We start from the raw sequence: 72,089 nt of genomic DNA, 5'->3' as shown, positions 1-72,089 counted from the left end.
GCCTGCGTCCACCAGAGAGCCTACACAGCCTGCGTCCACCAGAGAGTCTACACAGCCAGCGTCCACCAGAGAGTCTACACAGCCTGCGTCCACCAGAGAGCCTACACAGCCTGCGTCCACCAGAGAGTCTACACAGCCTGCGTCCACCAGAGAGCCTACTCAGCCTGCGTCCACCAGAGAGCCTACTCAGCCTGCGTCCACCAGAGAGCCTACACAGCCTGCGTCCACCAGAGAGTCTACACAGCCTGCGTCCACCAGAGAGTCTACACAGCCTGCATCCACCAGAGAGCCTACTCAGCCTGCGTCCACCAGAGAGCCTACACAGCCTGCGTCCACCAGAGAGTCTACACAGCCTGCGTCCACCAGAGAGTCTACACAGCCTGCGTCCACCAGAGAGTCTACACAGCCTGCGTCCACCTGAGAGCCTACTCAACCAGCGTCCACCTGAGAATCTACCTCCTGACCCCCATACTGTGCTCATCCTGCGCCCACCAGAAAACCTGCCACACCTGCATTTACCAGAGACTGTGTCCAGCTTACACCCACCACATACTTCATCGAGCCTGCAGTCCGGACAGAGGTCGGACAGAGGTCGGTCAGGTGACCAAAAAGGGTAGGCCAGTCAACAGGCTTGCCCACAAGGATAGCTCGGATTGAACTGAGACATTGATCTGAGACACAGACGTCTAACTAAATGTTTCATGCACAATTATTGAGTTTTGGTTTTGAATAGGGACATTTTGAGTTTCAGTAAATGACAAGAAGTTAATTTAGATTGCCTAATGAAGGAATTGGACAGTTTGTTTAAGTGAAAGTTCAACATTATTGCATGCCTGCTGTTTATTGTGTTGTGTGAAATGCTTTGTGTTGATTAATTTGAGATGAAGGTGCTGAAGGGACTCAGCACTCTAGAGGGGGGGTGGTGTAACGCGGGAACCATTGCCAACTTATGCCCTGCTACTATATTGCCCACAACCTATTGGGTGTGTCCTTACTGAGTGTAATGTGTTCTGATTGGATCTCAGCTAAGAGAGTTATGTGTTGTGTTCAGTTCAGCCCGCGAGTATTGAGTTGTCTTCCGGATCCCAGAGTGTATGGTCGTCGAGTGAATAATCCTCCGTCTGTGCCAGGGACTAAGGACTGACAGCCACAAAGACTGTTTACAGTGTGTTTACAGTGTATATGCGTGAGCTACAGGTACAGTGTACTGCTGTAGTGTAGTGTAGCCTGTGATTTCGCAGCCTGTTGAGAGTTGTTATTATTGCCGTGCCGTCCTGTGAACTGTGTTACCTGCCGTTCTACTAGTAAAGTTCCTGACTGCCTGGAAATCCTTGTTGTGGCATTATTGCACCCACTCGCCTCCAACATCACATGAAGTGTAGTCAAAGTAAGTCCACAACAATATGTTTAATCAAACAATAAGTGATCATCATGCAGTTAGTCAGATATGCGTGCTGCGCTCCAGTGAAATTGTACAGCTGAGAAAGATTAGTTAATTTTCAGACCTGAATATATATTCGCCTCGGTTCGTCCAGTTTGTACTGCGGCAGGTCGCGCTGCGCCCGTTTGCGCAATTCTCGTCTTTGCATTGCCTTTGTATGTAATCGCGCCGCTCTGACCATCCAAGTCTGAAGGGCTTATTGGTGGGTTTTCGTGAACGATCGTTCTTTGAACACTGGGCGTCAGGCGAACGTCCAATGTTTTTATCAATGGAACGGGCAAGCACTGGGGGATGTTTTTTTCCTCCACTCATCCTTATATATATATATATGATTTAAAATATAATAGTTGTTCCTGCTCCCTGTAGTCCCTCACTATAAGGAAGGATTAGCCAGCCCCACACACAACAGTTACACACAGGCTCACAGCCTCACAACTGTCATTAATTAATGGTCTTGATTGCCTATGCGGTCAAGTTTTATGTGAAATGTACAGGCTCACCGTCTTAGCTGCTGCTGCCACGTGCCTGCTGGCAACCAATATGCACATGACTTCCAATCAATTTGGAACAAGGACACTCACACAAGGATTATAGTTTTGCTGGGCAAAAACCCTCTCTCCCCCCTCTCTCTCCGTCTCTCTGTAGTACTGTAGAGGTGTGTCGTGTGTGTGTGTGTGTGTGTGTGTGTGTGTGTGTGTGGGGGGGGGGGGGGGGGGGGGGGGGGTAGTTGCGCTGCGCACCCGACAGAGTGATAGACTTTTCCACTAAGCGGTGCAGAACCGAAAAGGTGATATACTTCTCTAGTACAGCGGTGCAGGACCGAGAGAGTGATATTTGCAGGATGGACTGTAGTAAACATTAAATAATTTCCCCCCTCCTGTATAAACATCGGGACATCGGATTAAATAAACACCGATGTCCGATGTCGCAAAATTACCCGAAAATGACCGATACATCGGTGCGACCGACGGATCGGTTAGTGGTTCTCAAACTTTTAAATTTTCGCCAATTTGAGTCTTTCCAATAAAACAACTAGCACAATATCAGCACCTTGACTCGATCCGTTTGACCAGAACGAAACAGAGCTTTCATTGGTATCATTGTTAAAACAAGAACAAAGCCCAATTTATTTTTTAGCGCTGATATTTTGGTTATGAGAAACAACACCCGACGTCACACATATTACAAATACACAGTGAATTATGAACCACGACTTACCTCCCAAAAGAATAATCTTGGCAGGCATCATCTGCGTTGGACCTGTTCTCTTTGAAAACTACCTCAATCCAGCCACGGTCTGCTTCAAGGTCTGGTCTTTCGGTGATTTGTTTTATTGCCTTTTGTTTGTGCGGTGGTCTTATAATGTCCGTGCTTTCAACACTAACGCATTTACTTGGGAAATAAAAAATTGCAAACTTAAATGGAGACATGACGGTTTCGGTTTGTATACTATACTGTAACTATACTATACTATACTATACTATACTATACTATGACGGTTTCGGTTTGTACTATACTGTAACTATACTATACTATACTATACTATACTATACTATACTATAGTCTCGTTGATCCACCACCTGCAACGGAATTAGCTGGGGACTAGTCTGATTCTGAACCAGACGTAATAAAGGCTCTGAACCAGCCGGGCTAATAAACCAGACCGAATCAGCCGTTGGTGGATTACGCGACAGTGTGATTTGAGTCTGCAGGGTTATTAGCTCTGAACACACCCAGAGCTGTAGAAGAAGAGGGTGCAGCGCTTTGATCTAGTTCCAAACATTGGAACTAACCCATTGAAATATATTGAGCATTCCATTCCATTGTTACATTGGGAATCAACACCAAGGAAGCTTAATTGGTCAACGCTAGTGTCGTCACTCTCGTACTAGATCACATTGAACACACCAACGTAACGTCACAGGGTTGCCAGGTCCTGCAAAACTATGCACGCAAAGATATGACATATATAATAATACTAATAATATAATAATATATGAAGATATGAAGATATGAATAATAATTTATGAATATATGACACAAACTACCCCCTTTAAACTTAACACAGCAACCATGATGTAGATATACATGGTGTATATCTTATCAGATTCCTTTCGCTGTAGATCTGGCAACACCTTGACTTCTGATTTGTGTGAAAAAATAAACCACTGACTCTTTAGTTGGCTAAAACTCTCCGGATGATCACATTCATAATGACTTGACTACTATAGACTATTAGACTTGTCTGTCAAACAGACTGTCACTGCCATAACAGTTTGTAATGTGTTATATTTATACTTTGGGTTCCCCATGTATTTATTATTAGTGCCCTGTGTTGTTTTTCGTTGAGATAAGAGCCACACTCACTTCACAGTTCACACTGACGGAGCGTTCGGCGGGACAGAATAAGGTACTTTGCAATTTGAATGTTTGCTATTCTACGTGTGTTTATATTTATGTTACGTGTCTTCCCACACGGAAAGGACTTATATGTTACATATATGTTAGACATATATGTCTAACATATATGTAACATATATGTTAGACATATATATTACATATATGATAGACATATATGTAACATATATGAAATTGGACCCCCTGAACATATATGTGCATATATGCACTTATATGCACATATATGCACATGTACATATATGTACATAAATAATATAATATAATAATAATAAAACAATTATAAATAATACAATAATAATAATAATAATATAGCAACAATTTTATTTACACAGAAATTGTGTATGTGGTTTGGGAACCAGTGATGTAGCCTATTATATGTAAATTACATAATCTATATCTTTATCTTTCTGAATAAAAAAATATGTGTCAGAAAAGAAGACCTCGGAGATGTTTCTTGGGAGAATAAACATTTAATTATGGCATTGGCATATAAAAATAAATCATAATAAATTATAATTAGCTCATAAATAACAAAAAATACAGGTGGGGGCTCCAGGACACCATGCAAGGCTTCTCTCCGGCACTCGTCATCCCCGAATCTGATTTGATCAAAAAGAGGCATCATTAGTTCAGAAGCAAGCTACAAAATGCACATCACAATTTGCGTCATGTCATCATGACGGTACAATACACTATGATGTATCATTCTCCATTCATTGTCAATCTGAATTTAATGTTTGTGTAGTGGACAGACATTAAAGCTGGATATAGGAGGGGCTGTATCAACAGCTTTATTTCATTTTAATAATATCATTACTTGTTTGTCTACTTCTTGTGGAACCGCCGCAGCTCCGTCAGCTTTCCGTTTACTGCTGTTCCCAGCATGCCTTTGGTTGACTGCGGGAACTTCTTTAATGTGGCTTCTACATAGAATCAAGGAAAAGGCAATAATGAGAAGACAGTGGACCCGATTTATAATTTAGGCATTTAGCAATGTAAATCGCTCTTAATCCAGAGCGATTTACATTTAAGCAAGAACAAAACATGGCAATACAAAAAAAGACATGCTTGAAGTCAACTAGAATTCAAGCAGTCCATCTGTTAGTGTACACAAACCTATTGTTGACGATTGTTGGCCTTTAACCAAAAAGATGGTATATGGATTGAATAGATTTAAACAAGCTTTTCTCACAAATGTCACTTTAATTAGTATTGGCGACGTGACAGCACTCATCAGCACAGGTTATTTAGTGATAAGACATGCAAATCAAGCAAATTAACTAAAAGCATGATATGGTGCAAATGGCATGATTAACGATGAACCCATTTAGACCTGAAATACCCTTCATGTCAAAGTGCAATTCAATCTGGGAGTCATTTTGGACGTTACTACATTATACAGGGCTGGGTGTTAATGGACAAATTAAAATATCACAGGCCCTGTTATTTGTAGAGTGAGTATATATAGTTATATGTTCATTGAATGTTAACAATATTCTAAAAATAAAAACTAAGGTTACGACTGCATTTTGAATTGGCCTCAAGTCTAAATGGGTTATGGGTGAAGAAGGGTGCAGTAGATGTAGGGAGGCATACTATGATCCGACGGAGCAATGATCCGACGCGCATTGGTCCGAGGTTAGGTTTAGGTGTGCTGCGCCCCGGGGGAGGTTAGGGTTAGGGTGAGGGTCTGCGCTGGGGGTCGGGAGAGGGTTGGGGTTAGGTTTAGGTGTGCTGCCCCCGGGGAGGTTAGGGTTAGGGTGAGGGTTTGAGGTAGGTTGTCGATCACACCAATGCATCGGACCAATGCTCCGTCGGACCAAACACATGCACTCGTAGATGTAGATCAGTTTTTCCCAATCTTTTCTTGTGGCAGAACCAACATGAAAATCTTCAATTGTTTTCACGGCCCGCCTATCTGATCACATAACCTGGCAGTAGACAAGTTGATACTGTAGGTGGGCCACGTGCATTTTCTTAAGTTGTTTATTTGATGTTTATTTAATGATCAATCAACTTGTGTTCTGGCTTAGATCAATGGAACATAGTATACTTATTCCATTCTAAGAAACACCATAAAATAGTATCATTTTTAAAGACTTCTTTAAATATGAATGTTATATTTTAATAACATTCTAGTGTTTTGTCAAATTATTTGGGGGCCCACTTGAAATCCCCTTGCGGCCCACCAGTTGGGAACCACTGCTGTAGGACAACAATTGTTATTGACTAACCAACTACTGTACATGTTCTACAACCCAGAGGACCACACTTATCTCAGTGGAAGCACACTAGTAGCCCAGAATATAGACTATAGTGAGCTGCGATGAAGTGAGCAAATTAAGTTAGGCTTTTATAATTACCAGGTGCTACGCCGTGCAGATTTCTGCAATGGGTGTCATCACTTACCTGATATTTTCTGACTCCAGTGATAAACTACCACTGATGGCTAATAAATAGTGAAAATAGGGATGGTTAAAGTAGTCAACTCAATGCATATCTATGAACTGTTCTTTTTCTTCTTGAATTCTTTTTTTGTACTCACCAAGTATGGCGTTCTTTTTCTCTGGATCCAGGGCCTTCAAATGTTCCCCAGTGCCACGCTTTGACATCCCACCTAAATAAGATATTTTAAACATTATTTTTCAAAATCCCCCTAACTACATGATGTTTCACTTAAGCAATATCTCAGATTTATGTTATGGAGGTACAAACGGAAATACATTATCCCAAGCAGGTTCAAATCTTAATTCTGCATTAGTTAATGGATCGACTTAAAGAGATTTTGGGGGAAAAAATACCGCTGAGGTTGCTCTCCAGGAGTTCCTCAATAGGGAACACGCCCATCAGCAGCAATCACACCATTTGGGTTGGAGTGGTGCTGTTGGAGGCGGAAAACCAGGTTGTCCTGTTGCACAGGACTCCTGATCCTTTCACAATTTCAATCTGAAAAAATAAATAAATATCACATTTAAGTTAACAATTTAGACCTGAGGAGGAGGATTCTAAAAAGTGCCATTTCTTCCTCTGCCTAGTGGTATTGTGCGTGCAAAAGGTCACGGAAATCACACAATGTGTTCATGATTTGCAGCATTTTGTACTCCTGCGAACTTTGGAAACCAATCTTAGCCAATCAGGATGGAGTCTGAAAAATCTGAAAGACATGTTTCGTTGAATGGCTCTAGAGAGACTGCATTGTACCAATTTGCGCGATGTTTGGACAAAATCTGTAGGTGTACTGTCAAAACAATTGTTTTGCACAAAGTGGCCTCCTGGTGGCACTATAACAGGCCAATGTGAAAACTTTGGGGCAGAGGTTCAGCTCTGGCATTCAGGGAGTGTGTGTGCATAATATGGCTGCGATCAAGCCAGCGGTGCCAGAGATTAGCTGTTCACAGACGGACGGACGGACACACGGACGGACGGACGGACGGAGTGCAAAACATACTCTCTCCCTATGCCTACGGCCTGGTGGAGACAATGACAATGTACTTACTTTCGGGGGACCTTCAGGTGCATTTGGCCGGTGTTGCTCGCGACAGGGAGGTCTGGAGCTCTCTGCTGGAGCTGTTGCCCCCACGACACGGCCCGGATAAGGGGTAGACGATGGCTGGATGGATGGATGGCTCTTAAAATTAAACAGTGACATGACAAAAGTGTTAACTTTTACAGTAGTGGGCAGGACAGCACTCTACTACTGTAAAACTTCAGTTACTTTGCTGCTGTTTTTATTAGCCTGGCCAGCATTCATTTTTGGGTTCACACAGAACTTTTGTAACACAGACCAGGCTTTCCTCCGAGGTGGAAAGCCTGGTGATGCGAGGTTACGTTTTTATAAACTGTTTCCTGAACGGAGGTTTTTAAAAACTGAAATAAACTGCAGCCGCATTATTTGGACTTTTTTGGTTGTGGGACAAAAACATAGCAGGCTGCATAATGCTGCCTTCACATTTACACCAGCAATATTATTTTGCTGCCATGATCTGAGAAAGTAATGAGGGTCAATGCATTGTCTACAGATAATTAACCATTGTCCCAGGAGGTCCAAAAGCAGAGCAGCAAAGTTGAGGATAGTTCAAAATTCTAAAAAGAAAAAAGAAAAAAAATCAATTGTTGATCAATTGTTAACATACCTACCTGCTGGCAGTGCAAATACATTGAGCATTTTGTGAGATCAGCCCTTAACAAACCAATTTGCCTCCTCTAGTCAAATATAAGTAAATCACAATCCTTCTGTCAAATATTACTCACCTGCAATGTTTGTGCTGATGTGTCTCTATCAGTGTCCATGTCTCTAATTGGTCGATTCTTAAACAATTATAAACACAAATGCAGCAAGTTAATTACCCTACCAATGAGACCAACATCATACAAACTTATCTATGGTGAAAAAAAACAAGTAGGCCTACAATAAAAAATAAAATAAAAATAAGAACTTACTCTACCAGCCAGAAAGGCGATGTCGTCTTTAATTTGAGGTATATCTAGTGTAGGGATGAATAGGAAAGGATCAATCACGATGATCAGATCAACAGACGGTAAGTAATAAGTATAGTTAACCTTAGTACTAAGGCTAATTATAATAACCTTTGTTAAGGTTACCCTTGATCCCTTGATCCCTTGACCCTTGAGGTAATAACAATAAAACATTGTGTGATGGCATGCCTAAAATGGCTTATCTACAAGCTCACATAGCTGTAGGTATTTTCAGTGTGCAACACCATCACACAACGGCCCATAATGTCACTGCGGTTCGGGCTCTTCCCACTTTGACATCTGAGCGGCTGCGCTCAGATGTCAAAATGGGAAGAGACATAGCCTTGTTGACAGAGGGCTGCAGTTTAAGAATACAGCAATGGCTGATTCTGTCACTGAATACAATATACATTTTAGACGATGTCTTTGTTACATAGCATTTGTATTTGTGCACACACCTCGACAGTGGGTGCAGGGCCAATAAGGCAATCATGGAAAGAGGGAGCTGGGCCTGCACACCGGTCTCCAGGTAAAATAATTACTTTATTGAGAAGAAGACAATGTTTTCCATCTCACACAATCTTCATCAGGTCAGAAATTATTTTACCTGGAGATATTTGTTACAACAACACAGGAGCTATGCTCCTGTGTTGTATTTCATAATGTGTAGTACTAGTATCGATTCATTTTGATTCATATTACACAATCTATGTAATATATATATATAAATGCACCATTTACCAATGGAAAAATCTGACTACTGTACTTCCAAAAGGGCAATTAGGAGATAGATGACGAAAAATATCTGAGTGCATTAATGACGTGTCATTTAGAATTAGATACTGCTTTAATTAGAATCTTGGATTACTTTGTGGTAGCATGTACTGTACATAATAAACACACAAAAGACCACACTTACCTTTTTCTTAGAAAGATCCATTCCCCCCTCCTCCTCCACAAATTTTAGGTTAGGCTTGGGGGTCCGTTTACTGCCCTGCCCCTGTTGCTCTCGTCTCTCCATCTCCTCCAAAGTCTTCTGAATTAGCTGGAACATGAATAAGTGTTATGAAACTATAAATTTGTTCTGATCTTTGTCATTCCTTGCCAGTAGGCTCCGTTCCCCCAGTGTCTTTGTGCCACACATAGCCACCGCAAGTAGCCTTGCCGAGCCATGAGGCCCATAGGGCAGGAGCCTATCTCCTGTTTCTGTACCGTGAGGCAGCTTGATGTACAAGTACACCCCCTGGACATGACGCTAGTATGTCGCAGGGACTTACACCCCAATCCAACCCTTGATGCTGAGTGTCAAGCAGGGAGGCATTCTCAGGACACTCTAACCACAAGGCCACTGAGCTGGTGGCTCAGTAGCCACTGCAAGCTCCTTTACAAATAACGAATCCCTTGGAGAATTTTGGATTCTGGCCCAAGCCTCTCGCCGAATTTTAATGTCTCCTCCCAAGTGAATCTGACAAGAAGCACAAACAGAAATAATCAGTATTACTACAGTACATATTTCATTACATATAATGTAACAAATGTTTTAATTTTGTCTGCTGATGTATTTGTTTCACTTCCATTTTTGCTTATTTTGTATGACTTCTGCTGTCAGGATTTAGAACTGTCAGGATTTAGAAGACATTTTAGAATCGTTGTCAGGTCTAAATGGGTTAAGTGAGTGTGTGTGTGATTTATTGTACATTTCTTTAACAGTTCTCTTAATTTTAACAAAAACAAAATACCTACAGCACATTTAACCAATCCACTAAGGCTGTACCCTAGCACATAACTTTGGGAAAGTGTCATAGTAGCTTGTTTACAGCTGAAACAGACTTCCTGTGCACTAACTTCCTCTTCAAAATAGGAGCAACATGTAATGATTAGTCAACACTAGTTTTATTTTAAGTCTACTTACAGGACATTAACATCACATTTGAGTTCCTTTTGAATGCCTGTCAGATTTCTCTACATAACTGTCTCAGCTTTGGTGCGCAAATGCGCCTTGCATGCCTTTGATCTACGCACAGAAAACATTTGTGCGCACTGGCACATCGGTTGTGTGCCCCCCTGATTAGGCCATTAATTAAGATTCGAGTGCCAACCCTAACGAGGGAAGGTTCGAACCCCGAATGTTCGGGGACATCCTTACAATCCACACAGATCTAAGTTGATTTGTATTGTAGTGGCAATGTATACCTACACCCTACAGTATTTTGTGTGTGTGTGTGTGTGTGTGTGTGTGTGTGTGTGTGTGTGTGTGTGTGTGTGTGTGTGTGTGTGTGTGTGTGTGTGTGTGTGTGTGTGTGTGTGTGTGTGTGTGTGTGTGTGTGTGTACCTCGTCTCCTGTTGGAGATACAGATGGAGATGATTCCACTGCGTTGTCACTGCCAGACTCAGACTCTGAAACTACATATAGTACAGCAAAATGTAAACATTATTATTCACTTATACCAGTTTGATCAGTAGCCATTTTCAATGTGTGCGTAATGTTTTTATTTTCCACTTACTTTGTGATTTTGTCTTTGGGTTTGATAACACTGCATCTGTGACAGTTAGAAAGAGAACAACAAAGCAAAAGATTATGTTAAACATTATGCATCATAAATATATTATGGGAGAAGTTTGTGTCTTAAACTGGCTTTAGAATGTCTATGGACTTATTAGACAGATAATATGCAACAAAATTACACAATTAAATTAAAGTGGTATCAGTAATAAGAAGCTAAAATGTATGTCCATTATGACAATGACAAATAATGTTTCTTCACCATTGCATTGTGCATTGTGCCTATAGGCAATACAGCTTATTATAATTTATAAATAGCTAGTGGGATTTTATTTTTATTTTTTATCCAGTTAAAACAGTTAAGGAAATGTAGTGTTTTACCATATTTATTTTATGTCATCGTTACAGGCTAGACTTTTTTTTAATATATATATCTATCTATATTAATCCAGAGGGCCAATCCAAGTATGATGTATCTGTACCTTAAGTAGACCTACTGCACATGTAAAACAGAGCTATAAACCTTACATCTTATTTTAGTCTTGAGAGAAAAAATGCTGCTTTGTCTAAATGACTACAAAACAAAATGCTATTTTTTTTTCTTCAAAAAATGTATAAAACGATGCAATGTGATATAGCTCTGTCTACAAAATGCTGTACCCTCCAACTGTATATATACTTTATGTGTGTAATATGTGGTTTTAGTTATTTTAGATTGTAGCAGTGAGCCTGTTGTCTCTGATGTCATGGACACTGGTCTCACTACCTTCCTGGACTACAATTCCCATAATTCTTTGGTGCACTGCTCCTCCTTGTGGATAGGGGGAGAGCTGTCTTACTGAGACAACATGTAGTCCAGGAAGGAAGCTAGTGAGCCCAGTGTCCATGACATCAGAGACAACAGGCTCACTGCTACAATCTAAAATATCTAAAACCACATATTACACACATAAAGATCTCCAGGAAAGTGTTCTAAAGCTTCTAAACGTCATTAACATAATTTTTTTTGCAAAAAGGGTGAAGTGTCCCTATTTTGATCACAGCCCCGCCCCCGCTAATCATTTCAATGGAAGTGACGTACGTACATTCATTGTTTATTTGTTTTTAGCATCTTCTCTCGGTGCACCCGGACTGCTGTGGTGTGATTTTTCTTTCAAAGTTTGCACTCGAACTCTTTTCCCCTTCGAGAGAGGAGTTGTTCTTCTCTTGACTCTGAAAACACATAAGATGTAAGTACAGAAAACGACCTATAACTATAACGTCGGCATACTGTCTGTCCATTTGTGGCCATATACTGAAGCCACGTTAGCTTAACCAGCTAGCTAGCTAGCTAGCTGTGGGACAGCTTTAGCTAGCCAGCTTTAGCTCTAAGCTAGCTCTGGTTTAGCTTTAGCCCAAACATTTACCGCCTCCTCCCGGTTCCGAATTCCCGTAGACATAGTATACAAGTATACAACACAAAGCCAGCGGTTTGTTTCCATTGCGGTCCTTTCACGTGTATATGAATGTATTGAGTCTAATGTGCGTATTATAGGCTCGTCAGCATTATGAAAATATAGCTATTAGCTTGACACAAATTACAAGCATGATTTATATTTATCCGTACCATGGTATCGCGCCGAAAGCTCGAGCGTACTAGTGAACTATTTTCCACCGTCTACGGGCGGTAGACTGTCTACCTACCCCCAAATGCATGTTTTCCAAATTAAAAGACTTAAGTTAGGTATATTTTTAATACTTATTAGTTATTACTTTGAGTGTTTTAGTATGACTCACCTTTCAGCAACAAAATTTGCCCCTGCCAGCGCACCCAATAAACCGTAGCAATATGCACTGCTGCTGTCAAAATCCTTAATGTCAGAGGTGGGAACTATTGCTTTACAATTCTCATCTAAATATTTTACATAAGCAAACATTTTTGCTGTGTGAACTAGTAGACGCCGGACTGTCTATAGCAAAAGTGAAATGATATAAATTGTCGAGTCTGAGAACAAAGTATGAGGTAAATTGGACTTGCTCCGTGCCTTGTGTCGGTGTAGAGTAGGTTCTATTCGCCACTCTGATTGGTGCGTACTACTGCGTGCTCGAGACCTTTAACTTTAGGCGGTAATAAGCACACATTAAAACTTTATTGAGCATTACAGGATGTCCTATTGAACAATGGGGGGAAAATAGGCTATAACACCCTTCTGTTTAGTTTATTTTTTTAAGTGTAAACTCACATTCTGTTAAAGAATCTGTGTCAGTTACTAATGTCGTCTTTTTTTCTCCTTTTTTTAAAAATTAAAGAATGTCTAGACGTAAGTACAAATTGTACTTGGAGCCTAACAGAAAAATAAAATTGCCTCCTCCAAGACTGAAAAGAGGACATTTGGATGTAAGTCACTTTATGAGAAATGTAGAATAATACCCCATATTCAGAATTAATCAATTATGAGACATAATCTGATGTTTTACCTGATGTTATTTGTCTTGAAAATGTTTTCAGTGTGACAAAATCAGTTCATCTTCGGACTCTTCGCACACTGCAGATGCTGAGGTGAGAGATTAATATTGTGAGTTTGTAGATCTGCTATTTTCACTATTCATTGCATGACACCGTTGTACTACTTATTATAATATAGTATAATCAAAACTTTTGGACGTGTTTTTATTAAAATTGTATTTATTGAAAACATAGATTTGTTTTAAATTAATAATAATTTAATTGTATTTATTATTAAACAACCTACTGTTTGTTAAATACATTATTTCGTAATTTGCATTCAGGTAATTCTTACTGCTGCCAGCCGCTTGGAAGATGAAGTCGGACCAGGTCCAAATGCCGAGGTGAGTTCATGACACGACACATATGGATTCAAATTCGCCATGACTGAGTTCAATTATTTGGATTCCATAGAAGTCAACAGGTATTAACAAAATGAAATAATGCGAAGGCATGGCCCGTTAAAACTGAACCCCTTTTGGTGTTTTAACTAAGCATTATGTTATACTTTATATATTGAAAAATAGCACTCGGCACACCCGGTGTGCAGCACACTGGATTTTCGAACTACAACACACCGAGTGCACTGAATAAACGAACGACAAGAGAGCACACCAGTGCGTTCAAGGCGCATTTCCGAACGCACCCATGAGGACACGAGCTGTGGTTTCACTGTTAATGTATGTAGGCACAAGGACTCATCAATGTGTTTTGTCATTTATAGCCTAAGCCATCTGATGACCGAGATTCTCTACCAGTTCAATACGACGAAGACCTGTAAGGGTCGAAACGTTTGTGTGCGGACATCCCTTCCTTTTCATTGTACGTATATTTTTTTGTCCAGCACCTGTATAATTTCTGGAGATGTTTCTGGAGATGTGTGTGTGCTTCCTTCTGGATCCTATCTCTAAGCTTTTCTATCAACCACACCTGAAGGTGGTTTCATTATTCTCATGCACCCTAGAGTCCCTATATTTTGTTGCTGAATATTTAGCAAAAATAGCATCTAAAATCTCACAGCATGATGTGTTGTGATTGTAGGTGAGACTATTTCCGGCAAGGGGTTTTGGTGAAGGAAAAAAAATCGGGCATGTCATTACAGGCGAAACTTAACAAAATATTAGTGAAAAAAGCATCAATGTGTTTTGTCATTTATAGCCATCTGATGACCGTGACGACCGAGCTTCTCTACCAGATCCAGACGTCATGACTGACCAGGTAAGGCTTTCTATCAACCACACCTTCATTATTCTCATGCAGTCCCTATATTTTGTTTTTGTGTATTTGGTAAAAATAGCAGATTTAAAATCTCACAGCGTGATGCGTTGCAAGGCTATTTCTGGCAAAGGGGTTCGGTGAAAGAAAAAATCGGGCATGTCATTACAGGCTAAACTAAACAAAACAAAAATTGTGTAAATCTACAAGGTCTGATGTGAAGCATTGTGAGCTTGTAGATCTGATAGTTTCACTATTTCTTGTATGGCACTGTTGTGTGACAAAGTATAAAATGGGGCTTAAGTGGTTAGTCTTAAATCGTTAAGTGGTTACATATTTTTATTTGATTGATATTGATTTCAATATAAAAAATAACTAGACCTGTGCCTGTCGGGCACCAGCCTACTCGAGAGTGATGCTGGTTGGGGAAAGTTAGGCTGCATCCCCACCCTGTTATGCAATAACCGTTATACCCACCCGTTGTCAGAGTAACTGTTTGTCTGTCTACCTTTTGTGCCCATACTGTATATTGGAGCACTTATGAATGTTTTGTCATTTATAGCTCACGTCTTCATCTGACCTTGATGACCAAGATCTTCCATCTGATCCAGATGATATGACTGGCCAGGTGAGTTCTTCTACCAACCACGCCTAAGGTGCGTTTCATTAAAGATGTGTGTCAGTGGCCCAGGCCGTAGCGTAACGGTCTGGGCACCGGACTGGTGATCCAGTCGCGGTGTGCCGCGGGTTCGACTCCCGGACCCGACACGGCCTTAACCGCATGTCATCCCCCCATCTCTCTCCTGTTTCCTGTCAGCCTACTGTCTGTCCCTTAAAAAATCAATAAAAGGCGTAAGCCGCAAAAAAAATATCTTAAAAAAAAAAAAAAAGATGTGTGTCAGTTAAGGCTATGCACATGGCTAACTAGTGTTATTAACCATAATGATGGTTAACGGCAATTGGCAAAATAACTACTTTTGCATGTTTATACCGTCTGCCTTTTGAAAAAGGTACCACATTTTATATTAAACCTATGAGAAAAGCTGTGTTCACTGTCCTATGCAGACATATGCACTCATGTGGTGTTTTATTTTGCAGGTCATGAATCCATCTGGATTCTTTCTCCTTCCATCTGAGCGGCAACCAAGTGACATGGTCCAGGAATCTGGTTGTGAGTCATCATCAGAGGGCAGTGCTGAATCTGAAGTGGTCCAGGAATCTGGTCGTGAGTCAGAGGGCAGTACTTGTGAAGTTGATTCAGAAATGGAAGAGCTTCCAGAAGATGATCCATTCGGATTTTTGTACGTTAGACACAATCAGGGATCCCAGCATTGTAAATGTGTTTTCTAACCTATACAATTCAATATGCTTTATTTTTAATGTGCTTTATTTCAACTTTGAAATTTCACCCAAATGTGGGTTCGCCAAAACAATGTACCTGTGTTTTAAGGATGTGTGTGTATAATATGTATGTATGCGTGTGACTTTTCCATTTCATTGTATTCCTCACAAAGATGCCATTGACTGGCCCTGTATCTCAAATGGTCAAATAAATACTTGATTGAGGAATATAATATGCCTTTTGTATTTATATCAGCAAATATTATGTCTAACATATTTTATGTTGGACATACTAACCAGTTAATCGATAAGGTTATCAATTAATTGATCATTCCCATCCCTATCTCAGTCATATAGTTCACAATTACGTTTAGTAATCAAGCACCAGCTGCAAGCTGAAACTGATGAGCTGCGGTTTGAACAGTTTACTTTGTCTTTACATTGCTTAAACCTATGTGAGCAGTAGTGGAAAACATTTCTTAAGTTGAAGTATGAATACTGCAATGTAGAAATACTGTAAAGTATGGTAATAAAACTTTACTTAGGTAAGATTACTGGTATCAACTTAAGTAAGAGTATTGTGTGTAGGTAAAATGTATCAAAATGTAAAGTGTATCAAAATGCACTTAAAAGTACCAAAAGCAGAAAGTACTCATTATGTAGAAATGCTTAAAATGTCTAAAACATTTTGAAAATGGATCTACAAGTTCACAATTGGGAACATGTAGATTGGCCATTTTCAAATGGCCTATATCTAAGGTGGTTTCCCTACTGTATGTTTAGTCTCTTGAGACAAACTGTTGACTCAAGGGGGTGCCATTTTCCCTTTATTTTTGCAGATGGGTTCCCAGATTGCTGTAGGTTTTGTAATAAAAATACAAATTAACTAGTAACTAAAGTTCTCAAATAATTGTAGTGGAGTTAAAGTACAATATTCGTCTCTGAGATGTAGTGTAAGTGTAGTAGAAGTTAATAATAATAAATTGCAATGTTTAACACCCTCCAAAATACATTACATAGGCCTACACAATGACAGTTGGATCATTGTCATTGTGATATAAAAATGCTTAAATTAACTAAAATTGACCTTTTTTACTGTACATGTGTAAGCAGATATGTTAAAGTATTTCAAATAGATAAATTGACGGGGGGGGGGGGGGGGGGGGGGTGGTCTACCAAAGATACAATGACTACTGTACTGGCAGCATAAATATGTACAAAGTAATGAGACCAGCTAAACCAGCATAGACCAGCATAGGCCAGTTTCACCAGCTGGTGATGCTGGGCTATGCTGGTCCACTAGCTAGCTGCTAGACCATTCAGCTAGACTGTGCGGCAAAATACGATGAGATAAATGTCTTGTTTTTACCTTTTTAATTTCCCCCCCCCCCTTTCATAATGTAATGCTTTATATAAATATAGATACCGGTAGATAGATAGATAGATAGATAGATAGATAGATAGATAGATATGCCTTCCAAACAGATTAATGTCATGCAGCAGTTAATTTATGGTACACATAATTGGCCACAAGGCGTTGATGGGGTTCCAGGTTGTCCTCAACCATGTGGTAATATTACAAGAAGAAAAATAGAATGATGTGAGTTTGACCTGGCTATATCCACGCTTGTCATCGCAGCTTGTTTCTTTTTTTCTGCCTTTAAAGTTGAAATTATATCAGACAAGGTGTACATGTGGTTCCTCATGTGGAGTGCATATAGTGCTTGGTCCATCTGAATTGCAAACAGGCATGTAGGCTACATAATGCCCTGCAGTATTGCCCTGATGAAGACTGCTTAGTAGACAGTCAAAATAAAGAAAAGGAAAGTTAGTCCCAAGATTGTCACATGTATTATACACGCGCCTGTGTGAGTGAATTAACTTGCAAATAAATGTTTTAAACACAATCTATTCATGTTGTCATTTTTACATAATGTATGCATTATTAACCTGTTTGTGACATGTCTATGAGCTTTACATGGTGTATTATGGCTATGCAATATTATGAACCTGAATTTCAATAGAGCTATATATTATGCATAATTATGATATTTATTTACATGTATGGACCTGAATGTGGCATGTATGCACTATATAAGTGCCATATTTGTTGCATATGTACTTGAATATGACGTATATGTTGCATATATGTCCTACTTATAGATATATATGCACATATATGGACCTAAATGTGGCATATATGCACTATATAAGTGCCATATATGTTGCATATATGTCATGCTTATATACATATATGCACATATATGTACCTGAATATGACATATATGTTGCATATATGCACATATATGAACATATAAGTTTCATATAAGTCCTTTCCGTGTGGGTTCATATGTTTGATATTTTGTTCCAGTTAATTTAAGCAATATTACACGAGAGGGTGTTGTTTAACATGATTATTGCCACGATTATTGCCACAACAGTGCGGTAAGGAACGCAAGCAACACTGAAGTGGCAATAATCACGTTAAAACAACACCCTCAAGTGTAATATTGCAGTTATCATTGTATTATAATATTGCAGTTATAAGAAAATCGCTGAAAAAATATATTTTTTTAATGACAGATGTAGTCACTACGACCACAAATGTGCCAAGAAACTAGCTAGCCTAGCAACCGAGTTTGCTGGTGCTTTGGGAAAACAGAGCGGCTGAATTCTTTGTTTTGATTAGGGCACGTTCGGAATTACCGCACCGGAGCGCACTCGCCTATTAGTTTGCATTGATTGCACAGTGGGCTCAGTGCGCTATTTCCAAATGCACCCTAGCTAAACAGTGCTGGTCTGATCCACGGCTAGAAACCGTTTCAACAAATCAGATTTCTTCCTCCCTTTTGGTTTAAGTGCAGCCAGCGAGCAAGGTATTGTTTTCATTACATTCGAAATGGCCTTCATTACATTTACGTTGTACAACGTTTAAACTTTGTTCTATTTATTTATGTCCGTGTTTATTTATGCATTTTTTTGTACAGTTACTTTGGATAATTGTGCCTGCAGTGATGTCTTCAAAAAGACAGTACAAGACACATCTAGATTCTACACAAGTAGCCTACAGATAGGACAGGAAGAGTGGGCACCTATTTATATGACACCTTGATGTAAAATTTGCATTTTACCCCCCCTCACCCCCCCAATAAGTGAAAGTATTTTGTAAATGATATTAATTAAGATAAATTATAGGTCATGATCAGAACACACTTGGACATCTCAGGCCTAATATTTCTAATTTTTTTTACAAGTTAAAACTCTACAAAACGAATCATTGCTGCCCAGTGCCCACTCTTCCATGTCTGTGATACCCATAGACAACGGTACAGCATCACTTGGAACATGTTTGAACGTTGGTTCAAGGCCTGGAACGGGAGTTCCAGGCCTCGGTGGTGCACATTCTGACCTTCCTGCAGGAGATCCTGGATAGAGGCCTGGAAGGCCTCCGTTAAGGTCAACTTGGCAGCCATTTCGGCATACCACGTCGGCATGAAGCAAGACGGTGGGAGAACACCTGCTGGTTCGACAGTTCAAGAGAGGCGTCAAGCGTGCCTGTGCGGTTTCTCTGGTCCCGTCCTGGGATCTGACTCTGGTACTGGATGCCCTATCACATCATTCCTTTGAGCCGCTGGAGAAGGTGGACCTGAAGTTTCTTCTGCTCTATTGGTTGCCCTGACAACTGCAAAGCGTGTTAGTGACATGCATGCACTCTTGGTCAGCCCGAGCTGCAAGAGATTTAGTGGGAACTCAGGGTGTCTATTAGGCCGAACCTGGTTTTCGTGCCTAATCATTTCCCCTCTGTGAGTGCTCCAGTCGACATAGTAGCGTTCCATCCGCCTCCGTTCTCCTCGGTGGAGGACAGGAGGCTGAATCTGCCCGGTTAGGGCATTGAACAGACAGAACAGCTCCCTTCAGAAAGGGTGATAAGTTATTTGTGGCATGGGGTTCTCAGGTCAAGTGAAAACCCATATCAAAGGTAAGACTTTCACAATGGATTATGGAGCCATAGAGAGGAATACAGCCCCCAGAGGGTCTGAGGGCACACTCTACTATAGAGGCATGTCTGCATCCTGGGTATGCCTCCCTTTTTGCAGGGTCGGCATCTCGTCAGGCACAAATTACCAACGCTGCTTCTCTGCAGGTGATAATTGTGACATTTTCCTGAAAAAAATATGTTTGTCTTTTATAATATTATTTATTTAATATTTAAAACAGTGTTTTTATTTACTGTACAGTTAGAATAGTAAATTAACTGCTGAAAAATATAAGAACATGTCATGAGTGTCAACTCTTAGTCCACTAAGTTACCAATACAAGGGCAACATAGTTGACAGTAACATAGTTGACATATTTGCTGTTTTCTGGTCTAAAATCAACATGGCTGCCTATCACCAAACACCACATGGCATTTTTACAGAAAGATTCTTCTAAATATTAGATCCACGTTTGAGAAAAGTTGAAATTGAAAGTTATTTATAACAATATTGTAGTCAAACAAACAAGGAGGTTGGAGAGCACACCAGTAGTAAAGAGGTGCTGACCGCGGGAGATAAAAATCTAACAATATTGTAACACTGTTGACATGCGATAAATCCACACATGACTCACACACTACTTCATGTTAAATATTGAAGAAAGAGGAGAAAGAACATACATTGGAGCCATGCCAGTCTGTTCATCAGTAGTTAATGACATAATATGGAGCAGGTCATGTGATTTGGAAATGACACACCCCCTTGAGAGGTGTTTTTGTAATGGGTAACTTAGTTGACAGTGACTTCTCGGACACGGATAAAATGTGTTATTTTCCATATAATAGTTGATATATTGCCAAAAACATTAGATATGCCATGATTATCTTAGCCGTATAAAAATAAAATGATCAATTTTTTTTGATTAAGCTCAATTTATTGCTGTTTAACTAATTAGAAGATGGTTGTTATTACATTCGGACAGTAACTTAGTTGACATTTGAGTGATATCCAGCCACTTTTGTATTAATTAATGATAAATTAATCAAACAATAAATAATTATGGTATTTGTAAAGACATGATCATAATGATCATAAATAGCATTAGTTTTTTTATTTTACTAACATTACATACAAGTTACATCCCTCGGACTTCAAAACTCCCGCAATTTGATATTGACCCAATCGACCAATTGCTGAGTGAATTAAAAACACGTTTTTCTTCACAAAGCAGTGACATTCTGAAAGGAGCAACAGCCCTCGACCCCAAACACAAAACATTCATGGATAAAGAGTCCCTCTGGCCAATGGCTAAACATTGAGGCATTACTGAAGAAAACCTCTCTGCTGAACTGCACCAAGGAAAAAGACTAATTGAAAAGAAAAGAAGAAATGGAGAGGTTGTAAACAGCACAAAAGATGTGCAGGTGCTATTACAACTGTATAGATGAGGCGTTTTCAGACCTATAAAAGCTTGTGAGCATCGCCATAACACTGCCTGTCACATCGGCTGCTTGTGAGAGGAGTTTCTCCTGCCTCCGCAGGCTAAAGACCTACCTGAGGAACAAGAGTGGAGATGCCTGAACCAGCAACCTGGGATGGAATTTTAGATGAGTCCCAGGGACATTTTATGAGTCCCACTTCAACGACGTTAGGAGTCATATTTTGCCATTTTTTACAAATTGCAGCATTTAATTCCCATTTTATATGGTTATAATGTGGTTATATTCATGTAGAAAACAGAAGAATAAATTATTATTATAACAAAAGCTAGCAAAATAAACTAGAATAAAAAACAGTACAGTAGTGCGTCCCGTGGATGCAGAGGTTGCTGTTTCATTGCGTCCCTTAACTATAAACTGCGTTTTGGGATGCAAAATGCACCCTATTTTAATCTCTGATATATTATTCATAGCTTTTGCCAAAATCCTGTAGCCCATGCTAAATAAAAACAGCCCCCCCATAGCTCCCCCATGCATTAATGTCTGGAGCCGTCGCTGCTTCACAGTACTGTCATACTGGAGGTGGTGTACATTATGACAACACCATGTGATACTTTGACCTGACACACACACGCACGCACACACACACGCACGCACACACGCACGCACGCACGCACACACACACACACACACACACACACACACACACACACACACACACACACACACACACACACACACACACACACACACACACACACACACACACACACACACACACGTCAATGTTTAACATGAAACATGAATTACTCTCCACACAGTTCGTTAGATACGTGGATATTGTACCAAAATAGAATGCAAGGAATAACACACATTAAGGATACATCAATCTAAGTTAAAATCAGAGTCAAAGTCAAAGTCGTAGGATTTGTCACACAGCAGGGAGGCATTGGGTCCCATTTTTACTGTCTTTGGTATGACCCGGCCGGGGATCGAATCCCGACCTCCCAGTTTCAGGGCGGACACTCTAACCACAAGGCCACTGAGCTGGTTAATGCTATTACAATTGCTCAGCAATATAATATTGTAACTCAGGGTTGGCGAAAGGGCCTTTCTGTGTGGACTGGAGTTTGTGTTCCCTAAGGTAGGTACCCTCACAGAAAACATGCAGTAATCCTGGTCTCTAAACCTCCGCCTAGCCAGCCGGGGCGCCTGATGGAGGGGAAAGGAACTGGTCGGAAGAATGTGTTCCTTCCACACGCTACATCCGGCCAGGGAAACTCTCCCCTGTCGGGTATAAAGAAGCAGCTTGGACTCCTCATGCATAGAAGAAAGCATGAGGTCAGTATGCTGCCCTCCCCCAGGTTGGCAGAGGAAGTGTAGCACCCAGGATTAGTATTACATTAGATTGACACTGGTTGAAAAAATGGGTTGCAAATAGGAGGTTTTAAAAAAAAGTAAAAATAAAAATAAATAGACACTCAAATTATTTCTAAGGATTTGGGGGCCTTAGCTAAGGATGAATACAAAATGATGAATGAATATCAACATCCTAATACCGTCCAATACTTAGATAGGGACTGGGAGGGGGTGAAATTATGACAGGCAGTTGCTGCTGTCAACTAGGACCAACAAGGTCGATTAGTGGATTTACTAGTCTAGTTGCTTAATGCCCTATAGTGTGTGTGTGTGTGTGTGTGTGTGTGTGTGTGTGTGTGTGCGCGTGTGCGCGTGCGTGCGTGCGTGCGTGTGTGTGTGCATGCGTGCGTTTTTCTCCTTACCAACAGTAACTGAATATGCGTCAGTGACGTGACACCCCAAAAAAAGTGTTTTTTAAAAACCTTTAAATAACAGGAATAAAAATGATTTACTTTTGTTCTACTCACTCTCATCTTTATGGAAACATATTTTGTTTTTAGATATGTGACCAGTGCCAGTGATTTAATATACAAGGGGGCCATGGTAATTTTTCAGTTACATATTATGAAACTGCACACTGTAACCTTTCATATGATGTATTGCTCATTGAAATTGGGGGGAAAATGAAGAAGATATGACCATTTGAAACTTGTTGAACTGTAAACACCAAGGTACTGAATTTGCCATTCTAAGATTTCAAAGTATTTAGCATCTCTGAGGCCTGGAATGGGTGTGACCCATAGATACTTGCATAAACACTCCCCCCCCATTCACTAACCACTCCCCCCACTAGGTTAGCTGTCAAGTGTCAACTGCATAGAAAAATAAACTTTCTCTAAAATTACACAAATATTTATGACTCTTCCTTATACTATTTGCTATGTAATCCATAAACATTAATGGTTTCATCATTAATAAAGGTATGATTTTTCTATTTGGAACGTCACACCAAATGATTTATTGCCACACCGTATGATCATATCTTCATTTTTCAAAGCAAACTGTGTTTTAACCTACTTATTAGTGAGTACTGAACTTTACACATTGATTAAACAATTACTCAGGAAAAACAGCAAAAGGAAAATTGCTTTAACATTGAGTAACATGGCAATGACTGAATTAGCTTTTTTAATGAAAAAGGTGTCACAGTCCCACCCACAGACACTTGGAAGAGTCGCATTGGTCATTGTTCCAACAAGATCGTATTTCATGAACAGCCTTAAGGGCAGTCCATACTCTCTCCGACCACCGAACTTTTCGTCGGAAAGATCAGACTTTAACTTTTTCTCCGAAGTAGAGTTCGGAGAGTCACAACATCTGGGAGTGCAGCTTTCAGAAGTTGCGAGTGACGTCATGTTGTAGTTGTACCGGAGCTTTCCGACGAAAAGTTTGGTGGTCGGAGAGAGTATGGACTGCCCTTTACTGAAGAAGTACCTCTCTATCCCAATGGGTGTCCAAACAATTGCCTGTTGAAATTTCCCAAAATGGTGTCACACAATATGATTTTGGTTTGGGGGACAAAATCTTTTTGATCAGAAATTACTGAAAACATTATGCTTGGACTATATTATATTTATGGAATATTTTAGTTCCTTAGTTTTTCCTACTTTGAGAAACAAGGCCGGGACAGTCGCACCATATGAGTTTTGCTGTGTTTGGTTGAAAATTCTGAAAAAAATGAGGAATGAAATGTTTTAATCTTGAGTATGTTCACATGAAGCATAATGTCCTGCAGAAGGTTTTTGACAAATATATTTTTTATTTATACATGAGTGACACGGAGGACAGCCAGGGACAGTTTTTAATACACAATAGGCCTACTAAAACTAACACTACAACCAATACAAACTAAACAAATCTAATATAAGCTTTGTTACAAAAATAAAACTAGCAAACCCACTTTAAAAACTAATACAATCTAGAATTAGAAGAAACGAAAAAGTCAAAACGAACTGAAACTAAACTATAATGAAATATCCCAAACTATTATAACCTCAAGTTGTCAGTGAGTTATTCAATAGTGAACCGACTTCCTGAGAATAAAGTCAAACACACTGGTGTCAAACGGCAACACTATTCTCCACCAGCTGTGGGTCCATGTATGTGTACGGGACTTCCAGAGTCCGGTTTCTGGCGTTGACAGCTGCACCGAACTCTGCAAGCTCTGCTTTGAAATCGAGGATGAACTTGCATGGAATGTCCTCACGGAAATGCTCTTCTTTGTAATGGCCAAGAGGATGCTGAGAAAATAGAAACATAATTATAATACTATAGGTATACATATGAACACAATTGCAGTCTGTCTAAAAATAAATCCCAACCTCACCACAGGGGGGGTGACATAATAAATGAATTGCTTTGCAGAGAAGCACTGTGGATACATAATCGTAACATGTTAGAAGTTAGAACCCAGTGGCCTAAATGAAGATTTGAGCCTTAATTCATGCTTTCTGTAGATCAGGGGTTCGCAAACTGTCCACGCCTTGTGGTGTGTGAACGCCCTCTAATTGGTGCGTGACATGAAAGGGTAATGGTGTTATTTAGCACAAACGCAAAATCTGGTAATACACTGTTGTAAGGAGATGTATAGAGTAGGGCATTAAGTAAATCCACTAGTCGACCTTGTTTGTACTAGTCGACTAGTAAATACACTAGTCGACCTTGTTGGTACTAGTCCACTAGTAAATACACTAGTCGACCTTGTTGGTACTAGTCCACTAGTAAATACACTAGTCGACCTTGTTGGTACTAGTCCACTAGTAAACACACTAGTCGACCTTGTTGGTACTAGTCCACTAGTAAATACACTAGTCGACCTTGTTGGTACTAGTCCACTAGTAAATACACTAGTCGACCTTGTTGGTACTAGTCCACTAGTAAATACACTAGTCGACCTTGTTGGTACTAGTCCACTAGTAAATACACTAGTCGACCTTGTTGGTACTAGTCCACTAGTAAATACACTAGTCGACCTTGTTGGTACTAGTCCACTAGTAAATACACTAGTCGACCTTGTTGGTACTAGTCCACTAGTAAATACACTAGTCGACCTTGTTTGTACTAGTCGTCTAGTAAATACACTAGTCGACCTTGTTGGTACTAGTCCACTAGTAAATACACTAGTCGACCTTGTTGGTACTAGTCCACTAGTAAATACACTAGTCGACCTTGTTGGTACTAGTCCACTAGTAAATACACTAGTCGACCTTGTTGGTACTAGTCCACTAGTAAATACACTAGTCGACCTTGTTGGTACTAGTCGACTAGTAAATACACTAGTCGACCTTGTTGGTACTAGTCCACTAGTAAATACACTAGTCAACCTTGTTGGTACTCGTCGACTAGTAAATACACTAGTCGACCTTGTTGGTACTAGTCCACTAGTAAATACACTATTCGACCTTGTTGGTACTAGTCCACTAGTAAATACACTAGTCGACCTTGTTGGTACTAGTCCACTAGTAAATACACTATTCGACCTTGTTGGTACTAGTCCACTAGTAAATACACTAGTCGACCTTGTTGGTACTAGTCCACTAGTAAATACACTAGTCAACCTTGTTGGTACTAGTCCACTAGTAAATACACTAGTCGACCTTGTTGGTACTAGTTGACTATTTGATAAGAAGAAAAAACTGTATTTTTCCCCCAGATTTTGTAGGCCTCAATATCAGGTAGATTATAGTTATAGTAACCAATGTACACAGTTTTTCTTTTTTACATAATAGGTAGTTAAACAACTAGTCGACTAGTAAACTATAGGCAACTAGTCAACTAGTAAAAATGACTAGAAGTGAATGCCCTAATATAGAGCAGCTGTGGGAGTATACAGCAGCTGCATGTCTCTCAGTGCAGTGACACTGAGAGACATGCAGCTATCATATTAAAAATGTATAATGTTCGGCCAAATATGACGAGACTTAGCGTTGGGGGTGGTGTCAGCTAGGTCAGGAGTTAACAGGGGTTGCACGGCCAAAAACATCGGGGGATCGCTGTTGGTCCCTGAGGTATTCTGCACTGGCTCCCAATCTCCTTCAGAATCAATTTTCAACTCCTTCTCACCATATTCAAAGCCAGGTCCGGTCTCACTCCACCCTACATCACCGATCTAATCTCCCCCTATGTCCCAACCCGCTCCCTGAGATCCTCATCCAAAGACTTTCTCAACCCTCAAATTTGCCGGCTAAAGTCCAAAGGACTTCAAGCGTGCTGAATCAGTGTCCTCTTTTAAATCACTTTTAAAAACCCACTTTTATAGATTAGCCTTCACTGCCAAATCTAACATTTTAGTATATATATTTTCCTGCTTTTTTATTGAAATGTCTTTGCTGTATATTTTATGTTTGTTGTTGTTGTAAAGCACTTTGTAATGCAATTTGAAAGGTGCTATATAAACAAAGTTTTATTATTATTATTTACCGAGTCTGAGAGTGTTCCCTTGCATTGTGTCATTTCATGTTCACTATCCTTGCATTATTGGCCTGATAATTTTGGCTCCTATTTTTTATGTACAAATGCTTCCGTCATACAGTCTGGAGCAACGGAATCTCTATCGTGAGTCAGCGATAAAGCGGAAGTGGAGCCTCCTCCCCACTTCCGTTTCGTCTTTAGAGTCGCGCAAATTTATCCTATTAATATAAATAGAAATAAAATAAGCGTATATAGCTTGTTGCTTAGCAGAAATGGAAATAAAATGTTAAATGTTAAATATATTTCCGTGAACTGAAATGGCAGCTTCCTTACTCAGATTTCGGGAGGTGTAGCATTCAGAGATTGTGGAATAGTTGTCTGGCTAGGCGAGACCAGATACATGTAACAGAGAGCCGGTAGTTGGCTCTCTGTTGTAGGTAATTACACTGTTTGGCTCATTGAGAGCACAGCCCTCGTCTACCGATCAAATCATTCATAAGGTCTTCCACCGCCGGCCTGCTCGCTTTGCCCAAAAAAATGGCAACAAAAAAATACGGGGAAGCAGCTTTTTGCTTCTACGGGCCGTCGGCAGGCAGCCTCTGTAGACATTTTTAAAGCTCAGCTCAAGACCCACTTCTACAACATTGCCTTTAATTGATCTTTTATTTTTTATTTTTTCATGTCCTCACTGTACTGCATTACTGCTTGTTTTTTAATGTCGTTGCCTTGCTTTTCTTTTATTCTCCATTGTTCTGTAAAGCACTTTGAGCTGCATTTCATGTCATGAAAGGTGCTATACAAATAAAGTTGTATTATTATTATTATTATAAGAAGAAAAACAAAACAAATAGTGTTGTCGCCAATTCTTCTTTCTAATTATTTGATCGGCCCAAAATATTGTGTTTGTTGTCATGATTTGTTACGATCCGAGTTGGCTTTGTCCGCGGCGTAACCGTCTTTATATAAATACTTTTTGAAAAGCCTATGGAGTAAATGAATGGAGAATCATTTCCTGGGCCACTTGTCGTTCTGAAAGGGGGCGGGACTGTGGCGCTCTATACTGTGGCCTTTAATAGAGGAAGGGACACTTACGAAGTCAGAGGACTGTTTGCTGAGCAGCCACATGGTGGACAGGCCGTTGGCCGTGGCGGCGACGTCAGGAAGGGCTTCTAACATGCTGCTCTGACTTGAGCTCCCCTTGGTGGTGGGAGGAGGACATCGCAACGTGATGGGAGTGTTGGGCATCCAACCACCATAGTCAAACTACAAGAATAGAAATAGATTAAGATAATACTACACAGGTATGTATGTATGTATGTATGTATGTATGTATACGTATACGGTACATTTATATAGCGCCTTTATCCAAGGCGCTTTACATAGATTGTGCATTACATTCACCCATTCATACACCGATTGCGGCAGAAGCCATGCAAGGTACCAACCAGCACATCGGGAGCAATTTGGGGTTCAGTGTCTTGCCCAAGGACACTTCGACATGTAGACAGGAGGAGCCGGGATTCGAACCGCCGACCCATGGATCATTGGACGACCTGCTCTACCTCTACCATTCATCATGTATGTGTCAGTCAGTCAGTGGTTCTATGACAGGGGAATCTAATAAGACACACCTGTCCAGAGTTGGCGGCAGAGTGTTGAGCGGAGCCAGTGAATATCACCATGGTGACAAACTTTACCAACTCACCCACTGAGCTTAGACTTTGAGGCACTCCTATATGGACAAAAAGCACGAGAGTGTTGAAGTGCAATATGCTCTGGTGCTGGGATAGAGGAGCGCTGCACCGCGTCTTAACCACGGCAATGCATGGCAGACGGGTGTTCAGCTCAGACAATGCTTTGCGTGCTCAGCCCCTAAGCGTACCTGTGCTTGCTTCGGCAAGGAACCCGTAGAAAAAGATGTCCTTGATCCACTTCTGCAGCTCACTGTCTTTTTGGACCTCAGCATCAGTGTGGTAGTAGTAGCCGAGGATTCCCTCAACAAACCTGCACAGACAGCGCAGCACAGCACAGCACGATGACCTCAGCATCAGTCTTTTAATATCTTTGACTAAAAGACCCTGTACACACATATCAGACGAACATGCTCTGTGCTGTCCGTGTTTCATGGCCGCCCCAATGCTTTTCCAATGGAAGTCCCGTGGTTTGAGGCTTCGTACACACATAAAGAACAACTGTTCTGTGCTCTGCCTGTGTTTCATGGCCGCCTCAATGCTTTTCCAATAGAAGCACAGAACATTTGTTCTTTATGTGTGTACGAAGCCTGACCAAACATTTGTGTTAGATTGGGGTAGAGGGGGGCAATCAAAGCATTGGAAAGGCATTGGGGCGGCCATGAAACACAGGCAGAGCACAGAACAGTTGTTCTTTATGTGTGTACGAAGCCTTACACAACACAAAACACTGATATATACGGTAGGCCCCATGCAGGCTCTGGAATAATTTGCCCGTACACATCAGAGCTGCCCAGTTGTCGATAGTTACTTTTTAATAGTTGCCAAAGACCTACTTATTTCCGTTGGCCTTCAGTGTCAGCTGAGGTCGCCTTTTGTTTTTAACTCACTGGGGCAAATGTTTGCTTGTTTGTACTTGTGTCTGCTAATGTGTGTGAGCATTGTTTGCTCAGTGTTTTCTTTGTAACCTGGTCATGTTAAATCAAATGTGCTATAAAAAATAAAATTTAGTTGAGAATGCATTTTGTGTTTACTAAACAGAGACATGGAGACGCCTGTCAAACACTCTATAGAACACGTGTTTCCCAAAGTGGGGTCCAGGGACCCCCAGGGGTCCTTAAGGGAGTTCCAGGGGGTCCCCAGCTAAATTATAGTTTAGCTCTCAGATTAACATTAACATTAATTTTACAATATAAATTGGGGGTCCCAGAGATAGAAATGCCATTCAATGGGGGTCCATAGACTAATGCATGTGTAGCAACTCATAATGCAATTACGGCTCGGCTCATAATGTAACCATTTAAATGTAATAAAAACTCATAATGTAATCATTTAAATGTAATAGAAACTCATAATGTGATACTCAGCTCATATAAGAAAGTGAGCGCATAACGTAATAACAGACTTTTCTATAATGTAATAATGTGTAACATTATTAACGGACACATAGCAGCTCATAATGTAATAAAAGTAACTGGGGGTCCTTGAAATTAAACGGGTTGAGAATGTCCCTGCATGGCATATCTCTTCAACAACTGCTCCAGAGTGGCTTGATATGTATGCGATAATGTGCCATTAGTAAAGCAGAATCATCAGATATCCCTATATACCTGTAAATGATGGCCCACAGTTGGAGTGCATCGTCCCTGTAGTAGTATCCTGGTACAGAGTCCATGCCACGCTCCTTGATGTCATCAGGAGGACACAGAGAGCTGTAGGTCAAGGAGGCCGTGGACCTCTGCAGGATCGTCTTCATAGCCTTTCCACCTGAAGCTGCATACTGGAAGAGAATCACATGGAGAAATAGGAAAGCATTCAGCAAAAATACAGAGCATTTAGTAAAAGACAAGTTCCCAACAACTTCATGGTAGATCTAAATGGTGCAACTTGATAGGCTGTAGATGGGGCTGCAAACATGCTTGTAGATATGTAGGCTGTTTTCAGCTAATAGGATTTGAGGGGGGAAAAGGATGGGACCAAGTATAGACCCCTGCGGGACCCCTGTCAGCAAAGTATTGTAGGGTTTAACCCATTAAGACCTGCAGGCCGACTCTACAAAATACTGTCTTCTAAATCCTTGTTTCTATATCAGTGGTTCTCAAACTGTGTTTGGAGAAAAACTAAAATTAAGTTTTACATTGTTGATAATAATAATAATAAAATGAAAAAGATCTCTATTGTCCCAAAGGATATTCGTCTTCACAGTCTGTTCAAACACCCACATCAAAAACAACACATAACACCAAGACCATACAGAAACATGAGGATCCCACAGTATACAGAACCATCCTATGGGCACGGCAGTTTGTTTAACAAAACTCCTACTAAAACGGACCTTTTTCAATGGCTTTGTCCAGATGGCATGAGGTTAAAGAGTCGATACTGAGGATGATCAGTGTCAAGAGATCGTGCCGTCGCAGCAGAGCATGCGGCGAAAACCCAGTTAGTGGTTTTGTTCCGGTCATGTGATCCAAACATAAAACCTTGTATGTCTTAAAAGTTATCAAAATTGGCCAATAAAACAAATAAACCAAAAGCAGGGAAAGAGGTCTTTATTAATAGTACGGGAAAGTCGAGTTCGGCAGTCAAACTTAAGAGTGAAAGAGATTGAAAGCTGTTAATCAGCGTTTCCTACATTATTGAAAAATCCCTTCTTAGAAATCAGGAATCCTCGGGCCAGGTTGTTGATCTGCAGAGTGAAGCGGGTGTGAGGAATCAGGAGCTGAGGGGGCAAAAATAGAGAGATTGGCAGAATTTGAAATGAGTTCTTACTAGTCCATACCCGTTGGTTAACAATAGCCACAGTAACACATGTAATGCCTGGAAATTCGTACCCGCGGGTCTCCCGAGTGGAAAGCAAACATCTTAACCACCCAAAGGGATATCCCTATATGACTATATGACACATCCCTGTATGTGAAGCCACTCACATACTAGTATGCTACACATACTGTACGTGCAGGCAAGCGCGTGCCGGCACGTCGTGAGGTTGTTGATCTGTCATTTTCAAATAGACACTATATTATGTGCAAAGGGCTTGGGCTTGTTTTCGTAGCTTGTTTCTATGTAAAAATGCTGACCCAGTTGCTTGTTTTGGCAAGCCAGAAACACTGACCCATGAGTTGCTTGTTTCTGTCGAACCAGGCAACCCACAGTCATAGTTTCACAACAACACTAATAGTGTACAAACTACAAAGTGAAAAAAGGGCTTTGAGACGCCCTTGCATATTAAGCTAATGGTCAATGCCCGTGCGCAAATGTAGATTTCCAGGACAGAAAATGTCGATGACAGCACATCTAAGATTATACTTAACTAGACCTGTACGTGCCCGTCGGCCAAGCTTGAGAACGATGCAACTTGGAAACCTAATAATGCCCGTTGTCAACTTGTCATAGCACCCGTTTTAGTCTGTGTCCCTTTTGTGCCCATACTGTATATGGAGATCTCTGTATCTGTCTGTCTGCCTGTGCCTGAAGACTGCACAAGTGGACTGGTTAAGTAATCAATTGGCAGTTGTGGGGTTGCCATGGCAATCAATTGGCTGAGGCAGAGGCTGGAAATTGCACAGGTGAGGGGACCTGGGCTCATTAGGCCCACTGGCAGAGCCTGACCAGAGCCCTTTGTGGTGGTTCTGGAGAACCGTGGTTCCGACCGACTCGATACCGGGCACTGCACTCCCTGTGGGGGTGTGGAACGCGTGTGTTGAATTTGACGGTGGGGCGAAGGATTCTCGAGTTACGTGCATTACAACCGTACACATGTGACATACATGTGAGGTGGCACATTAATAGTAGATAGGTTGAAAAGTCGATAATAACTGTCAATGTTAAACCTCTTATAATTGTATTCATACGTGAATATGACATGAGGTAATGTATTCATAATGTGAACTGGATATGATAGCATTTATTGGTTGTGTTGAAACAATTTTTTTGATTGAATTCTGATGGGTTAGAGATAGGGTTAGGTTGTTCCTTTATAACAATGACAGTGACAGTTACCTTGTACAGGGGGTGGACCATGGGGACATTCCTTAGCAGTGACAGTGTAAAGACCTCTGCCAGTAGGTGAGTGCGTAGCAGGTGAAAGTTGAGCTGGTGGTCACTGAAATCGGCACTTCTCACATAGATCTTGGCCATCAGCCAGTCATACTCAGAGTCAGTGGGCAAGAAGATTGGATTGTCCTCTGATGGCTTTTGCTTCAACTGTATAAGGAACAACAATTTACTACTATACATACAGAACTAGACTAATAAGGGCCATATATCTCACGGCCTTATCCCTAAACTATTTTGTCATGTTTTACTATTTTTAAATAGTTCGATAGCCGATCTACAAGCTCACAACATGTCGATGTAGATCAGCAAGTCTACCATTATTTTAAAGATAGGGCCCTAAGTCTACCATTATTTTATTATTATTTTGTATAAAGATAGGGCCCTAAGTCTACCATTATTTTATTATTATTTTTTATAAAGATAGGGCCCCTAAGTCTACCATTATTGTATTATTATTTTATGAAGATAGGGCCTCTACCATTATTTTTCAATGGAAGCCAACATGAAGATACAAACACACATCCAATGTTTGTAGTTGCTACAAAAGCTGCAACAGCTACAAAAAACATTGAGCTAGTTTCTATCTTCAGCTATAAGTTATACAAAGTTATATATATATGTTTATTTTGGTAATCGTTTGTATCTGTGAACGCAGCATTAGTACAGAAGAAGGTAGGATTCCGCACACCGTCTGTTATTCTCCCAGTTTATTAAACATAATTTTTTTGTATTTTTCCAGTTTTTCATGTGTCTATGTGGTGACAGTACTTCATTAGACACCCTGGAGTTGTTTTTATGTGCAATGGTGTATTAACTTTGTATTTTGGGTTTCTTCCTGGAGGCTGAACCCTTGACAGTCAAACAGGCCAATGAAATAAACAGTAATATAGTGACACCACACTATCAGCCCCTTTATCATACAACTACAGCTGTGGCTTCAGTTCAGGTGGATCACCACCCATCACCACCCACCAGGTAAACCAGGCATACTTAATGAACTGGTGGGCGTGTCCACATAAAAGCATGCTTTTAACAAATACTGTACAGTTTTTGGAAAAGTTTCTTCCCCCTTATATTGTAATAATACTGATGATCATTTTTTAGGGTGGAAAAAATCGTGGCACTCCATCTTTAAGGGATGAGATGAGAATCAACGTTTCGACCCTTCCGGGTCTTCTTCAGGAATGAGTATACAACAATGTAGGCGTGTGAAATCAAACCAGCTGTCTTTGCAATGAGGATAATCAGGGTAATAAAAGACACACCCACCACAACTACTAACAGGGGCTAACATACAGCGCAGGCACACCTGAGCGTCACGAAGATGCCAAAAGCCGCTCGTGGCCGGCGTCTCTTCCGGATTTTTAGACAGCTGATGGATGGAAATGCCACAGGGGCAAGCTTTTTTACCACGCGGTATTCTGCCGCATGGGTTGAGCTTCATTTCCATCCACCAGCTGTCTAAAAACCAGGAAGAGACACCTGCTAAGAGAGGCTTTTGGTCGTGCATGGAATCCTAGGTGTGCTTACACCCATACAGGGTTGTACAGCCAAAGTCTAGTAGAGAAATGTTTACATTATAGCCAGGCCGGGGGCCACAGGACCAAAAGCTCAAGGAATAGAGTTTAACCTGTGATGTCATGCCGTACTTTTTATTTGTGTTTTCTCTATGTCTATTCATTTGGTCATTAAGGTCCACAGAATGAGAGGCCTGCTCTGCCGGAAACACCGGGAAAAAAAGCTATTGCCATTTTTGTATACCACACCATAGACAACCTATAAAGGCAACATTTTCCAAATCAAACTAGGGGGTTTTCATGACTCTGAATCCATTCCAAGCATTAGTTTTACATGAAAACCTCTGGATGATGTCATGCGCAATGGCTTCTATTGGTTTAATTTGTCAGTCTGGAAGCTTAATTGTTCTCACCTGGATGGCGATGGGCCTCAGTTTGCGTTCAGGTGTTAAGTTCAGCAGCACCAGTGGAGCCATCAGGTATTGCTGCTTACCATTGATGATGTTTGCTTCCACTCCGTCCAAATTCTTATAGTCCAACAGGAACATGTTGCCATTCTGTTGGAAACATTAGCTATGTTAGAATTACAGAGTTATACATACATACATACATCGTTGCCAAAGCGGCAGTCTTCGACGATCGGTTCACACCAACCAATCAAAACTGTAGCAAAGCAAATTACGTCTTTGTCAATGTGGCTAACCCGGTTTCTAACCAAACAAACACACGGTCAACGAGTGCTATAGCATGTAAACAAACACGGTAACATATGTTGGATGATGAATGTATATTATGTGTTTGATGTTTCTAAAACCTGTTGTTTCTGTAAAGAACTATTTACTGTATCATATAGGTCGATTTAATAGCCAGATAGACACGTCACAAGTTACTGCAGTGTCCAGCGCTTTTGTTTTGACGTCACCGAGTTGAAACGGCGCTGATTGGCAGTAGATTTTCAAACGAGTCCTACTCCGCCGGACAGTGTACGTCACCAGAGCCTGAATAGCCAGAACCCCATTTTGGACTGAGGTCGATTACAAAAAAGGCTTCTAAACAAAACAAAAAACAGTTTTCTTAAAAACCTATGTTTCTGTGTCAGTGGTGCTCAACCTTTTTCACGTCAAGGACCCCCTGTATTTGGTCGCCGACCCCATTTCAGGGAACACCCCCCCCCCCCCCCCCCCTCCCCCAGAGGCAAATATTTGAGTTCGCTCTGAAAGAATATATATTCATTCTTGAACCACATTTTCATGATTTTTCAAAAATAGCAGATCTACAAGCTCCGAGTGCCAGCAATTCAAGGGCTGGAGCCAGGCTAGGTTGTAGCAGTTCCCACACTATTGGTGTCTCAATGAATAAAGTATCACTTCACTATACCTCCGCTCCTAATAACCACTTTTTTATGATTAGATTCTTGTTGTTATTTTTCATGTCATGATTATGAATTGAATACCCAGGACCTCAATGGAAACAAGACCGCAAGGACTTTTTTCCTGTGATCCCATTGGACGTGTGTTTGACTGTACCCTGCACTGATTACATTTCTGCCATTAAAGTATTCAATTTAAAACCAAAAAAAAACAAAGCACCTTAATTTCCTCTTCTAAGCTCCGCCCACCATGGATGCTCAGCATGCCATTGGTCACAGGGAAGTTGTCCGGCGGGGCTGTACAGCGGCGGATCAGGATGGGGTTGACACCATTCAGGTACTGGTAGCCGAAGAAAGCGTCCTCTTTCCAGTGTTCCCGCACGTAGTCTGCAAGACAGATGGAGCTTTGCTTTGTTCTCTGCTTTATGTTTGATTGATTGATTGATTGATTGATTGATTGAAGTATTTATTAACAGTTTGTAGAATTACAGTACATGTCAAGCACAAACTCAATACAAAGACTGTTAACTGTGAGTGGACGACCCAATTAAGCATTACACTTGTTTACAACAGGGTCCACCATGTTCAATTCATCAAAACATTTAGAGACATACAAATAGACACTTCTATATAGTTAATGAACAGAACAGGAATTCATCATAAAGGAAGCAAAAAGGGAAAAGATACATTATACAGTGAGGGGGTGGGAGGGTTTAGCGCCTCACAAATGTGATTCATTATCGGGAAGAATAATAATAAGCATTGCAATTTCAATAGGGCTTCACACTGGTGCAGTGCTCGGGCCCTGATTATGTGAATTTGTATTATTTGTGTCTAACTTCATATACTCCATGATTGACACACTTGGTTTTCAATAAGTGGTTCTCAAACTTTTTGAAAACTCTCAAATTGATAATTAAATGCTGTGGGACCTCCATTTGAAAATAACTTTGTGCCTAGCATGGGACCCCCAAACAAAATGAGTGCTGTTAAAATGTTTCAAAGATATTCAGAATCTTTCACATTTTGTTTCAAATTTTCTGATAGCTGATTGACTATAGAATAGATTATCTATTTTCAAATAGCTGATGCGTGTATAGGGTTAAAGTGGTGTTGCTCTATAGAATATCTATTGTAAGGAAAGCTTTCGCAGAACATAGCAGATAATAATAATTATTAATAATAATAATAATTAACATAGCAGATGGGCAATTCAAGCTCTTGTCGATCTGCTATTTTCAGATAACTATAAAACAGAAAAGACACTATTAGTATAGAGCCCTGAAGCACCACAGACCACACACACAATAGAATATATACTATTATACTACAGTACTATAGTATATACTATACTATAGTATATACTATACTATACTATATACTAGTATAGAGCCCTGAAGCTCCACACACACAGCATTTTGCTCTTCAAAATAAGGGTTTGCGAACGATAAAACCTTGGCAATGCGCGATAGATAGATTAATTAATCCTGGCGGCCAGACGGTTAATAGTGACCCCCCCCCCCCCACACTTTGAGAACCACTGGAATTGCCAACCTGAAATGTCAGTGCTTTTGACATAGGCAATGTCGTTAATGGTCTTCCACGTGTCCTTGGAGTTTCCCAGACATTTCAGGTTCAGCTCTACCAGACTGGGGAGTGAATCAGTGAGACGAACACAAGACAGTTTAACATAGAGGAGAGGACTGTCAATTAGCATATTGAATTAAATACTGGTACCTCAAAAATTACAATTCATTTCAAAGTAAAAATCTCATAAGTGTGCATTTCCACCAGTAACGTGGATTTGTATTTATGTATTGTGAATCGAGTTTCTGTGTGAAAGTATGGAGGAATTGGGAGGTTTCAAAGTTTTATCACTTAGGTTTTAAAAGTTAAATATTAAAAAGCAAACTATAAAACATCATCTACAAAGTGTATGCTTGAAGTACAAGCATACGTGTCCATAGTAAGCTGGATTTATTTTTTTACAGTTTGAATGAAATTAAAATATGTATATATAGAGAGAATTTAATAGTTTCCAGATGAGGGTATTTTTGATGAACATGATTAAAATGGAGTTTGAAGTTACAATGGGTGTGCTTTGGATAAAAAAAATGCACCATTAGCCATTACATTTAGATTTTAAAATGACCCCATGTTTGAAAGTGAAATATCCCTTTAAACATTACTGCCCAGCCATAGGCAAGATCATGGTGAAATCCTCTCTGCTAAATAAGCAGAGATAAAGGGTCACTTCTGCCCGAGCCGGAAGTGATGTAGTCTGGATCTGTAGTGTAGACCATGGGAACGGACATTCTATCGCCCCCCCAGAGCAGCAGCATGATTAGTAAACAGGGCATTGTATGCCATTCTGAGCATAAATACCACTAATAACCCTGTCTGTGCGTGTGCACATGCATGTAAGTAATGGAGGCCCAAAAAAAAGGGTAAAATGTTTAAAATAATTTGTAATCAAATCTCGTGTATCTCGTGGATGGCTCAGATGGAATTAATAACTTTCCACAAGATATCTCGAGGATAGCACGGAATGGGTTAACATTAAAAAATATTCACATCAAATTATTATTGTAATGCAGCATTAAAGGAGAATTCCATGCTAGAATGATTTCTTATCTTTCTTACCTTTCTTTGTAGTTGTTACGTCCCCACCAAAGAGGTCCAGGTTTTTCCATCGAAAGAAGTAGTAAAGTGTGCCGCTTGGGATATTATTTACATTATGAAGAGAGTATATATACAAAGAAATTATAATTTTGAGCGATGGAAATAAGCAAATTAGCACAACACCCCATAGCCCCATTCAATTCCCATTCAATTCAATGCAATTCATTTAGGGCTTATGGTAGGGGAAATAGCCAATAAGGAGCTTTTGCACAAAATAGCACCTGGACCTCTTTGGTGGGGACGTAACAACTACAAAGAAAGGTAAGAAAGCCTTTTAGTATGGAATTATCCTTTAACAATGGCCTCATGGCCCCTCATACAATAGTAACTGGTTCACCCTGTAGATAATGTGAAGAGAAACTCTGTGCTCTTGGTGACGGTGAAACGGACTTCGTACGGCAGGTCCAGAGGATTACCAGCCTTCATGCAGTGAGGAATGCCTTCTTCAGCTATATCCCACCTATGGAGGAAGAATAGAAAGCAGTCAATTGGCTTGGAAGAACTTGGGTAATGACCAAACCGGCAAACCAACTTCACTTAGTATTTTGAACTTGGGTAATGTGACCAAACCAACTTACACTGTAAATCCCTGGAACATGTGACACGTTTAAAACATAAACGCCAGTGTGTAATAATAAAATGCCAAATGTTTATTAATGGTCATAAAATACAGTAGAACACGAGTTCACTCAAACACCTCACGAGAACACCTAGTGTTCAAATTCTAAACACCTATGACTGACTTTGATTGTAAAAACTAAACACGTTTATGTGTTTAAAAAGTGTTACAGGCGATTAAACATGTTCTACTGTTTATAATCCAAACACTGTGACACGTTTAAAAAGTGTTACAAATAGGTGTTTAATACTGTTTATAACCTAAACGCTTGGGTTTAGTGTGTAGTATTTTGAACTTGGGTGATGTGATTGATAGATTGATTGATTGAAATATTTATTAACAGTTTGCAGAATTACAGTACATTTCAAGCACAAACTCAATACAAAGAATGTTAACTGTGAGTGGACGACCCAATTAAGCATTACACTTGTTTACAACAGGGTCCACCATGTTCAATTCATCAAAACATTTAGAGACGTACACCATGCAGACAAACCATTTTTTTCCTGTGTCCTGTTCTTCATTTCCAGGACACCCCAGTTTGAGTTTGACGTGTGTAGCCAGGCCATATGGACCCATATTTGACAGTGATGGAAAGTAACTATGTAGATTTAATTAAGTGCTACCGATTTCCAGCACTTTTACTTCTACTCCACTACATTTCAGGTCCAAAATGTGTACTTTACTCCAATACATTTATTTGAACACTTTAGTTACTAGTTGTAGATTTGTATTATTATTTCAAAACATACATTAACCACTTCAGTCCTTTAAACATTTCAGCCACTTGAAAATAACCGATCTACAAGCTTAGAATGCGTCGCATTGTGAGCTTGTAGATCTGCAATTTTCAAATTTCCACAACTGCACAAATTTCCACAACTGCTGGGAAAAAAATGTCTGATATGTATTTTTATTACATGGCTTGGTTGAATTCTTGATTCTGATTGGTCAATCGCAGCATTCGGTGGTCTGTTATTTGTTGATAATGACCACTCCGCTCTATAAACAGACCGATGCCTAATCAAACCCTCGGAGCACCTGCTGCACGGGAACAGAGTGGCATTCCGACGCAGACCCAACGTTGATAGAACTAGTATGCTACAGATCAGACTCACGGATAGTCCTTCGCTCTCTTCTCCAGTTCTTTTTCTCTGCATAATTTGGACAAAGGATGTTCATCCTCAAAGTGTCTCAAAGCTGAAAGAAAAATAAAAAAAAGATAAGAAGAGATTAAAATCTGATATTCAGTGTTGATAATATGTAGGTTTAGAACCTCAACCCATTTAGACCTGCAGGGGGGTATCTGTCATATCTGAATCAACGGTTCTGTCTTGCTCTTCAAGGAATCCAGGCGGAGTTTTTTCCAGTCTTATGTTGTATCAAAGTTTTATTGATAAAAAGGCACTCAGTTTACAATACAATAATAATTAAGAAATAAGGTGCATGTTAACTGAATCTTGCTTTAAGACTAATTCAAAATAGGGTATAGGCAAAGAAAATGAAAGTAACTATTCAATGTTCTACATTCAAATATCTTTATAGTTCCATCTTAAACAAACGAAATATGAAACTAAGTAACAGAAAATTAAAGAAGAACTTGTCAATGTATTTATATTTAAACTGAAACTTGTGAAATGGTCCGTTAATAATTAAAGTAGGCCTACTAGCCTACCTATAGAAATGTATGTTTAATATATGTTACTTTTACCTACTGATTAAGATCTACCTATGTTATGTCGTTTTAGCTGTGGCCTGGAGCTTAAGACCACAGCTAACAAATGGATTGGGTAATTTAACAAAATTTCGGGCCAGGTCAATGATCACAAACAGGAAGAAACACAACTGAGGGATGTTTATGGCCACTAACTGTCTCTTGGCCAACAGAGAAAAGTAAGAAAACCATATTTAACCGGTGTTTCACCTCACAAGGAATGACACCCCAGGTCGTTCTCAGAGAGTTTATATGACTCTAGTCATATAAAGTCATATAAAAAAACAGATATTTTTCTCAGATTACAATGGTTTAGGCCCTAAACCATTGTAATCTGAGAAAAACATCTGCTTTTTGAGTGGTGCAACCACTCCTACAACCAGCTTGCAATGTCCTCGTACCTGTTTGTTTGTGTGTGTGTCTGTGTAAGCACGAGTATGTGACTTAATAATAGCAGTAGGGGGCGCCAGAAACAGTGAGAGGGGTAGTGTCTCTAATGAGAGAGAGTGAGAGAGAGAGAGAGAGAGAGAGGGGGGGGGGGGGGAATTGCACCACTCAGTTCACACGTGTGTGATTTCTTATATAAGGAGTGTCGAACTCAACCAGTTGCGGACGCACGCTCGATGTCTCAGTCAGTCACTGCTATAATATCTATCTATCTATCTATCTATCTATCTATCTATCTATCTATCTATCTATCTATCTATCTATCTATCTATCTATCTATCTATCTATCTTGCTCGACTCCAGCTAGTCCAAAACTCAGCCGCTCGTCTACTCACAGGTACTCGCAGACGTGAGCATATCACACCTGTCTTGGCCTCCCTTCATTGGCTCCCTGTCCGCTTCAGAGTGGATTTTAAAATTATTTTATTTGTCTTTAAAGGCGCAGTGAAACGGAAATGGTGAACAACATGAAAATGGTGTTTCAACATGAAACACCGGTCTGAAGTTTCTGAACCAATCAGAGCGTCGCATCCCTTCAGGCGATGGGACGGTAGCTAGGGACGGTAGTTATGCTAGGCGCAACAGCGTGGTGTTGTTTGTTTATAAATCATATGGTCGGCCAGCACAACCAGTTTACTGTTATGTGGCTTATTTCTTCCATATAATGTTTTCAGATACATATTCTAGCGTGATGATTAAGTTGAAAGCGAGTAATACACTGTCTGGATGTTATCTGGAATGGAAATAAAAACGGAGTATTCTGTAATCAATAGCAGCTGTGATGGACGGACGCACAAATATGGGAAATTAAACGGGTGAGCTTCATTGTTATTGGCTTTTATCGATGTGTATCTCTACACGTCATCACGCAGCACGTTTTCGTTTTAATAAATAAATAATGCAATCGTTTTTATGGACCTTTGATATAAAAACACACAGAAATGAGAATTTTCACATTTTTTTGGCATCCATTGTTAGGTACGCCCATATAATGACCACGGATATGGTCTAAAAGTGTGAAAAACGTCTTTTTCATTTCACTGCACCTTTAAATCTATAAATGGTCTGGCTCCTCTTTATTTGTCTGACCTTATTGAGGTTTATACTCCTTCTAGATCACTGCGGTCTGCTGGGTCACAAAGAAGACCCGCTTAAAGTCCAGAGGCGACCGAGCCTTTTCTGTTGTAGCCCCTAAACTATGGAACGCACTCCCCTCCCACGTCAAATTGGCCCCCTCCATCGAGACCTTTAAATCCAGCCTAAAGACCCACCTCTTTACCTTGGCTTTTTAACACCGCTTGAGTTCCTTTGGTCCTTGTATATATGTTTTGTCTCACTGTGATGCTGTTGTTTTCTGTAATGTGTCTCAGTTGTTGTCACTGTTTGTACTTTGTTTTCTCGCTGTTGTTTTTCTGTGTGGTAGCTTTAGTGCACTTGTTTTTATTTTATTATTTCTCCTGTACAGCACTTTGTAAACTGAGTTTTAAAACGTGCTATATAAATAAAGTGGATTGGATTGGATATCTATCTATCTATCTATCTATCTATCTATCTATCTATCTATCTATCTATCTATCTATCTATCTATCTATCTATCTATCTATGTATGTATGTATGTATGTATGTATGTATGTATGCTCAGACCCAGCCAGCCAGCAAGTAACCCACACACATAGTGCTCAGACCCAGCCAGCCAGCCACACACATAGTGCTCAGACCCAGCCAGCCAGCAAGCCACACACATAGTGCTCAGACCCAGCCAGCCACACACATAGCTCCGTAAGGGAGTGGTTGCACCACTCAAAAAATCTTCAAAAAACTGAAGAGGCTAGATTGGAGAACCTGATTTGGACATGATCTGATGCAGGACAATGTCACTATGACAGAAAGAGAAGATGGGTCTGGCCACATTCATTCACCCCATAATCTCAGTGGAAATTGGGGAATATGTTGACAATAGTCGACAGCTCTGCCAATTAATAATCAATTAATTGAACCCACCCCCCATATTAATCAATATCAGATCAAACTTTTATATTATTAGATTTTATATTATGCACATGCCATGGTCACATAACCATTATATATTGTGCATGCTTTGATGGTTACAGTTTTATAATCAGTTTTGATGAGTAAACCTTTGTGGAGATCTTCTCAGTTCTCATTGTATGCTAGTTACTGCCATTCAGGATGGAAAATGAAATCCATTTGGATTTGGGGAGAAGTAGTTTCATAAGGGGCTGGTATGAAGTACGTGATATAAAGAGAACATGTTCAGTTCACTAGTCTACACTCTACTCCAGTGGTAACCAACCTTTTCAAGCCCAAGAGCCCATTTTATTCCCAATTGTAAGCCAAGATCTACCACTAAAACGTGTTAGAAAAAACACATGAGCATTTGCGCCTGTCGTAGACATGCGCAGAGCAAGTTCAGTCAGGGAACCTCAGTCAGCGCGCCGGCGCTCTCATCCACATGATTCACTCAGCCAATCACACGCTCACCCAATCTCTTATACCGGCTACTTTAACTGAAGGTTTTGCATTCATCCTCCTGCTTGCTTGCTTGCTGCTGCTTTTTGTATACTGTGCGCTGCTGTATACAAAGTGCTCAATTCTACGACTGCTGCTAATGTCACCAGTCTCGCCATTGCTGTGGCGTCTGGGCGATTAGGCTATGCACTAAACGTTGCTTTCATACAATTCTGGTAAGTCAGTGAGTTTAATTGGTTGGAAGAACGTGCACTGCTTTTGTTCACCGACGGAAATAACCTAGATTAAGTTGAAGCTGCTGCTTAAATGTCCTCCTCTGTTGCCATTTGTATCGTTGTGCCTCGATCACACCGAGATCGCTTTTTTTTGTTAGCCAATGAATTTCACGTCGGGTCCTGTCCTGCTCACAGCACTAGTCAAGGAAGCAGCTTACTTGCCGTCTGCTCTGCTTTCCGCCGTTCTTCACATGTAAATCCAGGCCAAAGTTTATAATCCGTTTTATGACTGGTCACGCTTGGTGCGCATTCTTGTCTTGGCTGCTACTAGTCAATATGTGGACGTAATATAGATTCAAGGCAACGGGATTAAAAGCATGCATTTGTCCACAGTGTAGAGTAGGAGAGTGGCAACACGCTTTGTATAGTTCCAACATTGTTCCTTGGCTGGAACTATCCCTTGAGATAGAACGAGCACTTCCGCATTCCATTGTTGCCAAGTGAGTCAACACTAATGTCGCCACTATTACTAGTTTACTCGGAGTATGTCCGCATCGCGTCTGTCAGGTATGTTGCCACGTCTGCACATTAAAAGCGTCTTGGGCTTGTTTTATTTAAGTCACTTGCCGGGTCTGTTGTTTAAACCCGCGGTTCATTCAAGGCACCCTCAATTTTATATGATGATAAACTTATTTGACGTCGTTGGATTGTTTTCATAATGATTCAAGATAGTTTTGTGGCTTGTTTTCGTTGACCCAGCTGCTTGTCTCTTCCAATATGGCAACACAAGTTCTCTGATCAGAATGAAACGTCCAATGCAGCATCAGTTAGAAGTAAATGGAGTTGACCAGAGCAACTGAGAGAGCATTGAGGTTGCTCTTGGTTGCATAGGCCCACATGGCACTTGGGTCCCAAGGAATATTTCAGTGTGAATTGTACCGTATCATGCACCTAGTGTTGGGCAGAGCCATGCTGGATATTATTATTTTTATTTTTTGGCTGGAGGAATCAATATCATGCCATTGATTCATGCTAACTACCTATAAACTAATTGATCCTGCTGTTCAAATAAATGATTTACCTGGCTATAAGGTGGATGCTTGCACATTCAGGAATCTCAATTTTTTTTTAGTAGGCCTATTATGAGGTATTTAGGATGCGAATTGATAGTGATAGTGGGTGCCCCCCCGCCCCACTGGCCCCAGTGCGGGAGCGCACTCGTCCATTTGTTTGCATTGCACAGTGCGCTATTTCCGAACGCGCCCATTGTGTCAGTGGGTGCTTCAGGCCTCAAGCACCCCGACTCGATGCCTATGCCTACTCTTGGAGAAATAGGCGGCAAGGGTTACAGCAGAGCCATCTAATAGAAGAGTTACGATGAGCGGGCAGAAACCGAGCACTGTTCATGCAGCCTGAAAGGCGGACAAGTGGAGTTTCAAATACATTGTTTTCAACGACGGCAGTGCAAATAAGAAGCTATTTAGGCATGTGTGCAACATGACATGTTTTAAAAGTATTATTCAGGACGACTAAAGTCTCTGTAATGTGTTTGTCATACGATTACTACAAACAATCTAAAATAATGGATTTAAGAATACTAAAGCTGGGCTGTTGCCTGGGTCAGGCATTTCTGCCTACTTCTGTCCTTCTACCCATTTGTAGAAGAAGAGCCGCGCCATTGAACTGGCCCCATGAAGTGAACTGAGTTTCGTAACTCCGTCTTACTCTATGGGTCTGTTTTACAGGTAAGTACTTATGGTGCTCCAGGGAAGTGTTTAACATTAAATAAAACGCACAGTCTGTCTTTAAAGACAGGAATTGGCTCATTGCTAACATTTCTGCTATGCTTAGCCCAGGAACAGAGGCGTCGTGTTTCCTATGCTCAGCCAGGAAAAGAGGTATGGCGTTACCACGCTGCTAACACTGCTGCTAAATGATTGATTTGAATTCTATCAGTGTTACGGCTTAGATGATACTACACTGTGACTGAAGCTAATTTGCCTTAACGTCAACTTTAGCTATATCCATGTCTTTTTAAAGCGATTCATAGCTGTTCTCATGCTGCTTCTGTCTCCATTTCCTGAGCGACAGCCTTTATACTGATGAGATGAACCTTGGATGCTGGGAAGGTCCTCCCTGTGGGTTGCCGCATACAGTCTTCATCGCAGCTGCAGCCATTATCGGATAGGCTCACATTGGTGGTATACGTGGTTCTGCTGCTACTGAAACCATGAGGCAGGTCATCAGTTAATCAATCCGCATCTTCACCTAGGCTGCTTTTGTTCTATTCATTATATATTCACATGCAGTCGCTCAGCCACCTAAGTAGTGTTTCATTTGAAACATCTGTATCCTTGATATGTTGACATGGACGCAGCTCCTTCTACGGTCTTGGGGGAAGAGTATGAAGGGAGATGGGTTGCAGATAAATGGCTGAATTTAATACTTGCCGGCAGATGCAAGTCTTCCGTGTTATTTGAGCTACCTTATAAGCAGCGGTAGCATGCTTTGGTCGGATAAAAACCTGGGATGGGAAACGGATCAGTCATAATGAAGGGATCTGCATCACCCATCAATAAGGACGCTCCTCTGTTCCATCTATCGACACGTTACTCAGTGGTATAACTTGGATCTGTGTTATGGATTATTTCATTCTAAGAGCTGTCTAATTCCAGGTTCGTCAACGTAGAGATGCTTGTCCTGTTTAATTTCATGTTCTAGCTCAGAGGCCATGCTGATGGTTTCGAAGCTGCCTGGTAACCTTAAATCAAACCATGGTAAATTATTCCTGCCTTCTCTTAATTGCAGCTGCAAGCTCATGAGGTTACAGTATGTTGCAGGGTCCTATTCATCTTTCCAAGTTGCTTTCTGTGTATCCTATCATAGTAGTGCTTTTAGTTAATTGTTTTAAATCTCAAAGGCATTATAACTGGCGTTCAGCTTTACTCCAGATTTTCAGTGATTATTTGTTTAATACCTTCTATGTGGTGAATCCTATGCATGATATTTCCACTTCTGACTTTGCTTGGATGCCCACCATAAAATCACTCAAACAACTCATTTCATTTGTGACAGCAACTAACACTAGTCTTGTCCTCTCTCTTCCATGCCTCATTTTCTGCCATGCTGTCCATCCGCAATGTCATGAGCCCCTATTCATGATGGATTCCGGGAAGCCATGGCCGGTCCTGCAAAAGCTGCTTCTTCTGCGTCAAGGCTGTGGGCTGCCTCCTAATCGCTACACGTCACACTCTTTAGGATCGGCACAGCAGCACCAAAAGTTCCAAATGCTACACTCTACAAGCTTGGGCTGGTGGTCTTCTGCAGCTGATGAAAGCTATGCTCTGCTAAACTTGAATGTTTTTTTCAGGCTCAGAACTAATGAGCTCTGAATTATGTTGGTTACGTTGCTGCTGCTACATGTATTCATTATTTTGCTCCTTATGCTGCAGGATCTTATTAATACTCTTAAAACAGTTTTTCTGCATGATCTTTCTGTTTCTTAGGCCGGTGGTCTCTGCTGCTTACGAAAGCTATGTTAGACTAGTCTTGAAAGATATTTTACAGGCTAAAATACTAACTAGTCGCGAATAGTGTGTTATTTGCTACAGATTTTTTCTTACTTACTACAGAAGTACAATTAATTCTTAAAACTGTATTTTGCATATTACTGTGGCAGAACTTGCAGCGTTGCCGCATCATGATCATGCATGCGATCATGTTGCACGCTAAAATTTGCAGCTCCAGGTGGTAGACTACTGGGTACTGATTTCAGATATTAATGATAACGATAGAATGTCCCTTTCGGTGATCCTGGTCGGGTTGGGTTATTTGCGCAGTGAACCAGGACACCGTTTAGGACTCCTGGATTTCAGGGATCAACAGGCGCTGTACTGTTGAACACATCGACCTAGTCATCACATAATGCTAGAACAGGCGCTGTACTGTTGAACAGGCGCTGTACTGTTGAACACATTGACTAGTCATCACATAATGCTAGCATGACCTATGCCTGATCTATGACCCATGTCTCTGCGTGGAATGGATATCGGTATGGTCTTCCTGTTTCAGGAAACAACAGGTGCTCTGTTGTACACATGTATAGCTTAGGGTTGGTGATGATCTGCTTTTTGGGGGTTTCGGATGTTTCGCGCTGTTGGGGGATTCAGAGTCCCTATGGTCGGGACTGATGCGCTTGACCTGAGTACCTAAAAAGCAGATCCAATACATCGCCAAACCATAATAAATATATTGCATTGACTATCCTATATCAATAAATATATATATTACATCCTCCTTGAGTTGTCTGACTGAAATGAGCATTTGCGCCTGTCGTAGACATGCGCAGAGCAAGTTCAGTCAGGGAACCTCAGTCAGCGCGCCGGCGCTCTCATCCACATGATTCACTCAGCCAATCACACGCTCACCCAATCTCTTATACCGGCTACTTTAACTGAAGGTTTTGCATTCATCCTCCTGCTTGCTTGCTTGCTGCTGCTTTTTGTATACTGTGCGCTGCTGTATACAAAGTGCTCACCCACCTCCACCCCAGCTACCACCTGTCGTTTTGGATCTACTGTTTAGGTACGGGGGATTCAGAGTCCCTATGGTCGGGACTGATGCGCTTGACCTGAGTACCTAAAAAGCAGATCCAATACATCGCCAAACCATAATAAATATATTGCATTGACTATCCTATATCAATAAATATATATATTACATCCTCCTTGAGTTGTCTGACTGAATTGTTTTTTTGCTATTTCTGACAGGCTTAATGCATGTGCACACATCAACACAAAGACTAAAGCTTAAATAAGAATAAAAACTTATAGTAAATTATATTATCAATGTCAAATAATATTAAGACAAATGTATTAGAAATAAAAAAATATTAGGACAAAAATACAAATAAACTTCTTTGATGCAAAATGCAAAGGACATGAATTGCTTTTACAGCACAATATTTTGTTTCTCATTTCAATGAATATTGACATTGGCAGATGTTCAAATGACATAGGCATAACATGACCATATATTTGCACAGATATGGTGACATACTCTCAGGGTCAGCCCACCTTTAATGAGACTGCTGTGACTGCACTTTATCTGCAAGCGTTTTGAAATCTGGTTCATATTTAGTGATTGCCAGTCTGAGGGTGTCATTAAGATGTGAGTCAGTCATACGAGTTCATGGTAGCGTCCCCGACACGTTGAATACTAAACTTATTAAGTTTGAACGCCAACTTTTAACCAAACGTGGGAGAAACACTGTGCACGGCTGCACGCACAAATAAAGAGTGCACTCGCGCACGCACATGACGGAGTATTATTGATCAAAACAATCCTTAGCGTCGCTTACAAAAGCATGTGTTGCACAGCATGAATGATAAGTAATCACCGACCTGGCTGGATAAATATCAGTGGTCCATCCATTGTGTGACCTGATTAACGAGCAACGGTAGGCAGCCGAGTAAGTTAACAGCTTAGTAAATTAATAGTCTACCGTAGCTGTGTGTCAGATGTTCTGTCTGAAGCAGTCAAAGCCAAGGAGAATGTTACAATTTAATTCACAATCGAGCATCTTGCCCTGCATCGAATATCACATGATAGAACAGCAGGATAAAAACGGATAGTCTGTCTATCATCCATGCATCCATGAGCTAAGCGTCAAGCCCTGTCTAGGACCCACTTCCTTCAAAACTGTGGCTTTCTTGTTCAATAGTTAGAATCTTCAACTCTCACTGTGTCATGTTTTGACAGCGGCACTAAACATTTTGACTACTTATCATTCATGCTGTGCAACACATGCTTTTGTAAGCGACGCTAAGGATTGTTTTGATCGATAATAATCTGTCATGTGCGAGTGCCGAGTGCACTCTTTATTTGTGCGTGCAGCCGTGCAGTGTTAAAAGTTGGCGTTCGAACTTTACAAATAATAATATTGAATAATATTCAACGTGTCGGGGACGCTATCATGCTGCGTTCACTCTGATTCTCTGTGTGCTGCCTGCGAGGGGAACAACAGACACACAGCACATGAGCACAGAGTGCTAAAAGGGGGAGGGCCGAGGGCGGTGCGGTGGAAGCAAGGGGAACAGATCTTCAAGCTGAAATGCATCGAGCCTCTACACGTTGTTAGCTTGTAGATCTGCTCTTTTTTTGCGAACGACATTCTGCTGTGTATTGGCAGTGGTGGCTGGCTGCTCGTCAGTCTGACACTTCGGGATCGACTTGAAAGGTTCCCGCGAGCTACCAGTAGCTCGCGAACCCCTGGTTGGTTACCCCTGCTCTACTCTATACCTGCCTTCATTTCATCTGATTGTCTGTCTGGCAGGCACTTAACAAGCGATCGTTAACTGTGTCTGTTAGAGAGAGGGGCAGAGAAGAGTGGCTTTGCTCAACTTGATTTATACTTATATTCTCCCCTTTGATGAAGGTACATGTTCGATATATCATGCAGCCTTACTTATTAGCCTAAATTTTAGCTAATACAAAAAAGAAAAAAAAAGGCAGGCGGGCTCACCAGTTTGACACCCCTGGTAGGGTGTCACTAACAGCTTCTAAAGCCCTTAGTCAGTCTGACTCATTATTGTAGGCCTATATAAGAGGCTAAATTATCCATCACTCCCAAATAAAGTATCCTGGGGAACATAAATAACAGAGCTCACCGGTGGTGCTGGGGTGGTGGTGGGAGCAAACATGAAAAGGAAGGGATGTCCGCACACTGTTTCTCTGCTCCCAGGCAATTTTTATTTGGTACAACGTTTCGACCCTTGCGGGTCTTCGTCAGGAATACACCCGTGACAAGACAGTTCACGTTGAAGCCAAATCATTTTTACAGCCCCCACGCACCAAACAAGAACCAGTAGAGGTACAGCTGATGAGGAGAAAATGGAGCTGGGTTGGGCACACATTACGAAAAAGCTACACGGCAATATCCAAACAGGCACTAACATGGCACTGATGGTAAAAAGTAGACCTTTGGTGTACCGCGTTGGGAGCAACAACCATTACTTTGTGCTTATCAAGGTCACAGAGAGACAGAACGATTTATATATAGTGTCTGAAAAAGTAAAGACACGTTCAGAGCTCTCCAGTCTCCAGGACAGGCAACGACAGCGCTGGCCATGCGCTTCAAGGGGCGGCCCCGCCCGGCCAACGGACTGATATGGAGCGAATCGATGGACTTGCAAAATAACAGGTCGTATCTGCTTTTATTCGTTTGCTGTCTATTCATACTGTATCACGTGGTCCCATTTTGTAATCATTAAAGATGCCATTTCTTAAGGTCCCATTGAGTTTACGTCTACAGCCTTTTATTGGACTTTATTTGAACCCCAGTACTAACGGATCAGAACCCACAAGGCAAAACGGAGCAGAGAGAGACCCAAAAAACACCTGGAGGAAAAGGAAAGGAAAGGTACTATGTTTACCCAGGGTAACTGGACTAAGCATCAGATACTTGTTTACAGCCAGGCCCTGCTTATTTCATAGAACATTTCATGGTAGTGGTTCAATGCCTTGTCCAAGGGCACTTCAGCGGTGGTCATTTTTAACGTGTCGGACCGCTGATTCGAACTGGCGACCTTCCGGTATCAAGACCGCTCCTCAATCCGTTCGGCCACCGCTGCCACACGGAGGAGGAGGAGCACGGAGCCAGATGTTAAACAAAAGGGACTGACGCGGAAACAGCTGGAGTGGATGGCCCATGCAGGCGAGGGTGGAAATGACTCCTCAATGGCCTATATTCCAAATGGAATTTAGAGGCAGTGGTGGAAAGTGTATTTCCAATACTTGTATACTTCTAGTGCACTACATCTCAGAGTCAAATATTGTACTTCGACTCCAATACATGTATTTGAAAACTTTAGTTACTAGTTACCAGTTGTAGATTTGGGTTATTATTACAAAATAACAAAGATCAACTATTTTCAAAATCTATATATTTTTTTTACATACATTGAAGTTTTGAAGTACATTTTGAATTCCAGACGTCTTAACTAAGTAAGTAAGTAGCCTAAGTAAGTAAGTAAGTAAACCCCCACTAACCTTTCGCCTCTTTGAACAGGTGTGTCTGTCCATTGGCGATCAAGCGGTAGATGGGGAAGTGGTAAATGTCTCCTTCTGGAGACTCGATTTCAATCTTAGTGGGGAACCAGTCGACCGACATGAGGAGGGCCTTCTTCTCCAGCTCTATCAGCACCAGCTCACCAAGGCTTACGGGACAATCCACTGAGAAGGTGGATTGAGAAATACTTGACCGGCTGAGTCGGTAACGATGGAAGTTGGAGATCCATGCCCCACCCGGCTATGCGATACCCGTTGTACCCGTGTCAGAGTACACGTTCCACCCATCTGTCTGTGTCCCTCTTATGCCCATATATGGAGATTTCTGTATCTGTCTCTCTGTGTCCTTTTATTCCTATATGTCAGGCATCGCCAAATATGGAGTGTTGTGATGTCAGAAAAGGCCAGCTCATATATGGACCCTGGGCAGGGGCCCTGTCCAGAGCCTGGGCAGAGGCCTTTTGTGGCGGTTCTGGACAACCGTGGGTCCGACCGACTCGACACCGGGCACTACACTCCCTGTGGGGGTGTGGAACGGCGTGTGCCGAATGTAAAGTCTGTGGGGTGGAGGGTCGAACGGTTCTCGAGTTGCGTGCATTACAGCCGTACACACGTACAGACATTCGTACGGAGAGACAGAGTGCATTTATTTATAGATAGATTTATCAAAAATGGCTGAACTACTCCCCCCCCTCCCCCCCCCTTTAATTCAGACAGACGTCAGACTTACAGTGCCTTGGAAGAAGTCGACAGCTCCAATGACTGCTCCAATGATGCTAGTGAGCTTGGTGCGTTTGCTCTCACCCTCCCTTCCCACCAGCTTGATGAAAACAGTGTTGGTGGTGAACGCCATAGTGGTGCCAGCAGTGGACACTGTCACTTTGTATTTCACCATGTTCTGTCTGGGGGAGCAGAAGAAGGAGAGCCTTAGACAAACCCATCTTATGTCACTCCGATGATGTCAATCTCTCTCTTGGAAGAGCCACCCATCGATTTCTCTAATATACGGCAACCTTCCCTGTGTTTCTTCACTATAGTCCGATCCAGAAGAACACAGTTTGTCGGCCACTGCTACAGAGCTGATCATGAGGTTATATCTTCCCTTCTTCTGTCATCGCTAGGGACACATGCATCAGTAGCAGTGTTGTTTTTGGCAGCAAATTTCTATTTTAGTATTAGTCATAGTCTCTTGAATGGCTTTTATTTCGTTTTAGTCACATTTTAGTCACCCGAAATGTTTTAGTGTTAGTGTAGTTTTAGTCGACTAAATATCATTAGATTTTAGTCGACTAAATGTACAGGTGATTTAGTCGACTAAGATGTGTTTTGGCGGGCCTTGATGCCGTCATAATGACTGTTTTTACACTTGCTGATAATAGCCGATCTTGTAGATCTGCCATTTTCAGCATGCAACCAAGTGTAAAATGACTTATATTGGATCTCTTTTCCACTAGTCCCTTCCTAACATTTTAGTCTAGTTTTTATTTGTTGACAAAATCGTCAATATATTTAGACTGAGTTTTAGTCATCATGGCTTAGTTTTCATGTAGTTTCCATTTAGTTTTTGTCAGAGAAAAAAGGTAGTCGACGAACATTTTTCGTCTTAGTTTTAGGTCACATTCTCACCTAATACTTCGGTAGACTCATGCGTATGGGCGGAGATTTTGGGATTCTTGCATATTTAATTTGCTGCGGTTTGCCTTCACACTGTCATCCGTAGCAGCAATTGGAAACGCAGCAGGGGGGACCTTTATCAATGTGTTCCATTCATAAACCTAGCCTACAACACAGTGAAATCTATGGTGATAAAATTATACTCATAACGTGCATGTGTCGTGCCGTCTGGGACTGGACCCCTCTCTCTCTCTCTCTCTCTCTCTCTCTCTCTCACTATACGCACGCAGCCACACACTGTTCTTTTGGGCATGCAGGCATAGTGCTGAGCGCACTGATGGGCATGCAGGCACAGTGCTGAGCGCACTGATATAACAGACACGTTTATTGAGATGAAAGTTCCAGTCCCCACTAGTCCCCACACAGTGACAGCACTCCATGTTTACGGCACGCACAGACAGACAGACAGAGTATTCTGTAGGCTATAATACTATTACACTGCACTGCAGTATGTGTTTTCTTAAGCAATTGATTAATGTACTCGATCGTCCTCATTTCGATCAGGGCTTCAGTCTCCTCATTCGACCACGTCTACTATCCACGGTAACGGGACATCTTTGCGCTGCGTAAAATATGCCTTCTCCGTCTCCAACTGTGTTCAGCTCCTCACCCGCCACATTGTTTGCTTCATTTTCTTTATTTACTGCGGATTGCATTCACACCTGCACCAAATCGTAATCTAGTGCGATTAGAAGCGAAGCGAAACCCCCGTTTTTGCTCGGAGTATAATGCGGTTCTTTGATACGCATTAGGATTCGAATGAGCCTTCACACCTGCCAAACGAAGTGCACTTTCTGAAAATGCGCAGCAGAATTCGTTTTAATCGCAGCAAAGCTCTCTGGTATGAATGTGACCTAAGTCGACGAAATCAACAGGAATCAGCAGGAACTGGGGATGGCAATGAAGGACCGGGCTGTCTGCCGTGGCATTGTGAAATCTATGATCTCGACCGCGGTCGAAAAATGTCAAACCACCATGGGTCTTCAACAGGAGGGTCCCGGAAACCGGTTCTTTTTCAGACCCGGTTCCGAGATTGAAGAACCGGAATCGGTTCCATCGTATTTGGAAGCGTTTTTTTTTTTCAAATTTTATCACACTGTCAGAGCTGGTTATATTATATATTATATTATACGTCTGCTACTGTATACACAATTACAATATTGGTGGTTCTCAAACGTTTTAATTTCACTCTCAATTTCTTGTAAGGGTCCATTTGGCTCCATTTGTACCCTCTCAGAGTTAGTCCTGTAAGGGTCCATCAATCAATCAATCAATCAATCAATCAATCAAAATCAGGGACAGAGGGAGAGAGACAGACAGAGGGATGGATAGAACTAGAGAGAGAGAGAGAGAGACAGAGACAGCCCAAGGAGAGAGAGAGTCAGTCATATCTTATCCTTCATTCTTATCACATTGTGATAAGAGGGGTGGAGGAGGGTGTTGTATAGCAATCTGCACGTTGATAAGGGCAGGTGCAATGAATGGGAAACACACCCAACAACAGTTTGAAGTCTGGACAGTTGGTTATTTGAAACACAAACGGTTTCCATGTGACCAGCCGAGTGGCGAAAAGTTAGTTTGATACGGTCTGCCACTACAGTTACATTCACAAACTCATGGCATGCGTTTTCATGATACAATAGGCATGTCACTCAGCACTCCATGGGTAAGAGTAACAGTGTCTCCGGCATATATGGTGGCTGTCAATCTGGGAACTATAGGGGATTTTATATACATGATGTCTTATGTGTATGATACGAGGCATAAATGTCTACATATGGGAATAAAGGCCTGTTATACTGTTGTTGGGCAGATTACTGCCTATAGCCCCATTTTCCCTTTGTCTCAGGACCAACACATAGATACTCATTAACATACTAACTTGTTCACCCTGTATAACATAGGACGCGCACGGACAGCTTTGCACCAACATGCACGCACATGCACGCATGTCACTGCACAATGCATGCAGGTGACTCCGAAGCAATATAAATAAATCCCTCTCTATCCCTATCCCTTTAACACCAGACTAGAGAGATTATTGCTACAGTGAATGGTTTAAAATCACTTACCCTGCAATAATCTTTATGCTTTAATGGATCCGACGTGACAAAACAAAATAGAGTCCAGACGCTTCAGTTGACTGTGAATCTACACACTTAGAGTTCTGTCATACTGGAGGTGTGACTAATACCGTCATACTGGAGTCCAGACGCTTCAGCTGACTGTGAATCTACACACTTAGAGTTCTGTCATACTGGAGGTGTGACTAATACCGTCATACTGGAGTCCAGACGCTTCAGCTGACTGTGAATCTACACACTTGTAGTTCTGTCATACTGGAGGTGTGACGTCACATCTCAAACTCGAAGAACTTAAATATACAATCAGGGGCTCCACTCAGAAATATACCAGTTTAGGGGCACGGTGGCACAGTTGGTAGTGCTGTCGCCTCACAGCTAGAAGGTCCTGGTTTCGATTCCCGCTCGGGGAGCTGTGGGCGCTGGCGGCGTGTTTCCTCCTCCGCGTCATCAGTGCCCATACCCGAAGGCGGGGTTGGCGAAAGGGCCTTTCTGTGTGGAGTTTGCATGTTCTCCCCGTGTCCCCTAGGGTAGGTACCCTCACAAAAACATGCAGTAATCCTGGTCTCTAAACTGCCTGATGGAGGGGAAAGGAACTGGTTGGAATAACGTGTTCCTTCCACGTGCTACGTCCAACCAGGGAAACTCCCCCCTGTCAGGTGTAAAGGAGCAACTTGGACACTCAAGCATGAAGGAAGCATGAGTTCAAGTCCGTTGCTCTCCCCAGGTTGGCGGAGGGTGTGTAGAGCCCAGGATCACATTAGATGATTGACACAGGGGTGAAAAATGGGTTACAAAATCGTGGGATACAAAATATATTAAAAATATATATATATATACCAACCGTAGTATTTTCTACGTAGTCATTGCCCCCCCCCCCCCCTTTCATTTTTATTTACCCATTTATTTATTTATTTGTATTTTTTTAATTTTATTTCAGTTATAGTTGATTTCATTAATATACAATTTGTGGTTTTTACTATTTTTTTATTGTATTTCAGACTTTTATATTTTATACATGAATGTTGAGTACTGGTGTTACTAATGTGTAAATAATAATCATACTGGAGGTGGTGTACATTATGACGAACGTATACATCCATGTGGTACTTTGACCTGACACACACACACACACACAACATGCGTGCACGCAAACACACACGCGCACGCGCACGCACACGCACACACACACACACACACACACACACACGTCAATGTTTAAAGGGGGAATGACTCAGCCCTCGGGAGATAAGAACAGCATAAGTGTGATAAGAGTTTTTATATACAAAAACGCTATACTGTACAAAACGTTTAGACATTTAGTCCACTCACATTTATAACCAAAGTACACCCTGGCTTCTGTCTGGGAGATATGTGGGTTAGTGCTTTGATTCTAAATATCATACACCCTGAAGTGAAAGAAAATATGTATAAATGATCAAAATAAATGAAACACAAAGGTCATGTATTGCCTTTAGACAATCAAAATCAGTTGGAAATATTACATACAGTACAATACGGCATTGAATGTGATGTCACTTCATGTTGATACATGAACACTATCAGGAAATAAAAACGTGTCAAAAAGGTTGCAGATCCATGACTTGACTATAGCAGGTCACCCGCATGACCTGAATGCTGTACTGTCAACATAATACATGTTTGGAGTATAATCATAATAAACAAACTAATTTTGTATCATGATAGGTAATTGAAATGTATTACTAGTATATTATGAATCACTAAAAGTAAAAACATTCCTCTCCAAATACAGGTCGAGCGGTTACATTACAGGCACCTGGGATACAGCAACTTTGTCTGTTGGTGTTGGAGTTACGTGGGCAATGAAGTGAGAGTTGTCCTCCTATCCTGTGTGGTGATCCGTGTGAGACAGGAATTCCCCAATCTTAGAGTATATATGAATAGAGAAGGCACCCAGAGGAAACCCTGAGGCGAAATGGACATAGTGGCCGAATGAAGGTATTGCAGCCTGGCCCCAAACACATGAACGCGCTGCCGTTGACGATCATTGTGCACGTTCACGATGACACGTGAACGCTGTTTCATACGTGAACGCACCCGGAACGCACGTGAACGCGTGCAATGATAGTCAACGGCAGCGCGTTCACATGTGTTTGGGGCCAATCCATCCCAGAATGCAATCTGTTCCTACCCGGAAGGAGGAGTGAAATCGCCTCATGCGCTTTTGAGCAACTTAATGCAAGTGGATGGAAGGAGAACTCGGATGTCTTCTCTATTCATATATACTCTAAGGTGTTGGTTATCTTTGGCCTATACCAAGCTATGTAGATGTTGGTGTGTTGGTTATCTTTGGCTTACCAAGCTATGTAGAGGTTGGTGTGTTGGTTATCTTTGGCTTACCAAGCTATGTAGATGTTGGTGTGTTGGTTATCTTTGGCTTACCAAGCTATGTAGAGGTTGGTGTGTTGGTTATCTTTGGCCTACCAAGCTATATGTAGAGGTTGGTGTGTTGGTTATCTTTGGCTTACCAAGCTATGTAGAGGTTGGTGTATACTCGATAACCGCTATTGAGCTCTATCCCAGCTGTGAAGTGTCTCCCCCCACCCCCCCCCCTCCCCCCATGACCCAGGGTTTGCAGAAAATAAATGCTGGAAAAGTGCTTCTGGTGTCTTCATTTAAGACTTTTCATTGTGCTATTTTAAGAAATTGCTTCTTACTGTAAGATTTTTGGGGCTTATTATTCTTTTTGGATTAAGGAAAAAAATCCTATTAAGAGAACGTCTTTCCTAAATAACATAGTCTTCATTGCTTAAATTAAGCTAACCCTTGCTTTATAAACAGGCATTTTTGTCTAGTTTTGAGACTTGATATGCTGTTTCAGGGGGTAGAACTTTGTTGCTAGTTTTAAGAATTCTAAGCAAGGAAGAAATGCTTACCCCATTGGCAGATTTATTTGCTTGATATGAGACAATAAGGCTAGAATTGATTATTTTTTTTCTTAATTTAATCAGCCTGTTATTTGCAGTGTGCCTCTCTGTACCGCCGCATCAGACCGGCAGCCATTGGCTGGAGACCCTCACCCTCCTTCTCCGTGAGCACTGACATGAGCACCTGCCCATGCTCATTGCCCACGTTGGTCAGCCAGGCAGTCGTGTCTGCAGCAGCGCCCGCAGGTTTCTTTGTCATCTAAAAAGAAAAATATAACAAAACAGACATTAAAAAAGGACTGGCCTGTGATGTCAACTTCCAGTGTTGACCGTGGTGGATCACTGTCTGTACTTGCATCCCCTTCTCCCCCACACCACCAACTACATGTCTTTGCCGAAAATAGCCGATCTACAAGCTCTCAACACAACGGATTTTGAGCTTGTAGATTTGCTATTTTTGCTAGGGTGTCAGGCTTAACGTGAGTGATAATAAATGCTGTTATAATGAAAGCTTGCCCTCTTGGTGGAATCCATCTTCAGTATCTCCCCAAAGATGGAGGTGACCCTGGCCTTCGCCTCCTCCAGCCTGGTGCAGGCGTCCCTGACGTAGGCAGAGAGGAGCCATGCCACACAGGGAACCGTGTGCATGGGAGGCAGGGCCACCTGACGGACACCAAGCCAGTCTGGAAACATGCGGAGCACAGAGAGGTAGAGCATGGAGAACGACATCCACTCCTCAGTGTGCTGCTCCAGGAGGTGAGCGCGCAGGTGAGACGGACTGTTGCCAAGAGTCCGCTCCCTCAGCGCTGTCACCACCCGCTTGTCACAGGACAACCTGGGACAAAGATTCAAGACTATTTGTCACACACGCACACAAGTATATATGCTGTGGATTATTTTAACATTAGATGCTCCAAAAACTGTCCATTTGGTCTGCTTACTTGTATGTGAGAACAGCTGGGAATTCCCTCTGGTGAGGAAGGTCCAGCTGCTCTAAGATGTCCTGTGCCCAGGCTGCCACCTTCTTGTGACACGAACTGCACTCCAGGTACTCCGTGCCCATGAAGTACCAGCCGTTCGTGTCCAAGACCCTCCGGACAGTCTGGTACAGCCCAGCGGAGCAGAGATGCGCCTTGCAGGCGGCGCACTTCAGCTCGCATGACCAGAACCTGTTCAAGTACAAAACATATTCAAGGCAATGAAAAGCCTAGCTATGGAAAGCATCACAACACACTGCACAAAATATCCCATGCACATCATACTTTTTGGGCACCCAGAGGAAGAAGGGGCGCTGGAACCACTCGTTGGCTGAGGCGGGTGGCTGCCCGTAGCTCTTCCGAGGTCCAGGGGGGAAGGACCACATCTGCCTGACCTCGGCGAGCTCAGACCTTGTTCCCGTCCAAGTGAACAAGGTCTTCCCCAGCCAGTCCTGCTGACAGAGTCCTCCTCCACCCTGCCGGAAGCAGCTAAAACAGCAATGTCAGTCAGTCAGTACACACACACACACACACACACACACACGCACACGCACACACACACACACACACACACACACACACACACACGCACACACACACACACACACACACACACACACACACACACACACACACACACAGAAGTCCTGGCTTCTTTAAAGGACAGACTCAGTCACTCACTGACACACTCAGACACTCTTTCATGTGGAGCTCAATCTCCATGAGCACAGCAAGAAAGCGTGTTATACCTTATTACACCGTGAGGCCAACATGACAATGTGTTGATTTGCATTTAGCCTCTAGGTACTATGTTAGTGAAATGAGAAATGGCACAGCATGGGGACAGAGAGTGATATGAGTGGTGAATGAGGGTGAAAACAATTCGTTTTGGTTGGATGTGCTATAAAGACGGTGCCTCTTAGACAAATGCAACACAGCTACATGTAGTACAGTGCAGGGAACTACTCTAAGTCAGTGGTTTCCAAACACTTTAGCCCGTGACCCAAAAGAGAAAAATTGTGTTTGCCCAGGACCCAAACTAGTGAAAACAGCAGATCTGCAAGCTCACGATGCGGCGCGAAACTTGTAGATCAGCTATTTTCACTCATTCTTAAACATTTGATTTGTAATTTAGGGAGTGTCTTTGATCTCTCTTTTATTTATTCATAAAATTACTGTGATAAAAATAATTGTAATATATAATTATATAAAGGAACCCATGAGAATGTGCCTCCAGCACACAAATGGGTTCCGACCCAGTGTTTGGGAACCACTGTTGTAAGCCACAGTTTGATTGCATACTTTAGTAGGCAGAAATACAACAGTCCAAGCATCATAGCCCATGAAGAGATGACTAAATGACATGGTGGAACCAGCCACATTAAATCAGCCACATTAAATCAGCCACATCAATTTCCCAGAGGAGTAAAAAGCTGTGCAGCTACAGATGACTAACCAGATGGATTACCAAACTTACCTTTCTGTTATCCCTACTGATATTACCTTTACCACAATCCATGTTATCCATTGACAGACAGCTAATAAATATAGATGACATTAACAGGCATTGTTATAAAAACTATATGCATTTATTTATGTATGGGGTGTGTAAGTGTGTGTGTGTGTGTGTGTGTGTGTGTGTGTGTGTGTGTGCGCGCGCGCTCGCACGCAGGCACAACATCACAGAGGATAAAAACACAATAGAGCATTAAGTCTTATTTGAAGGTGGTCCTCAAACTTATGATCGACACTCCTTGTCAGTGGACTCATACAGAGCCTTGTAGGTGACCCCCTTGTTTTTATACTGGGCCAGCATCACCATCTCCTCATCATTGGCCCTTGCTGGCAAAGACCCCTCCATGGCCCTACACACTCTGATGGCAGGAGCTCAGCCTGGCTGAGAACCAGCCAGGTGGAGTTGGGGTCTCCACCAGCTTGGGTGATGCGTGCCTTGGCCTCCTTCACCACATCCACAGCAGACTTCACCTTCGACCCCGAGGGTGACTGCTGTATTTCAGCAGCCACCCTCTTAGCTTCAGGTGAAGCCTGGAGGGTGAGCTCCATGGTGAAAGGCTCAGTCCGGAACACTGGACGGAAATCCATTCTGAAAACTGAAAAAACAAGGAAACAGTTAAAACCATGGCACACTGGAAAGGTGGGACATGCAGATATAGCATAATAGCCTGTGTCCATTACAGATAGTACTAACAGGTTACAGTACTAGTGAAAAAAAGAAAACTCAGCTATTGATTAAAGTGCCTAGAATTGCATGTGAATACAGTTATAGCTTTTGCTATGTACATTATGAAAGGTTTAAAAAGAGCCAATCTACAATCTGAACACGATAGTTGGAACAGACACATTTACAGCAAACACATTGAAGAAAGATAGTGTCATATGAATAATACATTTATAAGTTTAATACATTTTATGAACTTTATGCAGAAGAGTACGGCATCTCAGAACTCGATGCAACAGGAAAGACAGGACAGAACATCTTACAGGACAGAGCATCTTATGAACTCGATACAAACAATCTTATGATCGTGATGCAGACAGGAGGACAGAGCATCTGAACGTGATGCAGAAGATGGTAGAGAATCAGATAAACAAGAGAACAGCTGAGCATCTCACAAACTTGTCCATGTCATAGACTCTAGGAAGTCTAGGCCTAGGGATTAGAGACCAGCGGATGGCGTATTTAGCCGCGGATGCCACGGTTAACCACAGTTTAGGGTCGGTTTAGGGTCAATGGAATATATTATTAATTAAAATTGGATAAACTGCGGGTGAAATAAATGGATGACATCTAATGTTATCTTAATATATCCATAGAATATCCATATAATATCCATACAATTCATAAAACATCCATAAAATAAAATATGTGTGTTTGTGTCTGTGACTGTGTCTCTGCAAGTGTTTTATTGTTATACATTGATTTGAAGTTGAACGTGATTTTTCATCTGGCACAAATTAGTCACCTCCTCCTAGACTCACACGTGTGCAGTGCGCTGGGAGCGGGTCATTTCTTTCAAAACAATGGAGGCAAACAAGACAGCAAAACTTGCCCAAGTGCGAGAGAAACTTAAAAATTTAAAACAAAAAAGAAGGTGGGGAGTAAAAGTGCAGCGTGGGAGAAATTCAGTGTAGTTGCTGATGATGACTCGAGCACTGGATATGTCGTGTGCAACAGTTGTGAGATCTTCTATGTGCATGATAGTCACAAGACGGGCACGTCTAACATGGTTCATCATCAGTGTGCCAATAAGCCTGCAGCACAACCACAGTCTACCCTGAAGTCCTATGTTCGTCGTGACAGCAAAGTGGAGCCTTTATTGTCTCGACATTCGACCATTTGAAACGGTAATCGGCTCAAGATTCTTGCAGCTGGCCCAATCGCTTGTCAACGTCGGAGCTAAATATGGTACTGTTGACGCAAGTGCAATATTACCCCACCCCACAACTGTCAGTGACAGGGCTAAACTACAGGCTGCACGCGGCAAAGACAAACTCGCTGAAGTCATCCAGAAAGCGATGGGAGATGGAGGGCTTGCAGTGACCACAGATACAGTATGTGGACAGACGAGTTCAACCAGAGGGCATACACATGTCTTACGTCACTACGTGGGTGAGAACGACCGTGGGGAGTGGTGCCTCGAGAGTCGGATTTTGACTACAGTTGAGTTCGATGCTAATAAAAAGAAAACAGCCAAGCATGTCCGGTAGCAAATAATCACTGAGTTGACTGCGTATGACATTCCAGCTAACAGAGTTGTTTTTGTCAGCGACTCTGGCCCTAACATTAAAGCTGCACTTAAAAATTACACATGGCTCCCGTGCTCTGCCCACATACTTAACACGGTGTTGAGGCATACATTCTCTGACAAGAATGCACCAGAACCTATCGCAGAAGTAGTGGAAATGTTGGATAAGTGTAAAAGCCTGCAGGGAACACATGAAGGTACATACAGATCGGTCGGTATGTTATATTTATGGAAAACAAGGGCAACTGCCAAGAAGAGTACGTTCATTTAGAAGCATGAGCACGGCGTTAGAAGGTGTATGAAAATTGATTCCTTAAATACGTTGAGGGAAGTGATTGATCTGAGTGGACTTGTTAGGTCATTCCAATCAGATGGAGCTTTAAATTTGAAGGCACGGCGCCCACTTTCCTTTTTTATCCTTGTGGGGACTGTAAAGTAGGGATGGTCCGTGTGTCTTAAATTATAGTGTGGTGTGTATGGGACAAGAAATTGTTTTAGGTACTGTGGATAAGGAAAGAAAATACATTTAAAAATAAATTGTAGCCAATGTGAGTGTCTTCTTGATTTAGGTGATAGCCAGTTTAAAGACTCGTACATGGAGCAATGGTGAGTTCTATATGGGCATCTCAGTATGAATCTACATAGGTTATTATAGGTGACATTGAGGGGGTAGAGGTTTGTATCGGTGGTGTTCTGATATATGCTACATTTTGTTTATTATTTTGTTAATGTTGGCCAGAATGGCTACTGGAGTTTGTTCAATTGTGCACACTTTGCGCTGGGAAGTTGCTGTGACTGATTGCACATTTCGTTGCTGCTAAAGTTGGCACTTTATATTCTCAAATTTGTTTATTATTTTGTTAATGTTGGCCAGAATGGCAACTGGAGTTTGTTCAATTGTCCGCTTGCGCTGGGAAGTTGCTGTGACTGATTGCACATTTCGTTGCTGCTGAGTGCCAATAGAATAGGCCAATCGTTGGCCTATTAGGCCCATCGTATTTTCTGTGAGACACGTGTTCAATCTGTTTTTATATAGGCTTGGCCTACGTCTATTTTGAATAAATAAACATGTGTTTATTTAAAACCAAAACCAGAGTACAGAGTACTTTGTATAATAATCTCATGTAGCTAAATATCCCATAGAAATGTCTTCTTGATTATGTGTGATAAATCCTCAAGGCTTACATATTTTATTCATTAATTCGTAATGACAGGATCGCCCACTCGTTCAGTTGTAGGCTGCTGTGCTGTTACAGTTCATAGCTGTAGTAGTCTATAATAAGTCTAGTCTACTGTGTTCTAAGCAAAATTATTAAATTCATATAGTGAAATGAGTCTTCTAGAGCTGCGCTTATAGAATCATCCTGCACCAAAGAAAAAAAGACGAATGGACAAAATACAAATCCGTAGGCTAAATCAACGCAGCGGCATCTCTGCAATCGCACGACTAATAAAACACTAACGGGGAATACCATAAAATAATAATAATAATTTGAAAGATGCGGATTTCGGGTGGTTGCGGATTCATAATTTGGATCAATTAATTAATGCGGTTGGATAACGGGCGGATCATTAATATGCACGCACGGATTTCTTTAGGGTGACAAAAAGTTCCTCCGCAAGTCTTTACTAGGGATGCACTGAAACCATTATAATTGAGCTATTGGTAGGTAATCATTAAAAATCTTAGATACTTCTTAGATATAAGAATTTGTACTGGGTATTGGCGACTATACTCAAACGTTGAGTAGTTGAAGCTCTTCTATTGCATATTCAACCAAGACTTTTTGTGTTTCTGGTGTGAGGGACCTGGTCAAATAATATGCAATTGGAGCTTTCCAATAACCTTGCAGCCCCACAACCATAAACTATAGGGCCGGGACTTTAACGTGTTAATTGAGATTAATTAACTACAGAAACATTATCGCGTTAAAAAAATGAACGCATTTTAATTGCACTATTAAAATGCGGAACGTTGTCACTGGACGAGTTTCAGACGGACGCTGAGATCACTTTGCTTGTCCCCGTGGGATTGGAAATAGGATTTAAAAGGCTATCCGATGATAGCGTTGATTACAGCACAGTTGTGTGCAATTATTCAATAAAGAATATGCATATCACCGCACCTCGTCAAGCCTCCAGTATCGGCTCGATGCGAAAATGTTGCACCAAGTCTAGCCTGGAAGCTAGCGTCAACAGTAGCCCTAGTCCATAGCGTAGTTAGGACACAGGAGGAGTTCTATGGTACTTAATTTGATCCTTTCCCCTCACACCCGCGGAAGTGCAGGCTGTGCAGCCCTTCTTAGAGTATATGCAGCCCCTCGTTTTTAACACAAAAAAGATGTTGAAAGCCTACTTTCCTCCTTCTAACACTATGGATCAGAGCTAACGTTATTCCAACTCCCAGTAGCAGTTCAAGGACCCGTCCAGATGACATGGTTTCTAACTAAACGGTTATGGCCAACTAAAATGTAAAATCTGTTATGGCTGTTACTGTATATGGAAGAAACACAGAGGTGTTTTCTTATGGTCATGTCACATATTTGCTGCACCAAGCCTGTGGAATGCATTCCCCAAACTCTCAATGACATGCCCCCACCATCCAAACCTTCAATATTGCTTTACCCAGCTATTTAATTTATTTAATTTGTCATTTAAGATGACACTTCACTGACTTCAGCTGTTGAATGGTAAATGGGGTGTGCACACAGTATTGTTAAGTGTATTATGAATGCCATAGTTGTACTACATTTTAATGCATCATATGCATGCCCAATGGGCACTTATAGTGACTGATAATCACACTGATTCATTATAACAGTGATTATAAAGCTTTTTAGGCCTACGACACCCTGAGGGCGAGAAGCACGCATCCGCCTGGGTGAAAGCAGACTGCTGGACGAGTGAGTGCTGGCTCTTTGGAATGGGGGGTCAGATCAACATGGAATGAATTCTGTACTGGCCATATATGGAGTGTGTCTTGAGTGTACAGGGGTTGATGAGGTCAAATCAACATATGGAATGTGAGAACAGGAAGGTCAGGTGGGGGTGGATCAACACATGGAATGTCATAACAGGTCAGCTCCATATATGGCGATCTAAAGCCCTAACCACACAAAAGGGTCAAGACGGTGACCACAGATCATGGTGACCCACTGACCCGTTGGTGTGGTTAGGGCTTAAGGGTTTGAGGTCAGATGTAGAGTCTCTCTCTCTCTGTCTCTCTCTCTGTGTGTGTGTGTGTGTGTGTGACCTTACTGAATGGTGAAATGCTAACCCTAATTTTGAGAACCACACGTCCGTGAGTGGGGAGATACATATTGGTGTGTTCGTCTCATCGATACCTACTCGTGGATGTAAGGCACGAAGTGTAACCCTAATTTTCTGAACCACACGGTAACCACATGACCGTGCGTGGAGAAACACATATCAGATTGTTCGTCCTGACAAGCTATATAACATACTAAAAGATGCGCCCCTAATATCCAATGGTTTTTGACTTAGAGGCCTTAGAGAGGCTAGACAAATAACAAAACTTTTTTTTCAACAGGACCAATTCCATTAAATCCAGCGTGAAAAAGTGAGTCAGACTAAGTATTTTTTGGAGAAATATATATATATATTTGTTTGTGGGGTCCAAAAAACGTGTCTAAAAAAAGATCTAAAATATTTAGAAGTTTCGTAGAGACTTGAAACCAATTCCATTGGATTCCTCGTGCTTCAGACATGGATAGACACCCTGGCCTAGATTTTGAAGGTGCGTTTTACCAGGTGGTGATACATAAATTGGCCTCGCTCTGCGCACATTCGTATTATGAAAGGCATATCGGCCCGTGTTGAACGCACTCGGCCCGTGTTGAACGCACACACATTATGGCATACCGCGTTCCTGAATATTTTAGCATTGTGGGAGTGTCCATATGTTAATTATTTTCGCTTTGCGCAATTTGCTATTAAGCCCCTTGACCTGAAAACACTCAGCGCATAACGATTAGACGTGGGTCTGACCACCTCATAAACGCAAAGAGCAATGTTTGATTTCACACGAGCGCGCAGTTGGTACACAAATGCACGTGCATGGGAAGTTTGGGAACACATGAACACACACGCTACTCCACGTCCTGACGTCAGTCAATCACGGTCACAGTATAAATACCACCACTCTCACATGTCCAGCCTGAGAGAGAACAATGGAGTATATACTCGGCAGAGAGTATGAGAGACGCCGCCGCCGTTCTGAGAGAGTCTACAGACAACAAAGGAATTATTTAGGATTGACAGGTATAAGGCCATAGCCTTCTTCTTCTTTTTTCTTCTTTGTTATTTGGTAATCCAACTTCATGAAGGCTGTGTGTGCGCACGTGTGTGTGTGTGTGTGTGTGTGTGTATATATATATATATATATATATTATAAAAATAATAATAGGCCTATATTGTTATTATCTCACAGAGACGCAATGCAGAGCTGAGCTGCGCCTCTCCCGTCAGGCAGTAACCAACATTTGCCATTTGGTCAGCAACGACATCGAGCCCGATGTCACCAGTCCCTTTGCTTTGCCAGTTGCTGTTAAAGTCAGTGTTGCACTATATTTCTATGCTGGTGGTTCATTCCAAAGTCACCTCAGCTCACTTGGAGGAATGTCACAACCTTCCGTAAGTCTGGCTATACATGCGGTCACTAAAAGCCTCCTCCGACACGCCCGTGAGTTCATCACGTTTCCCACAACACCTGAAAGCCAACATAGGGTGAAACAGGAATTCCTGGACAAGTATGGGTTCCCTGGAGTTCTGGGTGCCATAGATTGCACGCACATCCAGATTCGGGCTCCGGATGTGAACAGTGTAGCCTATGTGAACCGTAAGGGAACCCATTCCATCAATGTCCAGGTAGTTTGCGATGCACTTCAAAACATCACAAGTGTATGTGCAAAATTTCCTGGATCAAGCCATGACACCTACATCATGGATAACTCTGTCATACCTACAATCTTCGGGAGGGACCCCCCTCCTGACGGGTGGTTGTTAGGCGACAATGGTTATCCTCAAAAAACCTGGCTGATGGTGCCATATCAGGGGCCAACAACGGTGCGTGAGTTTTCTTTTAATAGAAAACACTCACGGGCACGTGTGGTAATCGAGCGAACATTTGGCGTGCTCAAAAACCGATTCGGCTGCTTGGACAGGTCAGGTGGGGTCTTGCAATACACCCCTCAGAAAGTAGCATCTTTCTTTGCCGTATGCTGTGTGTTGCACAACATATGCCTGCGTCATAGACTGGTGCTAGAAGGCTTTGATGAGGAGAGGTGGTTGGAACATTACCGGAGAGAGCAAGCAGAGCTGCATGTACCAGCTCCAAATGATGGGGTTGAGAATATAGTGCAGCGGGCAAACGCAAAGGCAGCGAGGGACCAGGTGGCAGATGATCTGTTGCGACGCGGTCGCCGTTAGTTGCCTGGTAAGCAAACTACAAACTTATTATTATTAATAATTATTTTTCTTAGCCTATCGTAATTTTTATTTATTTCAGACGGGAGACGCCAGCTCACAGTATGTAGCCTCCACATACTGGCACGCATTCCGTGCGTATATGGCCCTTTAGGCCTACACTCATTCCTGCAGAGCAGAGGAGCTGATCGAGGAACTTCAACAAGCATTTCAGGTCTTTATTGCACTTTTTATTCACTCATTTTGTAATTTTTCGTTTTTATATTTGGCAACATTTTTTTGGAATAGATTAAAAGTGATTTCGGGAATAAGAGTGACATTTAAGTTTGGAAACACTTTGTAGTTTGAAGTAGGCCTACTGTGGACATTTGCTGAAATCATGCACACTTTTTTCGTACAATCAAGGCCCTCGCCGGGAAACAGCTCCGAGACCCTTCTCTCGATTTGCAATTGCAATTGCAACTCACATGCGGAGGTGTGTTTATTCTGAAATAAAATAAATGCACAGAAAGCTGTTCCATTTTGCCAGACTATTAATGTACGGATATAATTAAACTTTGCTGTTTCATAACTTTGTTCAACTATTGATTCAACCCTCCGCATGGGGGTGTAACAAACAGGATAGTAATTGTGATTTAAACACACACCGTTATATTACTCAAACACACACTTCCTCCAAGTTGTAATAAGGCTCTCAAACATTCACTTATTTTCCGGCCATTTTATTACTAATAACTCATAACACACTCACACACGTACAAACATACTTCTACTAAACTTGTGTACAGTAAAAGCCCTATTTGCTTTGTCTGGCCCGTGTTTAGATATAGTTCAAATAGCTTCCACAACTAAATGTTCTTCAATCAATAGCACAAGATTCAGAGGTCGCGACTTCAGTCGCGTTAGTAGCATTAGGTAATAAACTGAAACACACAAAAGAAACACAAACACATACTATTAATTCACAGATCTAACGACTGCACAAGCGTATCACTATGACAGAGTATTTACCGTACTTATTAACACATTATAAAGACTCACGCAAACGCCATGATCCTGCTTTGTCACATTGCTTACGAATGAATAAAACGGGTCACGCGTATTTGCCTTGTCTCTGTGAGAGCACGCCTCTTCGACATCTGACACTTCCTTCCTCATGCAATTGTCATCACTTATTGACTTGTGTCCCACTAGTATGCGTCCAAAACATTCCTTCTAGCAGTAGGTAGTACAACACATTTTACCCCCCAATTTACTGTATTAATATCTACATCCCTGAGATACTGTAATTGGTTGATAAGAGGATTTCTGTTCTTATATAACACAGAGTATATCTATAGGCAGTGAACTTCCTTAGTAACACTAACATCTATACATATACAACACAACATGTAGTTACATATATAAGCTGGGTCGGCACTTAATATTATAATGAGCCCACCACCCGGAATAAACGCGACAATTAACGTCTCCCTTGTCTTCCTGTCTGCAGTTGAACTTAAACCATGACCTGTTCTTTCCTTGAACACATTTGAACTTGAGTTTCACTCGCACAGAAAACGGGTAAGCTTGTATTTAGAAATATTTATTTCAAATAATAATGACAGCTTTAGCTGTAAACGTATAAAAATAAATAATTTAAATAATATAAACATGAAAAAAGAAAAGGGTGCTCGTGCATGAGGTCAACATTAATCATTTTTTCCGCCTCGGCCCACGCAGGCATGGACCTCGACCACGGGAAGGACCAGGAGTCGGAGAATAACGGCGACGGGCCGCTCTGGTGTTGCTGCTGGGGGAAGAGCGAGGTTCCGATGCCGGTGGTGCTGGTGGTGGTGCAGATGGTGTAGCTGGAGGTGCGGGAGGAGGTGGAGGGGCTTGGGCCGTCGGAGGAGGGTGCCTTAACGATGCCGCATGAGCGAGCCGCTACCACGTTACAGCGCAGCGCTCCATGGCATTAGCGCTGCGCACGAGCGCTTCGGTGGCCCGCTCATGTGAGGCAGCGAGCCGTCCCAGGGTGTTCTCAATCATTTGGAACCCCGCCTGCTGCATGTCCAGGAACGGGAGATCCTCGTCCCTGGACAGAGCTTGACGGGGTCCCCGCCTGTGACGACTCGCTGCCTCGGTCGTAGGCACACTCCCCGACGGTCCTTCCCCCGGATCCACCTCCTCCTCCTCTCGCTCTTCCCCCGCTGCTGGCTCAGACTCCGACCCGCCAACCTCCTCCTCCTCCTGGTCGGATACAGCAGCTACGTTGGAGGCGGCCGAGGAGCCATCTGTGGAATTAATATTGAATAATGAAATTAGCTGCATTGTTTGACTGCATTCGTTGCAATACATTTAAGTTTGGAGATTTGTGTGATGGTGTCTCATTCCTTTCCAATGGGTAAATGTTGTTAGCTATAGGCTATGCATAGGATCCACATGTTCTCATTGTGAGATTGGCCATTATTATACTATTTATTAGCCATGCTATGTTACCGAGATGTGTATTCTCCCACATTACACCACCTGGTGTATAGGCCATGCAAATTAAAACTGAAGGCAGCGAAATCCAACGAAAAAATAAGGAATTGGGATAAGATAACCACACGAAGAAAAAAACACATGAATCTTCTGAAATCCAATTGTTAAAAAACCCCGAAAGAAACTGATGCCTTCCACTCTTTTTGGACTTATAGCCAATAACCCGTTTGATATTATTTAATTTCAAAATATATCTATAGCCATTTCCACCGTATATACGTGTAGAATTTACTACACGTGAATTTAGACAGGTAGTTGGCTGCAAGCTTGTTGAAGCTGACAAACATTGCAGTCCATGTGGTTATTATCTTGACCAATTCTTTTTAAATTTTTATTGCGTGGCATGCATGCGCCTATACACTCGGCCATCATAAACCAGGTGGTGTTAATTTGGGAGAATGCTCTCCACGGTTCCACCCCAAATAATAAGTGGAATTGGAAGGAAATGTAATTACCAGATACCCCGCCGACCTCAACCCCACCGAACCCCTCTATGCTTTCGGTGCATAGGGTAGAGGCGGCGAGGTCCTCGGCTGGTGTGAGGACCTCCAACGTAGCTGTTCCTCCTCCCGTGGCCGACTGCTGCCGTCGGTTTGCGGCGACCTTTGGATTGAATAATCTATTGTCAATTTCAATATAAGGCAATAGGCCATGGAGAGCCACCTCTATTAATCCCCAAGCCATTCTGGTCAATGTCAATATTCAACTCAAGTACT

The 72,089-nt window shown here is 41.7% G+C and overlaps 1 protein-coding gene across 1 annotated transcript; it reads right to left on the bottom strand.

Annotated features, from left to right (window-relative positions):
• Positions 1-24,774: 24,774 nt before the first annotated feature.
• Positions 24,775-61,699, bottom strand: LOC310875929 (polyunsaturated fatty acid lipoxygenase ALOX15B-like; the record flags this gene model as incomplete). The annotated part of the gene is made up of 19 exons (XM_083789363.1): positions 24,775-24,954; positions 28,217-28,387; positions 28,756-28,856; positions 29,007-29,128; positions 30,426-30,595; positions 31,451-31,537; positions 32,818-33,021; positions 34,805-34,948; positions 35,981-36,147; positions 37,315-37,409; positions 38,780-38,902; positions 40,180-40,261; positions 51,977-52,159; positions 52,799-52,896; positions 58,772-58,917; positions 59,175-59,493; positions 59,600-59,827; positions 59,921-60,111; positions 61,505-61,699. 19 exons carry the CDS (start codon positions 61,697-61,699, stop codon positions 24,775-24,777), a joined length of 3,006 nt encoding a protein of 1,001 aa, XP_083645489.1.
• Between the last annotated feature and the right edge of the window lie 10,390 nt (positions 61,700-72,089).

This window comes from Protomyctophum parallelum, assembly GCF_964188405.1.
Source record: "Protomyctophum parallelum genome assembly, chromosome: 18".
Taxonomy (NCBI): domain Eukaryota; kingdom Metazoa; phylum Chordata; class Actinopteri; order Myctophiformes; family Myctophidae; genus Protomyctophum; species Protomyctophum parallelum.
The sequence above is the reverse complement of the archived record's forward strand: the minus strand, read 5'-3'. Positions and strand labels throughout refer to the sequence as shown.